Here is a 72,089-nt window from a genome sequence, read left to right as displayed (position 1 = left end):
TAAAATACATATAATACAATTACAATTATATAAAAACAAATTCACCTATACCTAAATACTGTGATAATTTTTCAAATACGTATTCAGTATTTTATTTATATACAAGTACATATACAGTGATATATACACACGTATATACGGTATATTATATATATCCAAATACAGAAAATTCATAATCAGTATGCATCATTTTCCATCTGTTTATTACGTGATTTCCTGTCTCCAAATTCGTACTAGCAGGATTGCAAACAATAGCATAAATCCAATTCAGTAACAACCCTTGCAACTTTTTATATTTTTTTATATTTTTCTTTGGTACGATCGAATATTTCTTGTCCACTCAATCAAGCTACGAAACAAAGATTAATTGAATCACTTTTACTGTAACAACATCACTTACCCTCTATATAACCTTCTGCTATTGCAATTGGAATTAAAACATAAAGATTAAACTAAAGTTTTGAAGAAAATAGTCGGTTTCCTCTGTTCTTCATATTTTCGATTCAATTTCAAATTTGAGTCTTATTTAAAATTCTGAAAATGCAGTTCTGTCATAACTCGTTTAGTCAAACTATCTGTAAAGTTTTACTTTCCAATTTCTTATAACGAACTCGAATTTAGAGAGTCAAATTCTTCAAATAAAAGTCAAACCCCGTGTTCTTCACTAAATTCGAATCTGTTTCTAAGGTTCAGTTGAAATTAACGATTCCTTTAGTTTCTAACAAGGATTTGAAACATCTTTCGTGTTATAATCTGGGCCTAAAACAGCTTTAAATTCGAAAATCAATTATGAGTTCATACGCGTATATCATCAGGTCTGTAAAAAATAATTTTTTTTTATTTTAAATTTCGCCTGTTAATACAAACAATCAACTCAGGATGTTTATCATGCAAAGTTACGACATCATTCCAGTCTGGTATTATTTTTTATCACGATTTAAAACAATGGATGATTTGGAATTGAAGAAGAAAGAGACATAGTATATTACGGATTAAATAAATATGAAATCTATATTAAAACAGAAAACGGGCGTAGCCCAAATGGTTTAGAGGAGTGACGGGTTTTCGAGAGGTCGGAGGTTCGATCCGGTTCGTGACAATTTTTTTTAAAAGAAAGCTCCTTTAGAGGTAGTCATTTAATTACCATATTTTTTTTACTATTATTATCATTATCATTATCATTAAAATTAGTGCTATTACCATACTATTAATTAATATTATCAGAAGAACTATTATTAATGCTATCATTATTATTATTACTAGCATGATTATTATCATTAAGATTGTTATTGTTAAAAACCATTATCATTACAATTATTATCACTTTGTTAAAATGAGAAATAATACTGGTATTATTATTAGTATTATCAATATCATTATTTTTGAAATTAGAAGGATTATGAAAATAGATTTTTAAAATAAATATACTGTTTTGAAGGAAACTATAGATGAAAGATCATTATCATTATTATCACTAATCATTATCAAAATTTGTACAAATAGATATTCGTATATAAAAATTTCATTACTATGATATTAGTAATACATATCACCATATTATTTTTGTACTAATTAAGTTATATAAGATATCAATTGATATATGAATATATTTTTATCATATAAAAATCCTGGTATAAGTTTTTAATTGTAACCTGTTATAAAGAAAGATAAATATTAGTATTTATAAAACATACAAATTAAATATATTAAATAACATATAATATAACAAGCATATTATTAATAATAATTTATATAAACTCGTTCGATTACAATTATACGTGTTAATAGTTATACAAATGATATAGGTTCGTGAATCCGAGGCCAACCCTGCATTGTTCAATATAGTCATATGTATTTTTACTACAAAATACAGTATGGTGAGTTTCATTTGCTCCCTTTTTAATTGCTTTTGTAATATATATTTTTGGCCTGAGAATACATGCGCTGCTTTTATAAATGCTTTACGAAATAGAGACAAGTGATCAAAATGATAATTCTGCGGATTGATGTGATAGGTAATTTTGTTACATGTTATAAGAGCATGTGAGCGCGAATCCTAAAGATAGATCTATCGGGCTTAACACCCCCATCCTGTAGGATGCACTAGACATAAGAGCTAGTGGGCGGATGTTTAGTACTTCCAGGATTATTTATACACTTGTGAGTGTACGTATCCATCTTTGCGACGATGACTTATTATATTATTGTTAAGGTTGGTTACTGAGGCCTCAACATAAGCAGAACGGTTTTATACACTTGCGAGTGTACATATATTTATAAACGGAAATCTTGTGGTCTATTTACATATTGAAATGATTGTTATGATAAACCTATGAACTCACCAACCTTTTGGTTGACACTTGAAAGCATGTTTATTCTCAGGTATGAAAGAAATCTTCCGCTGTGCATTTGCTCATATTAGAGATATTACTTGGAGTCATTCATTACATATTTCAAAAGACGTTGCATTCGAGTCATCGAGTTCATCAAGAATATTATTAAGTCAATTATAGTTGGAAGTATTATGAAATAGTATGCTTGCCGTCAATTTTCGATGTAAAGAAAGTTCGTCTTTTAAAAACAAATGCAATGTTTGTAAAATGTATCATATAGAGATCAATTACCTCGCGATGTAATCAACTATTGTGAATCGTTTATATTGTATATGAACGGGGCATTTCAGAATGACTCCAAGTAATATCTTTAAAATGAGCAAATGCACAGCGGAAAATTTCTTTCAATCATGAGAATAAGCATGCTTTAAAGTATCAACCAAAAGGTTGGTGAGTTCATTAGTTTATCATCAATATTCATTTCCATCATTTTTAATAGACCACAAGATTTTCATTTCCATTTCTCATAAATATACATCCCATACATAGAGATAAAAATCATTCATATGGTGAACACCTGGTAATCGACCTTAACAAGATGCATATAGAATATCCCCATCATTCCGGGACTCCCTTCGGACATGATAAATTCGAAGTACTAAAGTATCCGGTACTTTGGATGGGGCTCGTTGGGCCCGATAAATCTATCTTTAGGATTCGCGTCAATTAGGGGCCAGTTCCCTAATTCTTAGATTACCAGACTAAAAGGGGCATATTCGATTTCGATCATTCAACCATAGAATGTAGTTTCGATTACTTGTGTCTATTTCGTCAAACATTTATAAAAGCGCATGTATTCTCAGTCCCAAAAATATATATTGCAAAAGCATTTAAAAAGGGAGCAAATGAAACTCACGATACGATATTTTGTAGTAAAAATATGCATACGACGATACTGAACAATGCAGGGTTGGCCTCGGATTCACGAACCTATATCAATTATATATATTAAAACATATACTCACATAATTCCTTCTATTTATTATATAATATCTATATATTAAGAGTTGTAGTTATATAACTAAATTCCAATTAAAAAAATATATACTTTATTTATATATTATATCTTCAGTTATATGTTATATTTATTTTTGTAAAATAATTAATATTTATACATATAGTTATATAAATATATTTGTAATTGGTATTATACCAAAAAATCAATATTTTGTTATATGTAATATTTTATACGTCTAATATTTAATTTTATGTAATATTAATATAAGTATATAATATATATTTGTTATATAAAAATAATACTAATTATGATAAAAATTAGGATAATAATAATAATAATAATAATAATAATAATAATAATAATAATAATAATAATAATAATAATAATAATAATAATAATAATAATAATAATAATAATAATAGATTTAATAATAATGATAAAAAATAATAATGATAACATTAGTAATGATAATAATAAAAATGATAGTTTTTAATAATTATATTGAAAATTTTGATAATGGTAATTTTAATAATACTAATAATAATTATAAAAATGATAATTTTAATAGAAATGATAATTTTAATAATAATAATAATATTAATACTAGTAATAGTCTTATTAATAATATTAGTATTAATGATAATAATAATAATAATATAATAATAATAATAATAATATTAATAATAGAAATATTAATAATAATAATAATAATAATAATAATAATAATATTAATAATAATAATATTAATATTAATATTAATAATAATAATAATAATAATAATAATAATAATAATAATAATAATAATAATAATAATAATAATAATAATAATAATAATAATAATAATAATAATAATAATAATAATAATAATAATAATAATAATAATGTTACTACCTTAAAACTATTTATAAGCTTCCTCAAAAAAATGTCGTTGCCTACATTCGAACCCGCAACCTCCTGCTTAACTAAAACATCCCTAAACCACCTGATCTGTTCTTTCTTTCTATTTTATCTCTCATTTTATTTCTATATAGCCTATAACTTCTTCTGTTCTATTTCTTCTTCTTCTTCTTCTTCTTCTTCTTCTTCTTCTTCTTCTTTATAAATTAAATCGACCTGAGACCCATCATCAATCATCAATCGTTATCATACTAAAACCCTAATGGATCACCACTATCAATATCATTATCATAAAATCATCACTGCATCGTCATCTCCATGTCATCATTGTTTATCATTCTATCATCATCATCGCTTATTATCTCTATCACTATGATCATAAAAAGTCATCATCATCTATATCATCATAATCGAATCATAATCTTAATCATATCATAATCATTATCACGTTTCGATCATCATCATCATCGTGAGGTTATCACCACCATCATATACATCATCTTTTCCAATGATCATCACCATCATCATTGTTCAAATAAAAAGATAAGAGAATTTGATTTGGGTATATCATCTTAGGAGGCCCACTAAGCAACACCAAGTTTAATTAAGGCCTGGCTAAATTTTGAAGCCCAAATAACATCATGGAATGTTTAAATCGAAACCCCATTATAATATTAGTCCATTACTTAATCTAAATTGGCCTCAGTTAGCATATAATAATTCAGACATAGCAACCTTACCACTTAAAAATCAATCGTCTTATCTTATCCTCTCTGTACCACCATCCTAATCGATAATACAGTCAAGTATATCACTCATCATCATCAATTCTTCATCTTTCTTGCATTTTAAAACAAAAACAAGCAGAAATAGCAGTAGCAATAAGGAAGTCAACTGAAAAACAATAGCAGGAACAGTAGTTCTGGTGGTGTTTTGAATTGGGTGGTGAACAAAAGGTGGTTGGGGTTATATGGTGATTGTAGCAGTTAATTAAGAAAAGAAGAAAAACATGAGATGGTTGTTTGGGTTAATTGAAACAGACAATAATCATGGATTAGCAGGCTTACATAAGATATCGATTAGTTGGCTGTTGGGTTGTAAAGTGAAATAGAAAAGCAAAAGCAAAAGCCATCAACTTTATGTTTATCGACCTAAAGACCCCATCAATGTTCATCATCACGTAACTCTTTCATGATCACGAACATAGTTATCAACATGTCACTATCATTATTATCAGAAGAAAAGAAAAATGTAACTATTGTGGTAGTTAACAAGGATTTGATTGATGGTGGTTATGGGTTTCTAACAATAATTGAACGACAACACAAGTTACAAGATGGCGGTTTTAAAGCTGGAAAACATGAGAGAGAGAGAGAGAGAGAGAGAGAGTGAGTGAGGGTTGTCAAGGTGGTTATAGTGTAAGTGAGGGTGGCGATCGTGGGTTATGTATGGTGTTTAAGCAGAAAAGATTGATGGGTGGTGAGGTCTTTGGTGATGTACATGATGAAAGGTGGTGACAATGGTGGTGGGATGTGGTGGCTTCGCGATAGTGATTGTGGCAGGAGGTGGTGAAGTGGTTGTAGAGTGGTTCGAAAGGAAACCAGATACAAACCGTTGTAGGTTTGTTCGAACTGATATAACCATATGATGGGTGAAGCTTCGGTTAATATCAACACAAGGAAAGTTTCGGTCTTGATGATATTCGAACGCAAACAGAAAAGGATATAAAAGAAGATGGTCATCGAGAATTTTAGATTTGGTGGTTTGATGGTCATTAAAATGGAGAATAAGATAAATGAAAGAAGTTGTCTGTGAGTATGCATGTTGTTATGCATATATATATATATATATATATATATATATATATATTAACACAGTGCACGGTTTATGAATCAACAACTTTCAAAATGTTTACAGCTCACATATATATAATAATATAATATTAATTCATATTAACAACGTGCAAGAAAGAAAATATCAGCCATATCCTTTTGTCAATTTCTACCGACAGATTTCAGGGACTGTGTATCGTGCACTATTTAAAATCAGTGGCGGATAAAAGTCTTCAGAAAAATCCCAAATTTTTACAGTAATTATAATTATTTATTTTAGTCATTATGGTATAAAATTCAATCATTAACTTACTAAAAAAAAATTTCATCAACTGTCCCGCTCGATTCTGGGTAAAATATAAAAAGTGATAAAATTTAATAACTAGATCCGAAATACATTTTTAGTAAGCCTAAAATTTATAGAACTCATTTTCGGATCACCGTTTATTTTAAAATCATATAAGTTTGTTTAAATAACCATTTGAATGATAAACGAGTGTTATTATTGTTTCTCAAATAAATTCAAAACCATTTATTTTTGAATTACATTATATTTACATAAATATATATTAACTAACAATTTAATTATTAATTCAAATCATCAAATCATATAATGCTTTATTTAATATCTCTAATATATATATATATATATATATATATATATATATATATATATATATATATATATATATATATATATATATATATATATATATATATATATATATATATATATATATATATATATATATATATATATATATATACATATTTATATACAAACAATCGTTCGTGAATCGTCGGGAATAGTCAAGGTCATATGCATTCATGAAAAATAGTTCTAACATTTTGAGACTCGGTTTAATAGACTTTGCTTATCGTCTCGAATTCATATAAGGATAAAGTTTAAATTTGCGTTCAGCTTCTAGTTCTCTCATGTGATTAAACTCCTCGGGTAGTTTGAAAGGACCCGTTCATATACATTATAAACGATTCACAATAGTTGATTACATTGCGAGGTATTTGACCTCTATATGATACATTTTACAAACATTGCATTCGTTTTTAAAAGACAAACTTTCTTTACATAAAAAATTGACAGGCATGCATACCATTTCATAATATCCACTATCTAACTATAAATTGATTTAATAATAATCTTTGATGAACTCAATGACTCGAATGTAACGTTCTTCGAAATATGCTATGAAAGACTCCAAGTAATATCTTTAAAATGAGCAAATGCACATCGGAAGATTTCTTTAACACCTGACAATAAACATGCTTTAAAGTGCCAACCAAAAGGTTGGTGAGTTCATTAGTTTATCATAATCATTTATTTCCAACATTTTAATAGACCACACGAATTTCATTTCCAGTTCTCATAAATATACGTCCCATGCATAGAGACAAAAATAATCATTCATATGGTGAACACCTGGTAACCGACATTAACTAGATAAATATAAAAATATCCCCTATCATTCCGGGATCCTCCTTCGGACATGATATAAATTTCGAAGTACTAAAGCATCCGGTACTTTGGATGGGGTTTGTTAGGCCCAATAGATCTATCTTTAGGATTCGCGTCAATTAGGGTGTCTGTTCCCTAATTCTTAGATTACCAGACTTTAATAAAAAGGGGCATATTCGATTTCGATAATTCAACCATAGAATGTAGTTTCAATTACTTGTGTCTATTTCGTCAAACATTTATAAAAGCGCATGTATTCTCAGTCCCAAAAATATAAAGGGTAAAAAGGCAAATGAAACTCACCATACTGTATTTCGTAGTAAAAATACATATAACGTCATTGAACAAGTGCAAGGTTGGCCTCGGATTCACGAACCTAAATTAATTATATATATATTTATGTGTTGGTCAATATTTGTCTAACAAATTAGGTCAAGTCATAGTGTACCACAATCCTAATGCTCGAGACTAATATGCAAAAGTCAACAAAAGTAAATTTGACTCAAAATAATTTCCAAAAATCAATTCATGATTAATATATAGTTTAAATATCGTCGTTTTATATTTTTAAAAGATTTATTAGAGTAAATAATATAATTTATTTATTAATAAATAAAATTTTATATTAAATTTATATAATAAAATAAACTTATATATATATATATTAATTAATAAAATTTATAGGGTTCATTTAATATCATAAAGATAATATGATAGGTATTATTAAAGTAAGTTATTACACGTAGTAAAATATGTTTGTATGACATATTTATTTGATAAAATAATATCTATAATGATAGTAAGTAAAAATTGTATTATTTTGTAATAATAATTATTATTATAAAAATATCAATATTTATAATTACTAAGATGACATTATGATAAAACGATAATTCTAATTATGATAACTTTAATATTTACGATAATTTTTAATATTATCTTTAAAATAATAATTCTATTTAAAATAATAATAATAATGATATTTTATAGTAACAATGACATTTCTATTAAAATGATAATTTTTGTTAAAATGATAGTTTTAATACTAACGATACTTTTAATAATAATAGTAATGATAAAAATAATAAGAACGATAATTTTATCTTAATCAATATCTTATAATATTTTAATTTCGTCATGATACTCTTACTCATTATTTCCTAATCATTTTGTTTAATATCTTTTAATCGTCTTTTATATCGCGTTCATAATAATGATAATAATAGTAATCAAAATAATTAGGTGTTACAAATATTTGTTTTAATTACACTAATATTAATAATGATAGTTACTATAACATTATTAACGATAATACTAATAATTATCTTAATGATAATATAGTAATAATAATAATAACAATAACAATAACCATTTTTAAATAATAATATATATATTAATAATGATAATAATAATAATAATACTAATAATAATAATAATTGGATAATAATAATAATAATACTAATTATAACTTTAACGTTAATAACGTTAGTAATAATAAAAAAAATAACAATTTTAATGATAAATCCCTTTTATTGTTAAAGATAATAATAATGATAATAATAAGATAAAACTAGAACGACGATAAAAGCGACGATAATAATAATCATTTTTAATAAAAATATCAAAAATTCAATTGATTATAACTTCTAATCTGTTCATCGAAACCATTCGATATCTAAAGGAAAAGTTCTTAATTTTTCGCTAGCTTTCCAAGGACATGCATATCTTATACCTTATCTCAACCGCAAGTGTAACTAATTCAAGATTCAACCTAACCTGTCTAAGGGCAATATCAAAAGTACAAGCATGCATAATCCTAAATACTCGAGCACTAGTCAGGGATACACTATTAGTATGTAAAAGTTAAATTATGAGTACTCACGTATCAATATTGAGATTCAATATTGCAGGAAAGGTACGTAGACGCAACGGAAATGATAAACACTATATTGACCTCACGAGCATACCCATGAACCATACTCAATCACCTCCATAGCTATAACCCATAATTTCTTTAATCCTATCCTACTCGAAAAATAATTTCGAAATCACTCGGACAGCACTCCGTCATAATATTTTATGTATACTAATAATATCTTGAAATAATACGGAGTAAATATATATATATATATAAATCGATTGAGAGAGTTTAGAGAAAAATATTTTCAAGTTTCTATGAAATAATGAAACCTACTGAATTTTATTTATAATAGATTTTAGAATTATTAAAGTGAATTATTAAAGTATGAATTATTAAAGTGAATTATTAAAGTATGAATTATTAAAGTGAATTATTAAAGTATGAATTATTAAAGTGAATTATTAAAGTTAAAGTAAAGTAAAAATAAAGTAAAGGTAAAGTTTAAGTATATTAAAAGTATAAAAACTATGTACGTATAATACGCGTATAAATATATATAATATTAATTTAAATCGTTATATATATTTAATAAAATAAAATAAAAATATCGTTATCTTTATGATACTAGTTAAGTAATGAGTTGTCAAAAGTGGTTCTAGATATTTATAAAAGTTATATACGTTTTAATAATAAAGTTCTTTTTAAACTGAAAAAGTTTTTGTACGTTTGAAACTAAATAGATCAATCGAGTCTTTATGAGATTGAATCTTCCACTATTCTTTGTCTAGTTCTCAATGATTGATAATTTGTTCTTATTTATAAATTACTTTACCATTTTCCGAATATGGTTAAAATGGAAAGATTTCTCAAATCAACGTGGGCCTTTCAACAGAGACTTGTAATCATAATTCAATATATCTGATAATTCAATCATTTGATCTTATCTTCTAATTCCATTGATAAACATTTTGAAACAGATACAATCATATAAAGTATTTAATCTAATATTTTGTTTACGTTTCAAGTTATAATATATATACACATATACATATATAATCATATTCGATTCATGGTTCGTGAATCATTGGAACTTGGTCGAGGTTGAATGAATGTATGAACATAGTTTAAAATTCTTGAAATTTAACTTAACAAATATTGCTTATCGTGTCGGAAACATATAAAAATTAAAGTTTAAATTTGGTTGGAAATTTCCGGGTTGTCACAGTACCTACCCGTTAAAGAAATTTCGTTCCGAAATTTGAGTGGAAAGGTCGTGAATGATAATAAGTATGTTTTCATGATGCATACGGGCTGAAAATTAGAGTTTTATCATCAACGAATAATTTGGATAAACAATCCATTTATATGAAGAGTACGAATGAAGCTAACATAGAAGAGTGAAATGAGTAAGTGTAGATTCATCTTATCATTTGACGTAGATATGATTGATTCCCAGATTTCAAGGGATTTGAAGAAAATCTTCTTAATAAGATTTGACTCTCCGGTAATCAAGGGAATTAGGATCCGCTTTAAATGCGATCGTCCATTTTAATTGTTCTGTCGGAGATTTTCTTATAAATTCACCTCCTTCGTTTCGTTACAACTCACACCTTCTGTTGATGCATTTTATACAAGTCCCTAGACATCTACCCACGTCCATTGTAGGTACAACAGTTTACAGGCCACCATGATTGCTCGTTATTATAATATCCGTGTTTGTATGTGGTTACAGGAACTGCAGGAACGAGATTTAGATGTTTGACTATGTTAGACTTAGTCAGACATACGAGTGAAGCCTCACTAGTAAGGCTGATAGGCTCATACGCACGGTTGATGCTGAGCTAAGTCACAATTACAACCTAAATGAGAAGACACGAGTGAGTGATCACCCGTACGGCTGATGAAGCCAACTCGTACGTGTGATGAATGAATCGTATGGGTGAGTCAACAGCAGGGGTATATAAAGTCTTATGTTCTTCATTTTAGGTTAAGCCTCTCATTTGTTACACACACTCAGATCTAGTGAGCTCCTCCGATTCTCTCTCAGTCCAAATCACCCAGGTGGTGAATAATAGCTCTAGGTGTTAATCTAATCACACTTGATTTAGTTGTGGTTTGACTAAATTAATCAAAAAAAACTTAACCTATTCACTAGAGGGTTTGATTCACTAGTTCTGCCATTGTGTGAGTTAAATCTGTTGATTTCTAAGTTCCTAGTCATGTTTCATCACCTTCTATTCTTTCCCCCTCAACTCATATTTTAAAGTATTCATCAATATGCTCCATCCAGTTCTGATTCTCGATATACATCTAACTTTCATATCGGTCATTCTTCTTTTTCATCTACCGCAAGAAAAATCTATTTACTTCTACTATACTCTTGGGTTTATAGTGTTTCTAGTTCTCCCGTGTCTTTATATTGCTATATGCATCGATATATATGGTTTATAATTTCTGGTTTGTCGTTGGGCTTTATATGTTCCCTTATATTTCAAAGTCTCTGCTTCTGTCTTCTATAATCATTATCATTCACAGTTAATGCTCTCTTTTATTTGCTGCAATTTATACCCCACTTTCTATTTCGGAGTTTTGTCCTTCCGTTTCTTCTTCTTGCGATTAAGCACCGCTTGTAATGGTCCAGATTTCACAGATATGAATTTTGGAATGAACATTGTTAATGTTCTAGGAAGGAAATTGTGATGGCACGATCTTGACTTGTCAAATTACTAGAATACCTTGGAAAAGGCCGAATCATCAAGAAATATTTTCTTGATATTTTAGAGGTTAAATAGAATACAAGAGTCGTATAACATGGCACATGATGATGTTATGATCTGTGAATCATCATGTTCCATTTAGAAACTCAGCATGACTTACTGTAATATAATCACATTGATCAAGTGTCATTATATTATACTAATTCATGCTTCAGTTCCCAACACTACTTCAAAATATTCCTATTTTAAACTTGAATGTTTCAGAATTTAGAAACTAAAATAGTTTCTTTTATGATGTAATACAGATAGCGCGAAGAGGTAAATGATTTCAAATAAGAAAAATTAAGAAAATACCTTCAGAAATATGGAGGATATTTATAATGAAAGATATGATGATATTTTAGAATTTCTAATATCAGAGGATGATGAAGAATATTGTCCGTAGGGGTTTAGAGTCAGGAGCAAGGTATTCGTTAATGACTTCAGCAGGTACTGAATCATTTGGATCCTTTTAAGTCAGGTTCAGTCTTTGTAATTTGTCCACAGCCTCCTTCCTACTTTACTCAATCCGTTTTCCAGTTCCAAAACTTCTCTATTTCTGCGCTTTGCCAGCACACTTCATCATTATCATCCAGCTTTTACCGTTTAAAGTCGTTTATAGTTTTTGCTGCTTCATCAGCAATTTTTTTTTCATTTTCGGAGAACCAATTCGTAGTTCGGAGTGTTTTTCAGAAACTTCACATTCAAATTAAGTCCAGAAGATAGACGTTATATATACACATATAACTGTTGGCGTATGCTGCGAGATTTCAAAATACTGATTGCTAATTCCCAATGATTCGTATGGCAATTCTCATTACAAGATGCGAATGAGTAAATGATGGGGTTTCAATGAATAATTATAATGACTTTTTGGAGAGGCTAAAGTCAAAGGGTAATGAAGTTGTTGGTACATCTGCTAATAATGTGGTGGAATGTAAAAGGTTCCCTGGTAATGATAGTGTATATCTCAAGGTTATAATAAGGTTAGTCTGACTGAAAATCAAAGTTGACTTGCTGGAGCTGTGACAAAACGGGCTACTTTGAATAGGAGTCGCAAAGTTATTTTTGCTAATAAATGCCAAAGAATCTGACGCGGATACGTTGTTTAAACTTTTACTTTGGTTTCAAGAGTTTTTCGGGTACATAACTGTGGGTAACTTGTGGTTGGATCATCTCGATTGCTCATCATTCGAAGTGTCTTCAGAAATTTTCGAAGGGTTTGAACACAGATTGTAATCGTTAACATACATTTGATGTTCTAACACAGTTTTGAAGTCAAAATATAGCTTGTGAAAGATGTAAGGATCTAAGAGTGATGCTTTTGGTCATATCTCAAGTTGAATTTTGAGATTTCAAAATCAGAATATGTAATTAAATTTTGAATGAGTATGGTTGTTTTGATTTCTATAAAAGAATGTATATTGTTGTGAAAGTAGGGAGTATAATGGATGATTTGCTGAATCAGATTCGAAGAATGTAACATATTAATTGTGAATTTATATATCTCTCGGGTATTACCTACCCGTTAAAAAAAATTTCACAATTAATATTTTGTACAAAAGAATTTTATTACAGTCTTTATGAAAATATATATATGTATATTTTCTTCAGATGTAACATAGATTTAATGAGTTAATGTTTTATTAAACTCATTTGATTTACGGTTGAAACTAGAATTGAATAATCCCTAAAGGCTTTAAAAAGCACATAACTTTTACGCAGTATTTCTTTAATGACATTGAAATTATGAATCAATACTTCGTTATTTGTTGATGTATGATGTTCGGTTCGTGGAATTCTTGTGAATTTCTAAAAGTACGAATGATGTTATCTGAAAAGTTTCGGGTACATCGATGATGAAAGTGTAAAATCAAATATATACTTGATTTATTATGAATTGGAATTTGTTGAATTGCGACAGAGATTGTAGTTAACGCTGGTTAAGTTGCGGCCGAAGGACGTACATTATTGCATATTTGTAATATGAATTAACCGAGTAGTTAAGATTCACACACAATAGCTTAGAACGGAAAGATTTATTTCAATATATATATATATATATATATATATATATATATATATATATATATATATATATATATATATATATATAATATACATATAATTTCTTCAGAGGGAATGAGTTAATTCTTCATAACTCGTTGATACAATATACACGTTATTGATTCGTAATGATGTCCACAGTGATTCTTGAACTGACAGAGTTTGTGATGTTATCGGTGTTGTTGATTCGAATGTTGACTGTACTGACGATGCTGGTAACGCTGACGGTACTGTTGATGCTGTTGGTAAAGCAAGTTTAGCTTGTTAATCACACACCATTTTTGTCAGGGTTTCTACTCTTCCTTCTATCATTTTGGTTCGCTTAACTGATTTATGGTTAGGGCTAGATTAGATAATCTCTAAGACTTTAGAGATTACATAATCGCCGCGGAATGTTTCTCCAATGAAGTTATGAATTAATACTTCGTCAGTTATTGTTGTTGGTACTCCTTGGTATCTATGGTGCGTATGATGTTGATGCTCGTGGGACAGATTGTGAAGTTGAGGTTTACGACGCGGTTGTGGTTGGAGGTGGTAATGGTACTGTTGGCGTTGATGATGGTGGTACTGGTTATGCTGCTGATGCTGCTGCTGGTGTTTGTAATCTCTGCACCATATTCTCCAAAGCCACTACCCGAGCGCGAAGCTCGTTGACTTCTTCTATTACACCGGGGTGATTGTCGGTTCGAACGAGTGGATAAATAAAATCTAAAATTTGATGTAATATATAATCGTGACGAGATACTCTGGAAATGAGCGAGAAAATGGTGTTTCAGACAGGTTCGCCGATAAGTGCTTCTGGTTCTTCGTCAAGAGGGCAATGTGGTGGATGGAAGGGATCACCTTCTTCTTGTCTCCAATGATTGAGGAGGCTACGAACCCATCCCCAATTTATCCAGAATAGGTGATGACTGATTGGTTGATCTATTCCGGTCACACTGCTTTCGGAGCTTGAATGGGATTCCATTTCAGAATCTGAGTGACTTGAACTAATGACGAATTCCATTTCGTACGATTGGATAAAGGATTTTTTTTTCCGATATGAAATGATTTTGGCTAACGGATGGTATTCTAATTACATAGAATATATATATATATATATATATATATATATATATATATATATATATATATATATATATAGATCAAAAGATTTCGTAGATTACGGAGGACTTTGCGGGATATGTCAGGCAAAGTTTAAAGTAACAGATACGATAAGATATGATTTAGCAGATATGCTAAGATATGAATTTTTGTCTATACACTATTCATGCAATCAATGCAGCAAGACGTGTCTTAGACTAAAAATGATAAGGAGGTAATTTCCTGAGGATGATAAGTAGTTAATTTTCGACACAAAATGATAAGCAAAACTTTTGACATGCAGACACGGTCGAAGTCCAGACTCACTAATGCATCCTATCGACTTATCAGTTAGACACACTAATGCAGACCTGGTTCGCTAAGACCACTGCTCTAATACCAACTGAAAGGACCCGTTCATATACATTATAAACGATTCACAATAGTTGATTACATTGCGAGGTATTTGACCTCTATATGATACATTTTACAAACATTGCATTCGTTTTTAATAGACAAACTTTCTTTACATCAAAAATTGACAGGCATGCATACCGTTTCATAATATCCACTATCTAACTATAAATTGTTTTAATAATAATCTTTGATGAACTCAATGACTCGAATGCAACGTTCTTCGAAATATGCTATGAAAGACTCCAAGTAATATCTTTAAAATGAGCAAATACACAGCGGAAGATTTCTTTAACACCTGAGAATAAACATGCTTTAAAGTGTCAACTAAAAGGTTGGTGAGTTTATTAATTTATCATAATCATTTATTTCCATCATTTTAATAGACCACAAGAATTTCATTTCCAGTTCTCATAAATATACGTCCCATGCATAGAGACAAAAATAATCATTCATATGGTGAACACCTGGTAACCGACATTAACTAGATACATATAAGAATATCCCCTATCATTCCGGGATCCTCCTTCGGACATGATATAAATTTTGAAGTACTAAAGCATCCGGTACTTTAGATGGGGTTTGTTAGGCCCAATAGATCTATCTTTAGGATTCGCGTCAATTAGGGTGTTTGTTCCCTAATTCTTAGATTACCAGACTTTAATAAAAAGGGGCATATTCGATTTCGATAATTCAACCATAGAATGTAGTTTCAATTACTTGTGTCAATTTCGTCAAACATTTATAAAAGCGCATGTATTCTCAGTCCCAAAAATATAAAGGGTAAAAAGGAAAATGAAACTCACCATACTGTATTTCGTAGTAAAAATACATATAACGTCATTGAACAAGTGCAAGGTTGGCCTCGAATTTACGAACCTAAATTAATTATATATATATTTATGTGTTGGTCAATATTTGTCTAACAAATTAGGCCAAGTCATAGTGTACCACAATCCTAATGCTCGAGACTAATATGCAAAAGTCAACAAAAGTAAATTTAACTCAAAATAATTTCCAAAATTCTATACATGATTAATATATAGTTTAAATATCGTCGTTTTATATTTTTAAATATTTTTAAAAGATTTATTCGAGTAAATAATATAATTTATTTATTAATAAATAAAATTTTATATTAAATTTATATAATAAAATATACTTTTATATATATTAAGTAATAAAATTTATAGGGTTCATTTAATATCATAAAGATAATATGATAGGTATTATTAAAGTAAGTTATTACACGTAGTAAAATATATTTGTATCACATATTTATTTGATAAAATAATATCTATAATGATAGTAAGTAAAAGTTGTATTATTTTATAATAATAATTATTATTATAAAAATATCAATATTTATAATTACTAAGATGACATTATGATAAAACGATAATTCTAATTATGATAACTTTAATATTTACGATAATTTTTAATATTATCTTTAAAATAATAATTCTATTTAAAATAATAATAATAATGATATTTTATAGTAACAATGACATTTCTATTAAAATGATATTTTTTGTTAAAATGATAGTTTTAATACTAACGATACTTTTAATAATAATAGCAATGATAAAAATAATAAGAACGATAATTTTATCTAAATTAATATCTTATAATATTTTAATTTCATCATGATACTCTTACTCATTATTTCCTAATCATTTCGTTTAATAGCTTTTAATCGTCTTTTATATCGCGTTCATAATAATGATTATAATAGTAATCAAAATAATTAGGTGTTATAAATATTTGTTTTAATTACACTAATATTAATAATGATAGTTACTATAACATTATTAACGATAATACTAATAATTATCTTAATGATAATATAGTAATAATAATAATAACAATAACAATAACCATTTTTAAATAATGATATATATATTAATAATGATAATAATAATAATAATAATAATAATAATAATAATAATAATAATAATAATAATAATAATAATAATAATAATAATAATAATAATAATAATAATAATAATTGGATAATAATAATAATACTAATTATAACTTTAACGATAATAATGATAGTAATAATAAAAAAATAACAATTTTTAATGATAAACCCCTTTTATTGATAAAGATAATAATAATGATAATAATAAGATAAAATTAGAACGACGATAAAAACGACGATAATAATAATCATTTTTAATAAAAATATCAAAAATTCAATTGATTATAACTTCTAATCCGTTCATCGAAACCATTCGATACCTAAAGGAAAAGTTCTTAATTTTTCGCAAGCTTTCCAAGGACATGCATATCTTATACCTTATCTCTACCACAAGTGTAACTAATTCAAGATTCAACCTAACCTGTCTAAGGGCAATATCAAAAGTACAAGCATGCATAATCCTAAATACTCGAGCACTAGTCAGGGATACACTATTAGTATGTAAAAGTTAAATTATGAGTACTCACGTATCAATATTGAGATTCAATATTGCAGAAAAGGTACGTAGACGCAACGGAAATGATAAACACTATATTGACCTCACGAGCATACCCATGAACCATAATCAATCACCTCCATAGCTATAACCCATAATTTCCTTAATCCTATCCTACTCGAAAAACAATTTCGAAATCACTCGGACAGCACTCCGTCGTAATATTTTATGTATACTAATAATATCTTGAAATAATACGGAGTAAATATATATATATAAATCAATTGAGAGAGTTTAGAGAAAAATATTTTCAAGTTTCTATGAAATAATGAAACCTATTGAATTTTATTTATAATAGATTTTAGAATTATTAAGGTGTATTATTAAAGTATGAATTATTAAAGTAAATTATTAAAGTATGAATTATTAAAGTGAATTATTAAAGTTAAAGTAAAGTAAAAATAAAGTAAAGGTAAAGTTTAAGTATATTAAAATTATAAAAACTATGTTCGTATAATACGCGTATAAATATATATAATATTAATTTAAATCGTTATATATATTTAATAAAATAAAATATAAATATCGTTATCTTTATCATACTAGTTAAGTAATGAGTTGTCAAAAGTGGTTCTAGATATTTATAAAAGTTATATACGTTTTAATAATAAAGTTCTTTTTAAACTGAAAATATTTTTGTACGTTTGAAACTAAATAGATCAATCGAGTCTTTATGAGATTCAATCTTCCACTATTCTTTGTCTAGTTCTCAATGATTGATAATTTGTTCTTATTTATAAATCACTTTACCATTTTCTGAATATTGTTAAAATGGAAAGATTTCTCAAATCAACGTGGGCCTTTCAACAGCGACTTGTAATCATAATTCAATATATATGATAATTCAATCATTTGATCTTATCTTCTAATTCCATTGATAAATATTTTGAAACAGATACAATCATATAAAGTATTTAATCTAATATTTTGTTTACGTTTCAAGTTATAATATATATACACATATACATATATAATCATATTCGTTTAATGGTTCGTGAATCGTTGGAACTTGGTCGAGGTTGAATGAATGTATGAACATAGTTTAAAATTCTTGAAATTTAACTTAACAAATATTGCTTATCGTGTCGGAAACATATAAAGATTAAAGTTTAAATTTGGTTGGAAATTTCCGGGTTGTCACATAGTTCCTGATTGACATTAGTTTGTTTTTGTTAAACACTTCGCAATTATCTGTTAATAATATATAAACAAATGCATCGATTATTTTCTCAACAAAATTAAGTAACTCACCCAAAAAGTCCCCCATGGTATTGTGAAGAAGCTGTATGCAACATCCATAGAGCCAGAACTGTTGTATCTCCCAATCATAGCTAGTTGGCTCTCTGCAAGTGTTCGGAGCTGAATTGAATTGTCAGCAGCTATTCGAGACTAATTCGAAGATGTTCGAGATGCATTCAAAGATGCCTGGTTGTCTGCAGGCATGTATGTGTAAATCCATTACATTTATTCTCAACTTAAATTCCATTTGTTCTGAACTTAAATTCATAAGAAACCTCATACGATTTTAAAAGTTCTTAAATCATTAGCACTTCAATAAGCAGGTAAAAAAGTGAAGCTATTCTAACAGTTATAAAATTCAACACACATTTAATAAGAACGAATTGAAGCTGTTAATGGTTTAAGGTATAAGTTTATTTTATAATTAGAGATAAATTCATACAACCAATTTATGGGCAAATTAATGACACAAATTGCATGTATCTAACTATAAAACCTGAGTAAAACTGATTAGGGTTTCATATCGATAAAAGCTGGTATGAATGTAAAGTGGAACGTTTACTGCAAAGAATCTAAATGTTGTTTGACAAAAGGTACTAACCTGAGTTCGCCCTTGAAGTAGCTGTGTGCACATGAGAAGCTTTGGGAAGGAAGGTGATGTTGGCAGTTGAAAAGATTTCAGCAAATCTACCTTTGTACTTGAGCAGGTGAAAGGTGAAAGGAGATATTTGAGGTGTGTAAAAAATATAAAATATATTCCATACTTTTTAAATCGAATTTTTTAATGGGACCGTATGAAAAGTTAGGAAATAAAATAGGCTAAATGGGCCACAACCGGCTTGGACAAAGCAACAATGAGAACATAAATATTGTATGTCATGCACAATTATGTGATGTTTTGAGTATGCTAGCCGTCTGTACTCTAACACCTCAAATATGTGGAATTAGGAAGTGTTTTGTGAGTGACAGTCTTGTAATTGCTTTTCTAACATCATGGATTTCGTTGATGGATATATCATAGACTTAAGTTATATTGCAAAGTATTTGATGATTAGAAAGCTAGAAATGTAAAGATGCTAACGATATTAAAAAAAACATCAAAATAGAAGCATGCCAAGTGAATACACAATCAGATTACTTAAACTGACACATTCATTAGCTATTCTGCATGTTGTTCGTGAAAATTGCAGAATTAGAAGATCACAAAGTTACCATAATATACATACTAAATCATTCTTGCAATTACCGCGAAGTTAACAGATTACCATAATTTACATGCTAAAGTCCTTGACAATCACAAACCTACCGGCGCAGAACGCTTACATATATAATTAGGACATAAAAGTGGTAGAATTTCAAAACTATACAAACTTTTCTGGGTACTATCTTCTGATTGTTAAACCTCAAAAAAATCCAACGGGAGTAGGATACTATGCTTGCTGTTCCTCACGCATCTTCTTTGCGCTTGTTGCTTCTTCATCGGTATCTAAGTTGAAAAGAGATCGTCTCACTGACCTTTGGGTTGTGGTTTCCTTTGGCCCCTTCTGAACTTCTAACTTCTCAATTGGCTGAGGTGGCGTGCTGGTTGCAAAGCCTTGGTATTGCAATGTTGGACATAATAAGCATACATAATATGAACATCATTATTATTATTAATAACATTAATAACATCAAAGACGATTGAATATAAATGAAAGAAAAAGATGTTCCAATAGAAAATATGAATTTAGTTTGTAATTTAAGAGTGCTACCTGTGTCAAGCGATTGAATTTTGTGACGACCCGGAAATTTCCGACCAAATTTAAAGTTAATCTTTATATGAATTCGATACGATAAGCAAAGTCTGTAATGTTGAGTTTCAAAAATTTTGAACTGTTTCATATATGCAATTACCCTTCGACCGCTTCCGACGATTCACGAACAATTGGTTGTAAATAGATATGTGTTATATATATATATATATATATATATATATATATATATATATATATATATATATATATATATATATATATATATATATATATATATATATATATTACTAAAAAAAGAATTTATGATTATGGAAAAGTATTTATTTATATTTATTATTTATTGATAGAAATTGTGAAATACTTGTTTTGAAATCAAATTCGGGTGTCAAATATATCTCATTCAAGTATGCTGTAAAGTTTAGAGTTTATATTAACCATTTATTTTAAGAAGTAGTGGAGTAGATTTTTACAGCTAAACTCTATTATCAATTAGTATTTATCACTTTGGCCTTAGACTTTTAACATTAGCATTTAGTGGAATTCATAATCACTAAGTTCGTTGATTATTCTTGTTTTGGAATCTATCAATTCTTATGATGTGGGACTCTAATTATATTTCTTTTCACGTACATAATTTGTGAATTTAGTCTACATAATATTTTTTTAGATTTACATGAGAATAAAATAATTATTAGAGGCAGCTGAATTGTTCATTCACGTGGAATCAAATTTCTTGCATTATTTCTTTTTGTTATAAAAGTGATGGCATACACTTGTATATTAAACATTGTTTTCCTATAACAAGACCACAATAGAATGTTTCTTCTCATTTTTCTTCTCATCGATTAACACTGACATATTCTCAGCTTTATTTATTTTTCTTTCTCTTGTTTGGATCAAAACCTTACCATTTCTACTTCTACTGCAATTCAATTCGTATGTGACCGAGATTATAATCATATCATCGTAACCATTGAAGACCATCACCAATTGAACCGATTACTTCTGCTCGTTGTCTTGTGCTTTTCTAATTCTATTTTCATTTGAATTAAACAATGAGCCACCACATCTCTCTTACTCTCTCTTATCAGTTTACAGCTGAAACCACTGTACCACCACATCCACCTGCAACGAGTCACCATTAAGCACCACAAACCCACTCAAATAACAACTTAAAACAACGGAGAACCTCAACCTACAAACTCGATACCGTCTACTGCAACCAGACTTTTCTTTTTCCTATCTCAATCAATCATAACCATCAACAAACACCACCTTCATCACCTTAACCAAACTACAAATTGATGTTCGTGCTACTTTTATACGTTTCTAATTTTTGTACAACCATAAAACAGGAACCAACCACACACCATCACTATCGACAATCTTCAAAACTTTAAACTGCTACAACTGCTGCAGTGATTACTGCTTTCTGTTAAAATAAGTTGACTACAAACTTTCCTGTTTTCAATTTTGTCGAACAGCAGGCTGCCACTGCAGTTACTGCTACCGCTGTTGGTCCCTCATCCCTTTTATGTTTCATTCAAAAACCACAACAAAACCCACCTGCAACCCACTTTATTTATTTATTTATTTTCTTTCCCTGGTCGAATACAGCAGGATCTGTTTCTTATAGCTATGTTTCGTCAATCAAAATAATCTTCAAATGAAAAACCAATTTCTGTTTCTGATGGAATACAAACTATCACCATCGTTGCCTCTTGTTTCTCTCTTCGTAAACCCACCTAAACAAGAAATTGCAATTATCGACTATAATAATGAATTGATGATAATGATGACAAGAGGATGATACGATAATGATTATGATACGATGAAGATTGATAATGTTTACCTGCTATTCGTATTGACTGATGCTCGAACAATAATGATGAAGAATCAATGAACTACTAAACATTGGTGATTTTTGCTTGGTCGATTGTTTGATTGAGGAATCGATGAACCCTTGAATCGTTATTTTTTTTCTCTTCTTCCTACTCCTGCGTGTTGCTATCCGATCTGTTTTAGCCAATCAGTTCCCCTTTTTATTAGAAAAATTCGAAGCAGCACAGTTGGTTAACATTCTCACCTACAATCTAAGGGGCTCAGGTTCGTGAATCCGAGGCCAACCCTGCATTGTTCAATATCGTCGTATGAATATTTTTACTACAAAATATTGTAGTGTGAGTTCATTTGATTCCCTTTTACTCTTTACATTTTTGGGACTGAGAATACATGCGCTGTTTTATAACTGTTTTACTAAATGATTTTGAGATACATATTTTTGAACTCAGAATACATGAACTGCTTCTATAAACGTTTGATGAAATAGACACAAATTTTCAAAACTACATTCTATGATAGAATTATTTGGATTCAGAGGTGCGATTATATAAAGATTGTATTATCGACCATCGGTGAGATGATTTCGTCATTGCACTACGCGTTAGCTACCGATATGGTTCGATTTTGTAGTTAGTAACGGTGAGATAATTTTTCATTGCACTACGCACTAGCTACCCTTTTAGCTACCCTCGGTGAGATGATTTCCCATTGCACTACGCGTTAGCTACCGTTGTATTATATTGTGTTTGATTTTGTAGTTAGTAACGGATGAGATGATTTTGCATTGCACTACGTACTAGCTACCGTTTTAACTACCCACGGTGAGATGATTTTGCATTGCACTACGCACTAGCTACCGTTGTAAAATTATATTGTATTAACTACCACGGTGAGATGGTTTTGTCATTGCACTACGCATTAGCTACCGTTGGTGAGTTGTTTGAAAGGTTCTGGTGTTCTTCATATGAATGATTTTATAGCAGGAGTAGACCTGCACAGATTGTTTTCTAAATATGAGTATCTTGTGGTCTATTATACTATTGGAAATGATTATTTATGATAAACTAATGAACTCACCAACCTTTTGGTTGACACTTTAAAGCATGTTTATTCTTAGGTATTAAGGAAATCTTCCGCTGTGCATTTACTCATTTTAAAGATATTACTTGGAGTCATTCATGGCATATTTCAAAAGACGTTGCATTCGAGTCATTGCGTTCATCAAGATTATTATTAAGTCAATTATAGATTAGATATATTATGAAATGGTGTGCATGCCGTCAATTTTCGATGAAGTGAAAGTTTGTCTTTCAAAACTGAATGCAATATTTGTAAAACTTATCATATAGAGGTCAAGTACCTCGCGATGAAATCAACTATTATGAATTGTTTATAATCGATATGAATGGGGCATTTTAGTTGGTATCAGAGCGCTGGTCTTAGCGAACTAGGTCTTGCATTAGTGTGTCTAACTAGTAGCTGTTAGGATGCATTAATGAGTCTGGACTTCGACCGTGTCTGCATGTCAAAAGTTTTGCTTATCATTTCTAGTCAGAAATCATCTGCTTATCATCATTAGGAAATTACCTGCTTATCATTCTTAGTCTAGACATGTTTTACTGCATTGACTGCATGAATAGTGTATAGACAAAATTCATATCTTAGCACATCTGTTACTATAGACTTGCCTGACATATGTCGTAAATTCCTCTGTAATCTACGAAATCTTTTGCTCTATATATATAGATATTCTATGTAATTAGAATATCGTCCAATAGCCGGGAATCATTTCCTATCGAAAAATCCTTTACTCAATCGTACGAAATGGAACTCGTCACTAGTTCAAGTTCTTCAGAACCCGACAGCTATTCTGACATGGATGTTCACCTAAGCTCCAGAAGCAGCGTCACCAGAATGAATCAACCAATCAGCCATCCCCAATTCATCTGATGGTTTCGTAGTCAACTTAATCAATGGAGACGCGAAGAAGGCGATCCCTTCCACCAACCGAATTCACTTTTTGGTGAAGAACCTGAAGCACTTACCGGCGAACCTGACCGAAACACCATTTTCTCTCTCATTTCCAGAGTATCTCGTCACGATTATATACTATATCAAATTCTAGATCTTATTTATCCGCTTGTCTGAACCGACAATCATCCCGGAGTAATAGAAGAAGTCAACGAACTTCGCGCTCGAGTAATCAATTTGGAAAATATGGTGCAAAACGTACCAGCTTCAGCAATATCACCGGCATCAACAGTACCACCAACATCAATACCAGTACCAAAAACAATCCAAATTTTAACATCACACGCCTCAACATCTCATTCTGTACCTCGAGTATAATCATTGATCTACATGACGTTCTACATCATTTATCTTCGTTCGACATGATGGTTATGTAATCTCTAATGTCTTAGAGATTATGTACTATAGTTCTAACCGTAAACCAAATTAGTTTAATATCATATTAACTCATTAAATCCATGATTACATCTGAAGAAAATATATATGTATATATGTTTTCATAAAGATTGTAATTAAAAATTCTTTTGTACAAACTGTTAATGGTGAAAATATTTTAACGGGTAGGTAATACCCGAGGAAAATTTAGATTTCACATTAATAAGTTACACTGTATATTCTTCGAAGCTGATTCAACAGTCATTTACTATCCTACTTACAACCACCGATATACGTATCCGTTCACCGCAGAATAACCATTTTCATTAAATTTCATATTTAGATTTTGACCTATCAGAATCCAACAAGTGGCATAATGAAGAAAACATTTAACAAAATAAAATTTGTTAGAAACAGACAAATTAACTATGAGGAATTTTGTTAAGGATCCACGCTAACAAAATCATAGCTAACTGTTCCTAGCTAACTGTTAATTCCGTATTACATCGCAATTTATTTATCGCAATTTTTATTCTCGCAATTTTATTTATCGTCATTTAATTTCTGTTATTTATTTTAGGCACTTTAAATATCGTCGTATAAATCGGGACACATATACAATGTTTTGACATATCATATTGACGTCATCTATATATATTATTTGGAAAAACCATAGACACTCTATATGTTGTAATGCTCGAGTTCGCTATTCAGGGTTGAGGTTGATTCTAAATAATATATATACTTTGAGTTGTGATCGAGTCTGAGACATGTATACAATGGGTCACGATACATATTAATTCGAATATTATATATTAAACTATATATGAATTATTGAATTGCTAACTGTGGACTACTAACTGTGGACTACCAACATTGGTCAATTAAAATGAATTAAAATATTGATTATAACATATGAAACTAAACAATTCTTCAAGTTTGCCACTTGATTTCATCTTAAACCTCATTTGTATCTTGACGATTACAATCTGCGTTAAAACCTTTCATGATTCTTGAAAACACCTCAATTGGGAGAATGAACCAACCGCACTTCATCTGCGGAAGAAAAGATTGATGCATATAGTTATGCACCTGAAAACACTCGGAACCCGAGTAAACGTTCAACACGTATCTGTGCTAGCTCCTTTGGCATTGTTATTACCGAAAATAACATTGCATTTCTTTTTCAAATTAGCTAATTTTGTCACAGCTCCAACAAATCAACTTCAATGTTTCATTCGAATAAACCTTATTATAAAGATTACCCCTTCATCATCGTTACCGGAGAACTGTTTAAAACCCACCATATTAGTAGTAAATTTACCAGTAACTTCATTACTCATTGGTTTAAGTCTCTCCGAAGAACTATTATATTTGTTCGCTAAAACCTATTCGTATACTCATCTACATCTTGTAACAAGAATTTCCATACCAATTACCAGAAATCAGCAATCAGTATTTTGAATCTCGTAACGTTTCTACATCAACAGTGATATGGATACATATAACATTTATCTCTTAGAATTATGATCTTCCATTCTGAAATTCTGAAAAGCACCTAGTCTGCGAATTAATACTCGGAATGTTGAAAAAGCTGAATGAAGCAGCAGAAACCGTAGACAACCGTAAATGACCTTAACCGTCGAAAGTTTGATGATAAAGAATAGTATGTTGGCAAAGCTCAAAAATGTTGGAACTGGAAAACGGATTGAGCAAATCATGGAGGAGGCTGTGGACAAATCACAGACTAAATATGCCTTCAAAGAATCCAAATGATTCCATATCTATTGAAGTCATTAACGAATACCTTGCTCCTGACTCTAAAACTTTAAGGAGAAATCTTCTTCATCATCCATCGATAATAAAAATTCTAAGATATCATCGTATCTTTCATTATGAATATCCTCGATATTTCTGAAGATATATTCATAACTATTGCACAAGTGGAGTAAGTTCTGCCATTCTGCTAAACTAAAAGGGGGAATAAGAATATTATATTTACAATACACACTAGCAATATACATAACACGATTGTGGCTGTGGGTTATTTCAGTCGATATTTATGGACAGCTCCAGCTGTCTCGAAGTCGGTAATTATTGATAGGAAGTCCTTGTAGATAATATTTTTGGTTGTATTAGGACCGTGTTGTTCGTGCTCCTTGTTGAGCAATTTCAGACCGTTTGGTGATTTAGCCCTAGATAGCGTAACATTTAATTGACAGTGTCCAAAGACATGTTTCAGAAGATAAACCCCTATCTTGTTTAGAGATTGACCTTGACTCTTATTTATATTAATTGTGTAAGAGATTTTAATTGGAAATTGACGCCTCTTCTGAATGTAAGGCAACGCTGGTTCCTTGTGAATGAGACTCATTCTTGGGAAAAAGACTTTCTGACTAACCCTTGTGCCAATGATGATTTCAGCTTCAATGGATGTACTTAGTAATTGAGTGATTATCATTCTAGTGTCGTTACAAAGCCCGCCTGCCACATTAAGGTTCCTCAATAAAATGGCTGGGATTCTCGGCTTTAGATCTAGCAGGTGGGGGGTAGACCGGCGTAATTCAATGTGTTAAGGTATTCAACAGGATAGAGCATCTCTGACTCACCACCATCATTCCTGTAAGGAGTCGCGGTGTCTGAGCTGCTATAGGTCGTGACGGGCCCATCAACCATATCGATAACTATCTTATTTATAGAATCGGCCATATCATTTTTAGGGCACACAATGGCTTTTTGCTGAAGCTCGCTTGCTGTTGGATTCTGCACCGATGCGCGAGGATATATAAAAGCTATGAGGTTTGTTAGCTCGTCCTCGTCATCTGGAATACAATACTCATCAAGAATGTGCATCCACCGGGCATTATCTGGATCTTCGATATAAGGTGCCCCTGACTCACCGTTCCCGATGTTGAGTAGCCACGTGGAAAAATCAAAAACCTTGACTTTCTGCGACGGCGTCAAATTTGGCTGCCGAAGGCGCATATTTTCTGTAAGTATAAACACCTTGAACTCCGACCACAAATAAGAGGTTGTAATGCAGGCATCCAATATTTGTGATTTTGAACCCTTTATTTTTACAGGCAATGTCTGTTTGAAGTCGCCACCCAGAATCAAAGACTTACCTCCGAAAGGCGCATTGTTGGTGTCTTAAATATCTCTAAGGCTACGGTCCAGCGCTTCAAAACATCGCTTGTCATTCATTGTGCCTCATCCCAAACGATGAGGTTGGTACTTTGAATTAACTTTGCCATTGGAGTGTTCTTTTTTATGTTGCACATTGATTCATCACTCACGACTAAAGGAAGTTTAAATGGCGAGTGAGCAGTTCTTCCGGAAGGTAAGAACAGGGACGCTACACCAGATGATGCTACAGCAAGTACAATCTTCCCCTTTCCCGTAATGCGGTGATAATGGCTTTCCATAGGAATGTCTTTCCTGTTCTACCGTGGCCGTATACGAAAACCAACTCGCTTTGTTGATTATGCGACGCAATTATTACCAATTCATACACCTGTTTCTGCTTGCCATTCAGGCTACGTTCCAGTTCCACCAGTTGATTATTAAGGGATTCACGGTCGTAATTCTTCTCTTCCATAATCAACCGGTTAGCAAGATCCAACAACAGGTCTGGTGGTAGATCTTGTAACCCATATTCTGATATTGATTTTGCAGACTGGTTCAAAAGGACTTCAACTTCGTACATCACATAATTATGGAGTTCTTCATCATTGTTGTGAAATTTTGGCATGTTTAGAGAGGCAGCAACACACAGGTGTATATCATCAGCCATTAATTTCCAATGCTTTTCCCAAAGTTCCAGCGGATTTGTTACATCACAGTAACCCAAAATCTGGGCAAAAAGTGAATGAAGTTCAGAAGAACTCACCGATACCAACGCTTCTTCGAGTGCAGTGGCCCACTCTTTATCATCGCCAAGAAGGCCAACAGCTTCACACGCAGATCGGTATGTATGATGCACCACTTCGTTGACGGTTCTAATATCTTCAAAACTCTTACAACCTTTATGATGAAATATAATCAAACATTAGAGCAGGTAACATATATATATACATATATGTACATATACTATCAAGTTGAACAAAAAACATTAATGGAACCTTTTTTTTGGCAGAGACGCGTCCTAAGGAAAAAAGCTTCTCCAAATGCAGGGTGTATATACGATAGTCTCCCAATAGAAGGTTTATTTTTATTTGCTCTTCGTTTCCAGGTTCTGTTTGCTTGATACCAGACAAATTCGGATGGAAAATCAAGATATGTAAGATGACTGCTGGTAGAATAGGAGGAGTTGTAATGTAGCTGCATGTTCAGTCGGTGTGGTTTTTTCTGGTTAGATTGGTTTCGACTATAGAATGAAGGGGTTATTGTTCGTGAAAACGTAAAAGCTGCATGTTCTCTAGATGAATACCCAGTGTGACAACCCGAAAATTTCCGACCAAATTTAAACTTGATCTTTATATATTTTCGACATGATAAGCAAAGTCTGTAATGTTGAAATCTCAAAAACTTTGAACTATGTTCATGTATTCATTTACCCATCGACAGCTCTTGATGATTCACGAAGAATTATGTGTAAAACGACCCGGATTTTTTCGTTAATATATATGAGATTAATATTTACACAATTAAATGTTTCCAACATGTTAAGCAATCAAACTTGTTAAGACTTGATTAATTGAAACGGAATTTATGTAAACGTTTGACCACCCAGTTTGACCGATGATTCACGAACGTCATAACTTGTATTAATTATATATATATATATATATATATATATATATATATATAGATCTAACTTGAAAATATGATAATTAAATATCTCATTAAGTATATTAACAAAGTATTATATATATATATATATTTTCATACTACTAATTTAAAGAGTTTTTGAACAATATATATGTTACTATTTAAACGACGTAATTAACTTATGTTAAAATGTATTTACATATAATGTATTACGAGTGTAAATACATCCTTACAAGTATTGAATGCACTTTATAACATACCAATACATATAAAGGATAGCTATACTCGTATTTTTGTTCAATTTTCTCAAGAATTCTACTCGCATTCATACGGTATTTCTTTACCCGTATTATACACAGCTTCTAGAAGTATTTACTATTGGTATATACCAATAGAAATCTGCAATTATTTGTGTAATATGTCATCCATGACCTAATCAATTTAATATGTCATCCATGACTTAATACATTTTAACTTATACTAGATATTTTCACTAAAAAACAAATTTTCAAGCCTATAAATAAGCACCATTTCTAACTCATTTTTACACATTCATTTTCCAAATTTTACTTCTAATTTTCACACACACTTGTAAGAACTCTCTCAAGTTTTATTCTACTACTTATTTCCAGCAACCTTACATTCTAAACTTGAGGTAAAAACTCTACTTCAACTCTTGTTCAATTCATATGTTTATAGCTATCTATATAAGAGTTTATAAACTAGAACATAGTTTAGTTGATTCTAAACTTGTTTGAAGAACTAATCTAATCTTTCTAACTAAACTCTGACACTTATTTATATGTATCATGATGTTATATTAAGTTAATATAAGAACTTATAACTTGTACATATGAAGAACACCATGAAACTTAACATATATCGTTTAATCTCCATTCGGTAAAAAGCGGGCTGTTTTGAGTTGGGAATTAAAAACGTATCTTAGACTTTGAGTTCGAGGCTAAGACTTTAGAAATATGTTAATATATGTAAATAAGACTTCCAGTATTTTTTCATGATTTTAAACAAAGTGGAAGTATTTTATCAAAAATCATATATTGGGTGGGTGCCGGGATTCTTCCAAATCTGTCCACCGGCACAAAAAGAGGGTAAAACTCTGAATATTAATACATGTGCTGAATTTTTCGAATTATTTTTGAAAAATTAACTTCTTAAGGAATCCATTTGATTCACTTTAAACGGATTTGTAATGAATATTTGGAGAGCAAAACAAAATATGCTAAAATTAACGTTGTATGGACGAAATTTATATTGTAAAAACTATATTAACCATATCCTTGCTAACTTTTCCTATATCCTATATATATTTGTATATGTTATCATTAGCATAACAAAATATTATAATCTTAGTTAATTTCGAGATTGTATATATATATATATATATAATAATCTTGGTACATTCCATGACAATAAGTATACAATACGTTTTGATAAATCCTAAGACAATAAGTATACAATACGTTTTGATAAATTCTAAGACAATACGTATACAATACGTCTCTAGGTTGATGCAAAGACAATACGTATACAGTACGTCGTTGGGGTAATTCTAAGATTATATATATACCGATTATTGGACTGTTGGACATTTCGAACTATTTTGGACTACTAACAAAGGACTACTAACATAAAAATGTTAAAAATTAATTCTATGAACTTGTTTTATTTTATTCACATGTCGTATTATTTTCTGAATCATTATTATTGTTATAGGTTCGTGAATCCAAGGACGACGACCACATTTTTAATAAGCTGAAAACTTATTATTAATATACTTTTACTACCGTGAGTATATAGTCCCATTTTTAAACTCTACAAATATTTTGAAATGAGAATACATGCATTTTATGTTTTACGCCATAGACACAAGTACTTAAAATATATTCTACGTTGAGTTGTACCACCTTGCATATCTTCCCTAATAGCTTGGTAACTAATATTTACATGTTGTAAGAACATGTAAGCGTGAATCCTATTGATAGATCTATCGGGTTTGACAACTCCAACCGGGCAAGTCGCTCTAGTATCGTAAACGGTTTCATAGTACTTCGTTTTTACTACACTTGGTACAGTGTAGGGAGATTTCATAATAAAGGGAATATGCTACATTAATGGTTAAGTATGGTTACCGAAGCGCTCAACAACTTATAGAATACTTTTATACACTTGCGAGTGTACATATATTTTAAACTATGAAATCTTGTGGTCTATATTTATATCGATGTTAAACCTATATATCTCACCAACCTTTGTGTTGACTGTTTAAGCATGTTATTCTCAGGTCCTTAAGAAAGTCTTCCGCTGTTGCATAATCTGAGCAAGCTGTGCATGGAGTCTCATGCTTTTAATTAAATAAAGTGTTGCATTCAATAAAACCTTTGTCATGTATTATATTTGACTGTTATGTCAAGTGTGTAGTATTTGAAAACCGATGTATTATGGGGATTATTCCCTAAATAATCGCCCAATTGTTTAAAACATGCATTATGTATAATAATGGTGTGCTTTTTATGAAACGAATGCAATATTTTCTAAAACATATCATATAGAGGTCAAATACCTCGCTATAGGACCAATGAGTAACGTACTGCGTTTATAGTAATATGGACGGGTCGTTTCAGTTGGTATCAGAGCGATGGTCTTAGCGAACCATGTATTGCATTAGTGTGTCTGACGGATAGTTATTAAGATGCATTAGTGAGTCTGGACTTCGACCTTAACTGCATGTCAAAAGTTTTACTTATCATTTTTAGTCGAAAATCATCTGCTTATCACCCTTAGAAAATTATATGCTTATCATTCTTAGTCTAGACACATCTTACTGCATTGATTGCATAAATAGTGTATAGACAAAGTTCATATTTTAGCGTATATGCTAATTCATATCTTAGCGTATCTGTTACTGTAAACTTTGCCTAACATATTCCGTAAATTCCTCCGTAATCTATGAAATCTTTTGCTCTATATATATATATATAGATATTCTATATAATTAGAATACCATCTGATAGCATGAAATCATTTCATATCGAAAAATCCTTTATTCAATCGTACGAAATGGAACTCTCCACTAGTTCAAGTCCCTCGAATTCCGATATGGAGTTTCACTCGAGCTCCGAAAGCAGTATGACCGGAATGGATCAACCAATTAGCCATCATCTATTCTGGATGAATTGGGGATGGGTTCGTAGTCTACTTGTTCATTGGAGACAAGAGGAAGGTGATCCCTTCCATCCACCACATTGCCCTCTTGGCGAAGAACCTGAAGCACTTACCAGCGAACCTGTCCGAGACACCATTTTCTCTCTCATTTCTAGAGTGTCTCGTCACGATTATATATTAACTCAAATCCTAGATCTTATTCACCCGGTCGTTCGAACCACCAATCATCCTGGTGTAATAGAAGAAGTCACCGAGCTTCGCGCTCGAATATTGACTTTGGAGAATATGATGCAAAGGTTACAAGCACCAGCAGCATCACCGGCAGCAACAGTACCACCATCAGCAACACCAACAGTACCATCACCACCACCACCAACAACAACATCCGCATCCCACACCTCAACATCACAAACGGTACCCCGAGCATCAACGTCACACACACCATAGATATCAAGGAATATCAGCAACATCTGTAACACTACAAGCTCCACCAGTTACATAACCACAAACGATATAAACACCACAATCACCTATGGATATATTGAAATAATGAGTTATGAAGTATTAACTCATTATTTCCAAAGAATTTATATATTATATAAATTTTGGAAACACAATATATCTTTTCGTATTAAGCTATTATGTATGAATTGAAAAAGGGGTAGATACTACTCGGTTAATTCATATTCATATGATTAATATGCTATAATGTACATCTTTCGTTAGCAACTTAACAATCATTAACTACAATCTCTGTTTCAAATTCAATGAATTCTGTTTCATAATAAATTAAGTATATTATTCAATTACATATTTGATTTTTCACCTTCGATATACTCGAAACTTTCTAGACAACATCATTCGTACCTTGCGAAGTTCACAAGAATCCCATGAACACCAACATCATTCACTGAGTAAATATCAATAAAAATGAATAATGAAGTATTGATTCATAATTTCATTTACGTTGAAGTGATAATCTACGAAGATTAAGAAATTTCTAAAGTTTTAGAGATTTTTCATTTCTAGTTTTAGCTGAAAATCAAATGAGCTTAATATGATATTAATTAATTAAATCTGTAATACATCTGAAGAAAATATACACATATTTCATAAAGACTGTAATAAAATTCTATTGTACAAAATATTACTTGTGAATTTTTTTTAACGGGTAGGTAATACCCGAGAGATATATAAATTCACAATTAATATGTCACATTCTTCTATTCTGATTCAACAATCATCAACTATACTCACTACCTTCACAACGATGCACATTCTTTCATAGAAATCAAAACAACCATACTCATTCAAATCTAATTACATATTCTGATTTTGAAATATCAGAATTCAATTCGAGATATAATCAAAATCATCGCTCTTAGATTCCTACATCTCTCAAAACTATACTTTGACATCAAAACTGTACTAGAACAACATTTCTATTCATGGAACTCAGAAAAATATTTGTATCATTCAAAATCCTAGAACATCATATGTATATTAACAATTACAATCTGTATTCAAACCCTTCGAAATTCCTGAAGACACTCGAGATGATGATCTAACCACATGTTACCAGCAGTCTTGTACCTGAAAAACCCTCGAAACTAAACTCATAGTTTAACACGTATCTGTGTCAGACCCTCTGGCATTTATTAGCTAAAATAACTTTTCAATCTCTTTTCAAAATAGGCAGTTTTGTCACAGCTCCAGCAAATCACCTTCAATTGTTCATCGAATAAGTCTTATTATAACGATTACCCCATCATCATTGTTACCGGGGAACCTTTCATATCTCGCCACATTAGCAGTAAACTTATCGACAACTTCATTGATCTTTAAGCCTCTCCGAAAAACCACGATACTTATTCATTGAAACTTTATCAAGTACTCATCTACAACTTGTAACAATAATTGTCATACCAACTACTGGGAATTAGCAATCAGTATTTTGAATTTCGCAGCAATTTTACCTCCAAGACTTACAGACTTCGAATGTGAAGTTTCTGAAAAACACCCTAAACTGCGAACTAATTCTCCAAATTTTGGAAAAATGCTGATGAAGCAGCAAAAACTATAAACGACCTTAACATTCAAAAGTTTGATGATAAAGAATAGTATGTTGGCAAAGCTCAGAAAAAGAGAAGGTTTGGAACTGGAAATGGATTGAGCAAACTATGAAGGAGGCTGTGCACAAATCACAAAGACGAAATCTACCTTCAAAGAATTCAAATGATTCAGTGTCTACTGAAATCCTTAGAAAATACCTTGCTCCTTACTCTAAAACTCTTGCGGACAATATTCTTCATCATCCTCTTATCTTAAATATTCTAAGATATCATCGTATCTTCCATTATAAATATCCTTCATATTTCTGAAGATATTTTCATAACCATTCTTATCTGAAATCATTTATCCCCTCGCGTTATCTGTAGCACATCATAAAGGAAACTGTTTTAGTTTCTAAACATCTGAAACCTCTGAGTGTAAAGTATGAATGTTTTTGAAGTAATGTTGGGAACTGAAGCATTAGTTAGTATAATATAATGACACTTGATCAACGTGATTATATTACAGTAAGTCATGCTGAGTTTCTAATGGGACATGACGATTCACGTACCATACCGTCATCATGTGCCATGTTACACGACTCTAGTATTCTATTTAACCTCTAAAAATATCAAGAAAATATTTTCTTGATGATTCAGTCTTTTCCAGATATTCTGGTAATTTGACAAATCAAGATTTTGTCATTACAATTTCTTTCTTAGAACATTAATTATGTTCATTCCGAAATTCATACCTACGAATTCTGGACCATTATTTGTTGATTTAAAGTCGGGAAGTGAAAACAAAAGAATGAATCTTCGAGATAGAAATGGGGGTATAAATCGCAGCAAATAGGAGAGAACATTAATTGTGGATGACAATGATTATAGAAGACAGAAGCAGGGACTTTGAAATATAAGGGAAGATATAAAGCCCAACAACAACTCGAAAATTACAAACCGTGTATATCGATGCATATAGCAATATAAAGACACGGGAGGACTAAAAACACTATAAAACCAAGAGTATAGTAGAAGTAAATAGATTCTTTCGGTGGCAGATGAAAAAGAAGAATGACAGATATGAAGGTTAGGAGTATGTCAAGAATCAGCACTGGATGGAGCATATTGACGAATACTTTAAAGTATGAGATGAGAGAGAAAGAATAGAAGGTGTGAGTTGTAAGGAAACGAAAGGGGTGGATTTATAGTAAAATATCCGACAGAGCAATCAAAATAGATGATCGCATTTAAAGCGGATCCTAATTCCCTTGATTATCGAAGAATCAAATCTTATTACGAAGATTTTCTCCAAATCTCTTGAACTTGGAAATCAATCCTATCTACGTCAAGAGATATGACGAATCTACACCTACTCATTTCACTCTTTTGTGGTAGCTTCACTCGTACTCTTCACATAAACATATTGTCTTATCCATATTACTTAATGACAATAAAACTCTAATTTCCAACTCATAAGAGTCATGAAAACATATTTATTGTCAGCCATGACCATCTCAATCAAATTTCGGGACGAAATTTCTTTAACGGGTAGGTACTGTGACAACTGGAAATTTTCGACCAAATTTAAACTTGATCTTTATATGTTTTCGACACGATAAGCACAGTCTGTAATGTTGAAATCTCAAAAACTTTGAACTGTGTTCATGTATTCATTTACCCATCGACTGCTCTTGATAATTCACGAACAATTATGTGTAAAACGACCCGGATTTTTCCGTTAATATATATGAGATTAATATTTACACAATTAAATGTTTCCAACATGTTAAGCAATCAAACTTGTTAAGACTTGATTAATTGAAACAGAATTTATGTAAACGTTTGACCACTCAGTTTGACCGATGATTCACAAACGTCATAACTTGTATTAATTATATATATATGTGTGTGTGTGTATATATATATATATATATATATATATATATATATATATATATATATATAGATTTAACTTGAAAATATGATAATTAAATATCTCATTAAGTATATTAACAAAGTATTATATATATATATTTTCATACTACTAATTTAAAGAGTTTTTGAACAATATATATATTACTATTTAAACGACATAATTAACTTATGTTAAAATGTATTTACATATAATGTATTACGAGTGTAAATACATCCTTACAAATATTGAATACACTTTATTACATATCAATACATATAAAGGATAGCTATACTCGTATTTTCGTTCAATTTTCTCAAGAATTCTACTCGTATTTTAGCCCTCATTCGGTCTTTCATACTTAGAGGTTCCAGATTTTCCATGATTGAATTTGTTGAATCTGAATCACTAGAGGATTCTGACTTAATGGTTTCTTCCTCGACAATCTCTGGATGAGTGATTTGTGATTCAGGAGGAATGATTAGTGGTTCAGGATCTCTGAATTGTCCCTGAATATCCTCCAGATTCTCAATTGTGAGGTCGGGTTCAAAAAATGGATTATCGGAAATTTGAATTGGAGTACTTGGTTGACTAGATGACGATTCGAAAGAAAAATCAACGGCGACAATATTGGCTAGATGTCTTGATCGAGTTACAGGTGGTGAACATAAAAAAGGTGGTGAACGTTTTGCTCGGTGCATTCACTGAATATCCTATTAGTTATAAAGATAAAAATTATATAAGTTATCAAATTAATAGACTTTTCTGATTTTGCCCACATTTCGAATAGCCAATAGATGCAGCAGGTAGCCAGGACCCTTTAAATCGAAAGCCCACAACTCGCCATTAACAAATTCAACTATTACTACGAACCAGAAAATTTTGGATGTCTATCAATTTAACCGCTTAAAATAATTTTTCGACGAAATTTAAGAAAAATAAAGAAAATTCTATGTCCTAAAAACTAGAGCATCGAGAAATAAGAAAGAAAAAGAGTGCGTCGTAAAACGTCAAAAAATAAAAGGTCGAAAAATAAGCGTCGAAAAATAAAAGTCGAAAAATAAAAAGAAATTAGCGCGTCGAAACTTAAAAGGCTAAAAACTAAAAATTAAAACTTACTTCTAAAGGTATTATAGCTTAAAAGGAATTCTATATCCAAAACGGCAATAACTTAAAAAGTTCTAAAATCTATTAAAATATTAAAGCGATAAGTGACGTCGTAAAATTCTAAAGCGTCTAAATCTTATTCTAAAGAAAAAGTACTTAAGGGATTTTACGGCAAAGCCTAAAAATCTAGAAATATAAAATATAACTATGGCAAAAACTAAGTTTAAAATAAATTACGAATGATAAAAATACAAATTACTAATTAAACGATTATAAATAAAAATACAAAATACAAAAATAAACTAAGTTGATAAAAATACAATTTTACAAAATTAATATTTTTATATTATTATTTTATAAAAATATTAATTTTATATATTAATAAAACTAATTAAAACTTAAAATACAAAATTAAATAAACTAAAACTAATTATATTAAATTAAACCGTAATTAGGTTTAATAATAATAATAATTAATAATAAAACCCTAATCTGTAATTATGGCGTACAATGTTTCCTGTCAGACACGCTCATGCGATCGCATGAGTTCTGTATGTCTGAGCCATGCGGTCGCATGGGGTGCAGGTTAAGAATGGGTGCAGGCTGAAATTTTGCAGGTTTAGATTTTATATATATTTTTTTTTTCTATTTTTAAAATTATAGAAAATATAATATAACTTAACTAAAACTAAAAAAAATAAATTACTTATTAGTTTTTATAACTCTTAAAAAAATATAAACTTTTTAATTTTAAAAATATAGAGATATTTTTTTTTATGTTTTTATATTTTTGTAACTTATATATAATTATATTTTTACAAAAATAGCTTAAAATTTTTATTTTTTTTATTATAGCGTTCTATGGCGTCCCCGGCAGCGGCGCCAAAAATACTTGATGTTATGCGAGGTGTATACGAAATAGTTATATTTTTATTACCAAATACTATTAAATACGATACAATTTTACACAAGTTATTTATTTATTTATTTATAGAGTGGATATACCTAAACCTTGCTACAACACTATAGGCAGTGTACCTAATCGTAAAGTAGTGTAGTTTTTAGTAAGTCTGGTTCGTTCCGCAGGGAGCTAGCCAAGTTTAACGCTATATTTTTAAACTATATATATATATATATATATATATATATATATATATATATATATATATATATATATATATATATATATATATATATATATATAAGTAGTATTATTATTATTATAAAAAGGAGGTTTTTACCGTTTAATGACCGGTTTGTCGATTTTATGTCTTAAGTCACAATTAAAACCTAATGTAAAATATTAAAAATAAATATAACTTAATTTAAAGCGTAAAGTAAACGAAGATAATTAAAGTGCGATAAATTAAAGTGCGATAAATAAAATGACGGTAAATAAAATTGCGATAATTAAAAGTACGATAATTAAAAATGCGATAAGATATAAAATAAAGGAATTATGCTTATTTAAACTTCCATAATCATGATGTTCGACGTGTTGATTTTAGTTTATTACCATGGGTTAATTGTCCTTTGTCCTGAATTATTCAATATGTCCATACGGTTTTTATCCATAACAGTCCATCAGTATTAAATATAAAGTACGAGTGTCCTCGTCAAATTATCCTTATACCCGAAGTCAAATATTCCAACTAATTGGGGACTTAAACTTTAATAAGGTTTTAATACATTGTTAATGATTACACCAGGTTATCGACTGTGTGCAATCCAAGGTTTTAATACTTTATTATCAATTACACCAAGTGTCCTTGTATGTAATCCACCCCTGTTTTAATGAGTCCATTGACTATTAATCCATTCCCGTGTCCGGTTAAATGAACGATTATTAGTACTTATAAATATCCCGTTCATCGTGTCCGATCGAGTGTATGTGGTTATTTATACGTATGTCCAATTGTAAATCTCTATATTAAATTAACGAACTATCATTCAGTTAAACAAATATAAAGCCCATTAATAGTCCATAGTCCAATTTCCACAAGTGTCGGTCTTTTGTCCAAACCCCAATTATGGTACAAAGCCCAATTACCCTGTCTTTAATATTTAGCCCAACATCATGATTACTTCGATTTAAATAAGCATAATAATAACTTAGCTACGAGACATTAATTTAAAAAGGTTGAACATAACTTACAATGAGTATTAATCGCGTAGTGTTACACGGACAGAATTTTGACTTACAAACTTAAAACATTCGCCACTATAACCTTATTATTATTAACTTAAAATTAAAATTAAAATTAAAATATAAATATAAATATATAATGAGAGTATGAAGTAGAAAAAGGATGCTCAAACTCGGCAGAAAACGTTCCAATTTATAGGACTTGGGCAGCTACAGTGTTCCATGCGACCGCATGGATTTAACACTGCCTGGCCATGCGATCGCATGGCCGCTTGGGACAGCTCACATACTTTTGTTTTCTTATTTGCCGACGTTTTATTTAATAATATATAATATAATATAATATATATAATTTTATATAATTATATATATATTATATTATATTCTTGTACATAGTTGACTCGTAATTTTAGGTCCGTTGCGTCGCGCGTTGATAGTTGGTTCATGTCCCGATTCCGGATTTTCGAACGTCCTTTCGTACGATTTAATATCTTGTACTTTGCGTTTCGCAGCTCGTACTTTTGTAATTTTGAGACGTTTCTCATCAATAAATTGAACCTTTTGGATTGTACTTTGTACTTTTTTGCGTTTTGGTCATTTGCGTCTTCAAATCGTCGAATCTATCTTTTGTCTTCACCTTTTAATATTTAAACGAATATCACTTGTAAATAGAACAATTGCAACCAAAAGCTTGTCTTTCTTAAAGGATAATGCTATAAAATATGTGTTCGTTTTTGTAACAACCCAGCCCGTTAACCAACCAATAACGCGGATAAAAAAAAATATTTTTGCTGGAACAGCATATGGCCCGGCGCGCCATATAGCCGCGCGGCGCGCCAAAGTTGCCTGTCCAAAAAGTCATGAAATGCGAAAATGTTTGAACACTTCCCGACGTATTTAGACAAAACGCTTTTAACCATACATTAATATATGTAGAACTAACACGTTCCATTAATAAAATTAGTTTTACGAAGACCGGGCCCACATCGGCCGTTTTACGACTTTCGTACGAAAATACAAGTTTTCAACCACATGATTTGTAACACAAAATAAAGGCCGAGCATGGCAATTGGGGATACGCTACCCAAACCTAATCAATCCAAAAGCAAGCCTTCTAAAGCAACTACGCAAGTCCACTAGTCCCCGCTTACCCGAGCCTCCGCATCCATGCAATCTATATAAAAAAAGTCAACAACGAAAGGGTAAGCTAACGCTTAGTGAGTGAGAATATACTACATACATATATATGCATAAAATGGACACGCCACACAAAACCAAATTCCGCATACCGGAGCATCCAAGCATAAAGGCAAGCTAGTCTAAGCATACCGTAAGATCACTAAGCAACGAGCTAAAGATATATCAACAAAATATAAGTTCACCAACAACGATGTGAACAATGCCAATAAGCTACACCCGGAGGGTTAGCTACATCACGACAATACAACATTATACGTATTCAATATTTAACATGCTAACAATATCCAACAACATAATATGATACATCACAACATATACATAAACAACTATATGGTTAACCATAAACGCGTCATGGTGCTACCGGCTTCGTGGTTCACACCATACGCAATGCTATGATGCTACCGGCTCCGTGGTTCACGTCACTACGCATTTGAGTCATACTCTTTTATAGTGCTACCGGCTCCGTGGTTCACACTTTGGTGCTACCAGCTCCGTGGTTCACACCTCATTTTATAGTGCTACCGGCTCCGTGGTTCACACTCCGATGCTACCGGCTCCATGGTTCACATCTCAAACATGCACTATGATGCTACCGGCACCGTGGTTCACATCATAACACATTCACACACACACTATGGCATTCCTGGCTCAGTGGGTCACACCATAGCTTACAAATAAATATACCATATACATACATGTATAATTACTCCACTCACAATATTAACCCTTCGCCATTGGGGTTATATAATCCACATCACATGCCCATGTAATAATGTACACACAAAGTGTGCACCTCGCCAAAGGTGGTCAACCAAAACGCACAACCGTGCCAATTGGACCTATACACAAGTCCATCAAATCCACCGATATGTGAAGTGAGCTCTATAACCGAGAACCACTTCACCCGACCCGCACCCATCCTACACATACATATGCATATAGGATATTAACACTCACCTTGTCGCCTTGAAGAATGCCACCGAATAATCCGCAACTCGTCAATGGAAAGTACCTATTCCATTTTCACAAATACATCAACACACTTAGAGTGGATTTACAAACCAACCCAAAACAACACTTAGTGCAATTTCGACCCAAATGCACTTCCAAGCACAACCGTGCCCAAACTAACCAATTATCACTAACACAAGTGAGAATGGTCCTAATATGCCAATTAAACCTGAACACAAGTGTTAAACACCTATCGTTCTCAAAATCGCCCATAAACCCTAATTTTGACCCATAAGGTCAAAATCTCACCAATTACAAGTTTTGACACTAAAACATATTTAACCCGGTTTTATACTTCAACTTAATCCATTTTAAGTTTATAAACCTTATTAAATCGATAATTGGGTCATAATCATCACCAAACCCTAATTTTGACCCATAGTCAAAATTAGTCAATCAAATAACCCTAAATGGGTTCCAATACTTCCATAATCACTAAACCTAGTGATTAAACCCAAATTCAAGTTCTAAACATAACCAATTTGTTCACCAACCTAAAATCCACCAACACTAACAATAAACCCGATTACTAGCATCACTAAACTCACTTCATGAGTTTAAATGGGTTTATTAACAATTTAAGTTCAAACCCTAACTTTGAATATCAAATCAAACAATGAAATTCGAAGTTAGAACTTACCACAACAACCAAAACGTAGCTAGGAACGAGGTGAACAACTTTAAAACCCGAGACTTTGATCAATTCAAGCTCCTTCTTCTCCAATTCAAGCTCTCTCACTCTAGAACTCTTCCTCTCTCTAAATGTGGATGAGAGTGTTTGTGTGGGTGAGAAATGAGCTCCAATGGAGTTCTAGATCAGCTTTGATGACCCCAAACCGACCCTAAGTGAAAAGACCAAAGTACCCTTCATTTAAGCCTTTAAAAAAGGCTGAAAATTGCATCAGACGGGTTCGGCGCGCCGCGCCGAAAGGTGGAGCGCCGCTCCAACCTACAGGTCAGTTTTCAGAAACTTGTTTTGGCCATAACTTTTGACCGTAGCTCCGTTTTCGATGAATCAAATATCGTTGGAAACGTGATAAGATTTCCTTTCCAATGGTAAGGCTTTGGAATATCAACACAAACTTTATTTGGGGTTGAAAGGATACGTACACACCTCGTCACTTCAGACAACGTCCAGTTTCCTTCGTCTTCCGAGCAAGCAACAAGTAAACTTTGTACACGCATCGTAAACCATAAATACATTATGTACAATAAATATTTGGGTCTTACAGTTTTTAGCATTATCAAATATTCCCACACTTTAGCGTTGCTTGTCCTCAAGCAATATAGAACTTGAATATAACTTTACTAGAATCACTTCTTTATTCTTCACACTTTGTACATCAGTGATTTTAATACGGCGGTATGAACAATGATAGTAACGATGTGGTTTACAGTCCCACATGACTATGAAAATTTAGATCCTTTAAGGAAATTGGATCTTTATGAAAACATTTGATCTTTTTGAAAATTCAATCTAGCTTTTACCCTAGATAAGTTTTCCGGAATAACCCTTCACCGGTGTTTGCAAATTATTTTTGTGGGTTTTGTGGGTTTCAGATTTGAAAATTTTAGCTCAAAACTTATAGTTTTGTGTCACCCACTTGCTATCCTTGTATTGGGAAAGCAACACGTCCAGTATACTTGCTCTGTATATTACCTTTCAGTAAACTACCATCCGGTTGTAAAGGAAAGTGTTGAACAAGCAACTGTTAAGGCAATGTCCCGTGACATGCTTTTGATTATGGTCTATATCATGTCGGATGCAATTACTATCCTTTGTAGGAGCAATAGTAAAGATCACCCTATAGTTTTTTTAGTATGGCACAAGGTCCTGTCTCCGACCTTGCTATGCAACCACCGTTCTTACGGTTGACACCCGATTTGGTTCAGATGACCTAAAGAATTCCGGTGAATTCCTAGAATTTTACGTTCAATGGTAATGCACGCATTGAAAATAGGGTTTCAGAAAATAAATTGGTTTGTAATTTGATCAAAATATTTTCTCGTTCAAGCTCAAGTTTAGATATCATTGAATTCCATGAGTTTGTAATTCTCAATCTTTAAGGTCAATCTCAAGGATTGAGTAATATCAGGCTTAAAAGCTGATTTTTGATCTTTAAGGAGATTATCCTTTCTGGGGATCTGATTCATTAGTCTTATAAGCTAATTTTCACGGTGCCCCTCCCCCCCCCCTCCCCCATTGTACGAGACAGATCCTCTCATGGTTAGGATAAGTCTGACCACTTGGCGACCCTGTTTGATGCTGAGGTCCGTGAATTTCCAGCTGATTTTTGAGAAAAATTTTCAAGGTTTTTCGTAGACTCTACAACTGGTCTGGACGACAACTTCCTGATCTAAATCAAGAAGCGCGTGTCTTTTTCTCGGAAGACTTTACTTCCTTTAAAATTCTATTAAAATAAATTGGGTAAAACTTGATTAAAATAGTCCAAAACAAAAGTATCTTCAATTATTTGTACAAAAATATGTGATATATGTTCTAAATAACTTGGTAAATTTTTCCCACACTTGGCTTTTATTTTCCTTTCTTTGCCTTTTTATTCTTCTCTATTCCATTTTAAATGAATTCAAGCATTTTGGGTTGTTTCTCAATTTATGTCCTTTCCGAGGTAACAATACTTTCGGTATTAACACCTAGTTTTATCATTCATAAATATGTATAAACATGATTTTGAATTCATTTATTTGAAAAAAAAAATTAAAAATTTTACTAGAATTGGGTAGTCAGTATATAAGACTATGGTTGTTCTTTATTATCAGAGAGCACTAGATTCTAATACAACTACTGCGTTACTAGTATTTTTAATGGTAACCAAGTGTTTAAATTAAAATTTAAAAATCCGAAAGAATTTAACCCCTTCCCACACTTAAGATCTTGCAATGCCCTCATTTGCAAGAAATCAGTAGCAATTTAAATTATTGAGGGTGATTAGCGTAAAAAAATGATTAAAGTTTACCAAAGTTTCCAAACATATTGTTGTTTGTGTTGAATGATAAATGGTGCACATCATTTGTTCATTCCGTCTGTTGTTACATCACACTTGTTTTTCGTTTTGTCGTTAAAATTAATAGCTTTTGCTAAACTTAATGTCAGTCTTTGAAAATGCGCTGTTTTACCCTGTTGTGTACATGAAATAAAATACATACAATACAAATATAAATATGCATGGTAATTTGAAATGGGAGTTAATATCCCACTTTCAAATTACAAAAATAAAATATTAGTACAAAATAATAAAAATAGTAAACATTACATTAAAGTATCACAATGTTAAATGTTTAGCATAAATAAAAATAATAAAAGAGAAGACATCACCAATGGAAAACTATTGATTTGGATAGGGGTTCCAGTTCATATCATCATTTGGGTTCTATGGTTGGTGACAGGTGTTCTGGTATGCTTGATTGGGGTCGTACAGGTCATAGGGTGGTCACATGTCAGGCTGATGCAGTGGATAGTAAGCAGGTCGAGTCGGGATGTAGTTATTTGGTACCTGATATGATAGCTGGCTCATGATTTGGTGCTGATGAACTTGCCAGCTATCGTGTTGGCGTCGCCTGGAAGTCTCATACTCATTCGCGGCTTGCCACTGCTCATACCGACGATGCCTATCCTCATTAGTCATTTCTACCTCATCTATACACTGGAAAACGTCAGTAGCACTATCCCTAATGACATCCCTAATGTCATCCGCTTCCTCCATCTCATCATCCGAACCCCTCTCTACCTGTGGATGGTGGCCCTGATATTGTACTGCCTGATTGCATCTCCTAGTCAATACCTTTGCACCTTAATAGACTTGCAAACCTAAAGTCTCGTCCTGTTCCCTACATACCAGCATCGGACCCCCTTGATCCCTATCTACACCTAAATACTCTCCAATGAGAGTAACAAAAATATCTCCTCCTATTATTCCCCATTCCTGTATACCTTCCACCATTTTGGACGGATAAAAACCAACACAGTAGGGGATATTAACAAAGCTTCTAGTGTTTCGAATACACTTAAGGTAAAATAAATCGTGTAAGGTCATTTTCTCCTTGTTGTTACCTCTTTGTGTAATCGAGTTTGCTAAGAATATATGCATTATACGAAGCTCGGCTTTATTAATATCTAAATGGGAGTGTCTTCCTCCCCGCGTAAACACATTAAAATTTGACATACGCCTCCAGATGGTGTTGGCATCAAAATTTCTATCTACCCGCTCACCATGATAAATCAAATTTGTACAATTAGGTGACAGTAATTCAGCGGGAGTGTAAATCTGTAAAGCCCTGGCCATGTCCAGCATGGACATCATGTACATCCTACGGCCAAGTAAAAATCTAAGAAAACTCTTATCGTCTAACCTATCTACATCCTTATTAAAAGCTATAGTACTCATTAGCTCAACACACCACTCTTTATATACAGGCCTACGAGTGGTAAATAAACATTCCCAATCAGTAAAAGAAGAGCTGCCATACCTTTGGATTAGATGCTGCCTAACTGGGTTAGCTAGGTGGACCCTTTCCAAAGGCTCCCAATCTATTAACCTTGGAACGTCTACATTTTTGGTCCAAAGCTTAAATTTGTTATTTTGGTACGTCGGGTAATCTCTTCAACTTCTATCAATCCTTAAATTGGGATGCAACTGTTCTTCATGAATTGTTGGGTGTTCTATTATATGGTGAACAGGAATTACAACGTAGGTAATAAAAAATTGTGGGTCTGGTTCATAGTATGGTACGTGTTGATCATAATGTTGTTGTTGTTCAGGTTGTTGTTCAGGTTCGTGATATTGCATCTCTGGCTGTGGTTCCGGAGCAGGTTGCCTAGATGATGATGATGCACCATCAGTATCGATATTTCTCTGCAAAACACATTAAACACAAAATTTGTGCATCCAAATATGCATTAGTGTTTGCAAAATAACAAATTAAAACAATTACAATAACATGTTTAATCCATATTAAACTTATACTCATTTTCATATTTTTATCAATTTTACAATTTTTTCAAAGAAGCATATATGAAAATGTTTACAACGTTTATAAGCATTCAACTCAAATAACATGTCAAAATAATCATTACTAGCAATTAAATAAGTTTCAAATGGCATTTATATCAAATTAATTAAGTTCATGAATTTTAGACTTAAAAAGTTCACTTTAATTCTCAAAAATCATATTTAGGATCAATGTTTGGATCATTTAGCAACCTAAACATGTTACACTACTTAATTTAGCAATAATTCATGACAAAAATCGGCCATAACCTGTTTATATCAAAAAGCCCCAAATTGCTCAAGAACACAAACCCTAGATTTCTAAAATTTTTGAAGTTTTTGGCTTCAAATCATGTTAAATAGCATCAATCTAGGTTATACATGCATAATATACTAACAATTTAACTCTAATTATACTAGAAATTAACAAAATTAAATTAGGTAAAATTTAGCTCAAGAACGCTAAAATTCAATTTTAAAGAGTTTTAGGGGTGTAATTGTTACCTTCTTTGAAAAACTTCTGAACAAACGCATGATTAGAGCGGATTATAGTAAGAAATTTGGTTGAATTTGGTGAAAAATTGGTGATTTTAGGTGATTATGTGTGTGTGTGTGTGTTCATGTTTGAGTATGTGGGTGTAATAAGACATAGACCAGTACGTGGCCTTTTTGATTCTGCCCAGCATCTGGCCACCATGCGATCGCATGACTTACCAGTGCAAACCCCATGCGATCGCATGGGGTGTAATTGTTTTTTTTTTAATCATTTACTTATGAAACAATTAATTAATTTATTTAAAATTTTGTTTCTTTTAAGAAGGAGGGCGTTTCGGATCGTTGTCCTAGTTCGTCTCTCGATAAAATTTTAAAATTTGTCACTTGTAAGCGTTGTTTTAAAAGCAAAGATTTTTTTGGGTTTTTAAATGTTTTTGGCATACTTTAATTCAATAAGATTAAAATTAATGATAATAAAATTTCTCGTCCCGCCCTCGGGTAAAGCAATTTCGGTTCAACGACCTAGTCTTCAACTCACGACGAATTTTAGAAATCATATTTTAACTTAATGAAATAAAGTAAATTTTGTTTTTAAATTCACACCAAACTTAAATTTAAAATGCATAAAATTTTATATAAATATTATTAATATTTATATACATAAATTTTACAAACTTTCATTTAGAATATTATAATTATATAATAGTTTTAAAAATTTACAATAATAATTTAATATTTATATATTAATTTTAAAAATAAGGTAAAAATAAAAATCTTTTTGGTCTTTTATCCCACTTTAATCAATCAAATATTATCAAAAATATACGCCCCTCTTTTGGGTAAAATAATTTCGGCTATTTTACCTAGTTTTACTCCTGACGAATTTCTGAAATATTTTGGATTGATTGATTAAAGATATTTATACCTTAAGAATAAACGGTAAATTTCGCAGTTATGTAATAAATTTTTGTATGAAATCAATAATTTCAGTTTCGCATACCTAATTTTATTGAATATCAATTTAATACTTTATAGCGAACGATTCAGCGTTTATTATCAAAAGGTTAAAAGCAATAAAATAAAAAAAATAAAACTGTACATACTTACCTGTGAGATAGAATTCTCAGAGACCTGCTTTAGTCGACTCATAGGAGAGTCGTGTGATTTGATTTTCCACAGCTACATAAGCGTAACCTCGATTCTTCAATAACTTTTCTTCTAAACATATGAACGGTCCTTCTCTGCATAGAGTAACAAATTCGGTATTTGAATATGTTTGATTGTTTGAACATTTACCTTCGTGTGACCATTTTCCGCATTTATGACATCTTTCAAGGTGTCGTGCTCTTCTTTTTGTTGCGGATTTTGATTTTCCTTTACCAAAATGTGTCTTATGATGATCTTTCCTGAGTTCTTTCCTTACTTCATCCATTTTCCTCTTATGAATGATACCAGTTCACTCGGAAAGATGTTATTATTACGTTTAGTAATCATAGCGTGTAGTAGTAGACCATCGTTCAGATCAAAGGAATTCTTCATCTCGTAAAACCTAAAAAAATAAAAATTCAGAATGGAGGGAGAAGACTAGTTCTTTAGGGTCTGCTAGGGAAAGACCACTTGGATTCCATTCTCGAGAACTACACGAAAACAGAATATCTAACTCTAACAGAAATTCATATTACCCAAAAAAGATTCGAATTTTCCCACACTTAGTTAGCTGTGGTATCGAAATTGTGATTAACTTCATCTTCAACTTCCATTGGATTATCTATGTAATGTTTAATTCTGTGACCATTAACCTTAAATTCAATCCCATTTGAATTTATTAATTCTACTGTTCCGTACGGGAAAACTCTTTTGACTATGAATGGTCCAGACCATCTTGATTTCAATTTTCCAGGAAATAGCTTGAATCGTGAATTGAAAAGAAGAACTCTGTCTCCTTCTTTAAATTCTTTTGAACTTCTGATTCTTTTATCATGCCATTTCTTCGTTCTTTCTTTATAGATTAACGAATTTTCATATGCTTCATGTCTTAATTCTTCTAATTCGTTTAATTGACTTAACCGTAGACGTCCGGCTTCATGCAAATCAAGATTACATGTTTTCAAAGCCCAAAATGCTTTGTGCTCAATTTCTACTGGAAGGTGACATGATTTTCCGTAAACGAGTTTAAAACGTGTGGTTCCAATTGGAGTTTTGTAGGCTGTTCTAAAAGCCCAGAGTGCATCCTACAATTTCATGGACCATTCCTTCGGATTTGATCCTACGGTTTTCTCTAGAATACGTTTTAAAGCTCGGTTGGTATTTTCAACTTGTCCACTTGTTTGTGGATGATAAGCGGTTGAGATTTTATGAGTTACTCCATATCTTTTGAGAACTTTCTCAAGTTGATTATTACAAAAATGAGTGCCCCGATCACTTATTAAAGCTTTCGGTGTTCCGAACCTTGCAAAAAGACGTTTTAAGAAGTTGACTACAACTCGTGCATCGTTAGTTGGGAGAGCTTGTGCTTCCACCCATTTAGATACATAATCAATTGCAACGAGAATGTAGAGATTATTATGAGATTTTAGAAATGGACCCATAAAGTCAATACCCCAAATGTCAAATACTTCACATACTTGAATGGCATTTTGTGGCATTTCATCACATTGACTTATTTTTCCGGCCCTTTGACAAGCATCACAGGATTTACAAAGAAGGTGCGCGTCTTTGAAAATTGTAGGCCAATAGAATCCAGCGTCGTAGGCTTTTCTTGCTGTAAGTTGAGGCCCATAATGCCCTCTTGTTGGTCCTGTGTGACAATGGTTTAAGATTTGACTAGCTTCATCCCCGAATACACATCGGCGTATTATTCCATCGGGACAACTTTTAAACAAATGTGGATCTTCCCAAAAATAGTGTTTTATTTCACTAAAGAATTTCTTTCGTTTTTGGTACGACAACCCTTTTTCAAGGAATCCACATACTAAGTAGTTTGCATAGTCTGCAAACCATGGAATTTCATTATAATAGATCTTCAAAAGATATTCATCAGGAAAGTTATCTTGTATGGCCGATTCATTTAGAACTTCTAATTCGAGATTTTCAAGACGAGAAAGATGATCAGCTGCGAGATTTTCTGCTCCCTTTTTGTCTCGGATTTCAATATCGAACTATTGTAAGAGTAATATCCAACGGATTAATCGTGGTTTGGCATCTTGTTTCGAAAAAAGGTATCTAAGAGCAGAATGGTCGGTATAGACCACCGTTTTTGCTAGAACGAGATATGAACAAAATTTGTCAAAAGCAAAGACAATAGCAAGGAGTTTTTTTTCAGTAGTTGTGTAATTTGTTTGTGCTCCTTGTAACATCTTACTAGCGTAATAAATAGGTTGAAATCGTTTTTCAATCCTGTCCTAAAACGGCTCCCATTGCAAAATCACTTGCATCGCACATGAGTTCAAATGGTAAATTCCAATCTAGGAGTTTATTCATAGGAGTGGCAATTTTAGAAAAATCTTTTATGAAATGTCAGTAAAAACCGGCATGCCCTAGAAAACCCCTAACTCCTCTAACATTGGTGGGATGTGGAAGTTTAGCAATTACATCTACTTTAGCTCTATCCACTTCAATTCCTTCCTTTGAAATTTTATGACCAAGAACGATGCCTTCTCTAACCATGAAATGGCATTTCTCCCAATTAAGAACTAGATTTGATTGCTCACATCTAATAAGCATTCGTTCAAGATTAACTAGACATGTTTCAAAAGTATCACCGAAGACTGAGAAGTCATCCATGAATACTTCCATGCATTCTTCTATCATGTCATGAAAAATCACCATCATGCACCTTTGAAAGGTTGCAGGGGCGTTGCAAAGTCCAAATGGCATGTGTTTGTAAGTAAAAGTACCATAAGGGCACGTGAACGTGGTTTTCTCTTGGTCCTCGGGTGCGATTGGAATTTGAAAATATCCGAAGAAACCGTCAAGAAAATAATAGTAACTATTTCCGGCTAACCTTTCCAACATTTGATCAATGAAAGGTAAGGGAAAGTGATCTTTTCTGGTGGCGTCATTTAATTTTCTAAAATTAATACAAACCCGCCATCCTGTTACAGTCCTAGTAGGAATAAGCTCATTTTTTCCATTTGTGATGACAGTCATGCCACCCTTCTTAGGTACGCATTTAACTGGGCTTACCCATGGACTATCAGAGATTGGATAAATTAAACCTGCATTGAGTAGTTTAATAATTTCTTTCTTAACAACATCTTGCATATTAGGATTTAGTCTTCGTTGGCGTTGCACATACGTTTTATGACCTTCTTCCATAAGGATTTTATGTGTGCAATACGAAGGACTTATGCCTTTAATGCCATGAATCTTCCATGCAATAGCTGGTTTATGAGCTTTTAGCACAGAAATGAGTTGAGATTTTTCATTTTTCGTAAGAGAAGACGATATTATTACAGGTAATTCAGATTCACCATGTAAATAAGCGTATTCCAAATGGTTTAGAAGTGGCTTTAACTCTAATATCGGTGGTTCTTCTATTGATGATTTGTATCGATATATGTCTTCCTCTTTTAGCATTTAAAGTTCTTCTGTTGTTGGTTCGTATTCATTAGCCATGAGTGCGGCTAACATTTCAGCTTCATCAATTTGTTCAGTTCCTTCTCCTAAAGAACATTCTCCTGTTCCTTGTAATTCTGGAAATTCTTCTAACAATTCTGCATGTGAATCTATAGTTTGAATCTAATAACATGTATCATCTGCAGATTGCATTTGTCACATGGCTCTATCAACAGAAAAGGTAACACTCTCGTCCTCTATACTTAGGGTCCATTTCTTACCGAACACGTTTATTATTGCTTTAGCTGTGTTTAAGAATGGTCTTCCTAATATGATAGGAACTCGAGAATCTTCTTCCATGTCCAGAATAACAAAGTCTACTGGAAATACTAAAGTACCAACTTTAACTAGCATGTTCTCCATTATCCCTCTAGGATGTTTTACTGATCGATCGGTTAGTTGTATGCTTATTCGTGTTGGATTCAATTCTCCCAGGTCTAGTTTAGCGTATAGTGAATATGGCATTAAATTTATACTAGCACCTAAGTCTGCCAATGCTTCTATTGAACTGAGACTACCCAGAAAACATGGAATTGTAAAACTTCCTGGATCTGATAATTTTTCTGGTAGCTTATTCAACAGCACTGCAGAACAATTAGCATTCATTGTAACAGCCGAAAGTTCTTCCATTTTCTTTCTATTTATGATTAGATCTTTCAGGAATTTGGCATATCTTGGCATTCCTGAAATCACATCAATGAAAGAAAGATTGACATTTATTTGTTTAAACATATCCAAGAATTTGGATTGCTCGGCTTCAAGTCTTTCTTTTCTCATTTTACTCGGGTAAGGAAATGGTGGTTGGTATGGTTTAACATAAGGCTTTTCCTTAACTGTATTCTCTTCATTAACCTTTTCAACTACCGGTTCTGTTTCCTTCTCTTGCTCAGGCTGTGGTGCCTGTGGAGTAGGAATAGAGTTATCAGAAATTTCAGGTATTTCAGGTGGTTTAAGTGTAATACCACTTCTTGTGGTAATGGCTTTAGCTGTTTCATTCCGGGGGTTAGTATTTGTATCGCTAGGTATACTTCCTGATTTTCTTTCACCTATCAACCTTGCTAGGTTGCTTACTTCTTATTCCAGATTTTGAATAGAAGCTTGTTGATTTCTAAATACTTGAGCAATTTGTTCATTAGTTTGTTTCTGAGATGTGAAATATTGCGTTTGAGATTCAACTAGCTTCGACATCATATCTTCTAAATTTGGCTTTTTATCATCAGTTTGTGGTGGTTTAATTGGAAAAATAGGTCTTTGCTGATTGTAAGTATTATTAGATACTTGTTGATTGCTAGGACCTTGTTGGTTGTTGTATGGAACATTTCGGTTATAATTCTGATTTTGATTGTAGTTTGGTCTTGGCGGTTGATAATTATTTTGATAATTATTTCCAGGCCTTTGGTTCATGTATGAAACATTCTCTCGTTGTTCCATTGTTTGATCAATACTAAGACAATCTTTTGTCAAATGTGGTCCTCCACACTGCTCACAACTAATTCTTATTGAGTGAATATCTTTAGTCATCTTTTAAATTCGTCTCTCGAAAGAATCTATCTTTGCGGAAATGGAATCAAAGTCATGGCTAGAATCGGCTATAGCCGCTTTAGATGATCTAACGATGTCTTTTTCTTGATGTCACTCATGTGAGTGGGAAGCAGTGTTATCAATAATTTTGTAAGCTTCAGTTGCGGTTTTCTTCATAATGGAACCACTAGCTGCTATGTCGATGTCTTTTCTTGTAGTAATATCGCATCCTTGGTAGAATATTTGTACTATTTGATAAGTGTCTAAACCATATTGAGGACATCCTCTCAACAACTTTTCAAATCTTGTCCACGCCTCATATAGAGTTTCATTTGGCTTTTGTGTGAACGTAACAATTTCTCCTTGAAGTCTCACGGCTTTAGATGCCGGAAAGAATTGTTTAAGAAATTTTTCAACTAAAACATCCCATGTATCAATCGCCCCTTCAGGTAACGATTCTAACCAATCTTTGGCTTCTCCCTTTAAAGTCCAGGGAAATAACATGAGATAGATCTGTTGATCCTCAACTTCTCGGATTTTAAATAGAGTACAGATTCTTTTAAAGGTTCGAAGATGTTCATTTGGATCTTCCTTCGGCTCACCACTAAATTGGCATTGATTAGTTACCATGTGTAGGATTTGTCCTTTGATTTCATAATCTGTTGCATTAATGTCTGGTTGAGTAATTGCATGACCTTGGCCAGTGCGTTTAGCCCTCATTCGGTCTTCCATACTTAGAGGTTCTAGATTTTCCATTATTGAATTTGTTGAATCTGAATCACTAGAGGATTCTGACTTAATGGTTTCTTCCTCGACAATCTCCGGATGAGTGATTTGTGGTTCAGGAGGAAGTGGTTCAGGATCTCTGAATTATCCCTGAATATCCTCTGAATACTCAATTGTGAGGTCGGGTTCAAAAAATGGATTATCGAAAATTTGAATTGGAGTACTTGGTCAACTATATGACGATTCTAAAGAAAAATCAACGGCGACAATATTGGCTAGATGTCTTGATCAAGTTACAGGTGGTGAACGTATAAAAAGTGGTGAACGTTTTGCTCGGTGCATTCACTGAATATCCTATTAGTTATAAAAATAAAAATTATATAAGTTATCAAATTAATAGACTTTTCTGATTTTGCCTACGTTTCGAATAGCCAATAGATGCAGCAGGTAGTCAGGACCCTTTAAATCGGAAGCCCACAACTCGCCACTAACAAATTCAACTATTACTACGAACCAGAAAATTTTAGATGTCTATCAATTTAACCGCTTAAAATAATTTTTCGTCTAAATTTAAAGAAAATAAAGAAATTCTATGTCCTAAAAACTAGAGCATCGAGAAACAAAAAAGAAAAAGAGTGCGTCGTAAAACGTCGAAAAATAAAAGGTCGAAAAATAAAAGGTCGAAAAATAAGCGTCGAAAAATAAAAGTCGAAAAATAAAAAGAAATTAGCACGTCAAAACTTAAAAGGCTAAAAACTAAAAATTAAAACTTACGTCTAAAGGTATTAAAGCTTAAAAGGAATTCTATATCCAAAACGGCAATAACTTAAAAAGTACTAAAATCTATTAAAATATTAAAGCGATAAGTGACGTCGTAAAATTCTAAAGCGTCTAAATCTTATTCTAAAGAAAAAGTACTTAAGGGATTTTACGGCAACGCCTGAAAATCTAGAAATATAAAATATAACTATGGCAAAAACTAAGTTTAAAACAAATTACGAATGATAAAAATACAAATTACGAATTAAACGATTATAAATAAAAATACAAAATACAAAAATAAACTAAGTTGATAAAAATACAATTTTACAAAATTAATATTTTTATATTATTATTTTATAAAAGTATTAATTTTATATATTAATAAAACTAATTAAAACTTAAAATACAAAATTAAATAAACTAAAACTAATTATATTAAATTAAACCCTAATTAAGTTTAATAATAATAATAATTAATAATAAAACCCTAATCTGTATTTATGGCATACAATGTTTCCTGTTAGACACGCTCATGCGATCGCATGAGTTCTGTATGTCTAAGCCATGCGGTCGCATGAAGTGCAGGTTCAGAATGGGTGCAGGCCGAAATTTTGCATGTTCAGATTTTATATATTTTTTTCTGTTTTTAAAATTATAGAAAATGTAATATAACTTAACTAAAACTAAAAAAATAAATTACTTATTAGTTTTTATAACTCTTAAAAAAATATAAACTTTTTAATTTTAAAAATATAGAGATATATTTTTTTATGTTTTTATATTTTTGTAACTTATATATAATTATATTTTTACAAAAATAGCTTAAAATTTTTATTTTTTTATTATAGCGTTCTATGGCATCCACGGCAGCGGCGCCAAAAATACTTGATGTTATGCGAGGTGTATACGAAATAGTTATATTTTTATTACCAAATACTATTAAATACGATACAATTTTACACAAGTTATTTATTTATTTATAGAGTGGATATACCTAAACCTTGCTACAATACTATAGGCAGTGTACCTAATCGTAAAGTAGTGTAGTTTTTAGTAAGTTTGGTTCGTTCTGCAGGGAGCTAGCCAAGTTTAACGCTATATTTTTAAACTATATTTGTATATATATATATATATATATATATATATATATATATATATATATATATATATATATATATATATATATATATATATATATATAAGTAGTATTATTATTATTATAAAAAGGGGTTTTACCGTTTAATGACCGGTTTGTCGATTTTATGTCTTAAGTCACAATTAAAACCTAATGTAAAATATTAAAAATAAATATAACTTAATTTAAAGCGTAAAGTAAACGACGATAATTAAAGTGCGATAAATAAAATGATGGTAAATAAAATTGCGATAATTAAAAGTACGATAATTAAAAATGCGATAAGATATAAAATAAAGGAATTATGCTTATTTAAACTTTCATAATCATGATGTTCGACGTGTTGATTTTAGTTTATTACCATGGGTTAATTGTCCTTTGTCTTGGATTATTCAATATGTCCATACGGTTTTTTGTCCATAACAGTCCATCAGTCATAAATATAAAGTGCGAGTGTCCTCGTCAAATTATCCTTATACCCGAAGTCAAATATTCCAACTAATTGGGGACTTAAACTGTAATAAGGTTTTAATACATTGTTAATGATTACACCAGGTTATCGACTGTGTGCAATCCAAGGTTTTAATACTTTATTATCAATTACACCAAGTGTCCTTGTATGTAATCCACCCATGTTTTAATGAGTCCATTGACTATTAATCCATTCCAGTGTCCGGTTAAATGAACGATTATTAGTACTTATAAATATCCCACCCATCGTGTCCGATCGAGTGTATGTGGTTATTTATAGGTACGTCCAATTGTAAATCTCTATATTAAATTAACGAACTATCATTCAGTTAAATAAATATAAAGCCCATTAATAGTCCATAGTCCAATTTTCACAAGTGTCGGTCTTTTGTCCAAACCCCAATTATGGTACAAAGCCCAATTACCCCGTCTTTAATATTTAGCCCAACATCATGATAACTTCAATTTAAATAAGCATAATAATAACTTAGCTACGAGACATTAATTTAAAAAGGTTGAACATAACTTACAATGAGTATTAATCGCGTAGTGTTACACGGACAGAATTTTGACTTACAAACTCAAAACATTCGCCACTATAACCTTATTATTATTAACTTAAAATTAAAATTAAAATATAAATATAAATATATATTGAGAGTATGAAGTAGAAAAAGGATGCTCAAACTCGGCAGAAAACGTTCCAATTTATAGGACTTGTGCAGCTACAGTGTTCCATGCGACCGCATGGATTTAACACTGCCTGGCCATGCGATCGCATGGCTACCTGGGACAGCTCACATACTTTTGTTTTCTTATTTGCCGACGTTTTATTTAATAATATATAATATAATATATATAATTTTATATAATTATATATATATTATATTATATTCTTGTACATAGTTGACTCGTAATTTTAAGTCCGTTGCGTCACGCGTTGATATTTGGTTCATGTCCCGGTTCCGGATTTTCAAACGTCCTTTCGTATGATTTAATATCTTGTACTTTGCGTTTCGCGGCTCGTACTTTTGTAATTTTGAGACGGTTCTCATCAATAAATTGAACCTCTTGGATTGTACTTTGTACTTTTTAGCGTTTTGGTCGTTTGCATCTTTAAATCGTCGAATCTGTCTTTTGTCTTCACCTTTTAATATTTAAACGAATATCACTTATAAATAGAACAATTGCAACCAAAAGCTTGTCTTTCTTAAAGGATAATGCTATAAAATATGTGTTCGTTTTTAGCATTATCAATGACTTAATACATTTTAACTTATACTAGATATTTTCACTAAAAACAAATTTTCAAGCCTATAAATAAGCACCATTTCTAACTCATTTTTACACATTCATTTTCCAAATTTTACTTCTAATTTTCACACACACTTGCAAGAACTCTCTCAAGTTTTGTTCTACTACTTCTTTCCAGCAACTTTACATTCTAAACTTGAGGTAAAAACTCTACTTCAACTCTTGTTCAATTCATATGTTTATAGCTATCTATATAAGAGTTTATAAACTAGAACATAGTTTAGTTGATTCTAAACTTGTTTGAAGAACTAATCTAATCTTTCTAACTCAACTCTAATAACACTTATTTATATATATCGTTTAATCTCCATTCGGTAAAAAGCGGGCTGTTTTGGGTTGGGAATTAAAAATCTATCTTAGACTTTAAGTTCGAGTCTAAGACTTTGGAAATATGTTAATATATGTAAATAAGAATTCCAGTATTTTTTCATGATTTTAGACAAAGTGGAAGTATTTTATCAAAAATCATATATTGGGTGGGTACCGGGATTCTTCCAAATCTGTCCACCGGCACAAAAAGAGGGTAAAACTCTAAATATTAATACATGTGCTGAACTTTTCGAATTGTTTTTGAAAAATTAACTTCTTAAGGAATCCATAGCAATTTGATTCACTTTAAACGGATTTGTAATGAATATTTGGCGAACAAAACAAAATCTGCTAAAATTAACGTTGTATGGACAAAATTTATATTGTAAAAACTATATTAACCATATCCTTGCTAACTTTTCCTATATCCTATATATATTTGGACATGTTATCATTAGTATAAAAAAATATTATAATCTTAGTTAATTCCGAGATTGTATATATATATATATATATATATATATATATATATATATATATATATATATATATATATATAATAATAATCTTGGAACATTCCATGACAATAAGTATACAATACGTTTTGATAAATCCTAAGACAATAAGTATACAATACGTTTTGATAAATTCTAAGATAATACGTATACAATACGTCTCTGGATTGATGCAAAGACAATACGTATACAATACGTCGTGGGGTAATTCTAAGATTATATATATACCGATTATTGGACTGTTGAACATTTCGGACAATTTTGGACTACTAACAAAGGATTACTAACATAAAAATGTTAAAAATTAATTCTATGAACTTGTTTTATTTTATTCACATGTCGTATTATTATCTTAATCATTATTATTGTTATAGGTTCGTGAATCCAAGGACGACGGCCATATTTTTAATAAGCTGAAAACTTATTATTAATATACTTTTACTACCATGAGTATATAGTCCCATTTTTAAACTCTACAAATATTTTGGGATGAGAATACATGCATTTTATGTTTTACGCCATAGACACAAGTACTTAAAATATATTCTACGTTGAGTTGTACCACCTTGCATATCTTCCCTAATAGTTTGGTAACTAATATTTACATGTTGTAAGAACATGTAAGCGCGAATCCTATTGATAGATCTATCGAGTTTGACAACCCCAACCGGGCTAGTCGCTCTAGTATCATAAACGGTTGCATAGTACTTCATTTTTACTACACTTGGTACAGTGTGGGGAGATTTCATAATAAAGGGAATATGCTACATTAATGGTTAAGTATGGTTACCGAAGCGCTCAACAACTTATAGAATACTTTTATACACTTGCGAGTGTACATATATTTATAACTATGAAATCTTGTGGTCTATATTTATATCAATGTTAAACCTATATATCTCACCAACCTTTGTGTTGACTGTTTAAGCATGTTTATTCTCAGGTCCTTAAGAAAGTCTTCCGCTGTTGCATAATCTGAGCAAGTTGTGCATGGTGTCTCATGCTTTTAATTAAATAAAGTGTTGCATTCAATAAAACCTTTGTCATGTATTATATCTGACTGTTATGTCAAGTGTGTAGTATTTGAAAACCGATGTATTATGGGGATTATTCCTTAAATAATCGTCTAATTGTTTAAAACATGCATTATGTATAATAATGGTGTGCTTTTTATGAAACGAATGCAATATTTTCTAAAACGTATCATATAGAGGTCAAATACCTCGCTATAGGACCAATGAATAACGTATTGCGTTTATAGTAATATGGACGGGTCATTTCACCCAGGATTTGCACGCCAAGCTCACAATGATGTATTGGAAAATTGAAAATACGCCAGCAAGCCTCGTGAGGGAAAATGAACCGAGCGTCAATGAAATTATGAATTTTGTCAACTGGTTCAGATTTTTTAGGTGTTTGTGAATTGTTGGTGCCTAAAGGCTTTGAGATGCGAGTTGCAACACGGTCCCTGCCTTTAGAAATGTATTTGAACAGATATTTGATAAGCATCGTCAAACCGCAGCATTCAACATTTATATGAGCCTGAAAAGTCAGAGATAGTAAGCAATTATAAGGAACAATGTAAATGTTCTCAAGCTTGACACCTGGATGTGTGGTATATACACCAGTATTACCTGAAAATTCAGAGATAGTATGCGATTATAAGGAACAACGTAACTATTATCAAGCTTGACACTTGAATGTGTAATATATACACCAGCATTACGCCACTGATAGTGAGCCCTACCGTCAACGTCAAAGAATGTCTTGTTGTTATATACCTTTGGAAAAAAATTTGAGCAAGAAATATCTTCCATACAGGGAGCTTTAGTTTTGCTCAAGCCACATGGACCATGCATCATAGTGGCTGAGATAACTGTGTAACCGACTGGATCACTTCGGGGGTCAAGCAATTCAGCAGATGTGTAGTCGTCCAGGTGCTCGATGATTGTACCTGAAGCCTCTGAATATACCCACAGTAATGTATGGCAGTGCGGTAAACCCCCTTTCTGGAATTCGATTGTATAAAGTACTGAAAAAAAGAGGTAAAAAATGTTAGTGGAGAACAGCGCGAGGTTTCTCTAATAAAGGGAGCTAAAAAATAATAAAGGAAACCTTACTTCCTCTAAAGTTGCCAAGATGCTTCTCCTGTTTTAAGAACGTAACGAATTTTTTAACTTTTGAGTGGAATACACGGGCAACAATATCAGCCCGGTCTGAAGCTGTTAAATACGGGTAGGGTTGCAGATAGCGAACGATTTCAGGCCACTTCACATTGTACGTGAAGGTGATAAAAAATTCGGGATTACTAAAAACGCGACAAATGGCTAGCGCGTCCAAGTAATGGCTAAACATGTAACGGGGACCGCCAGTGAAAGAAGCGGGTAGAATTGTTATACTTCCCACGTCTGCGCCAGTCTGATCACCCCTATTTATAGCGTCATGCAAGCCGGTAAGGTATTCGTTGCGTATATCCTGCTGTTTCATTCTAATGTAGTCCATGTGATCCAACTCGATACTGCAATAAACAGTTACTACATATTGCTGGAATAGCCGGCCGAGGAGCAACATCAGACTGTAAACACTAGACCTATCATGTAGCTGATAGCTGTAAAACATATTCATTGACATTTTCTGTGTGCGTCCACACTGGGCAGCAGTAATGTCACGTAACACTGACCCAGGGTGGAAGCCCAGTTCGCCAAAGAAGAACATCAATGGATATTGCAATGACATGTACAAAGGTAAAGTTTGTTGATCCACCTTGGTCTATGTGACAAAGGCTCGATAATAACATCGTAGTCCGTAACTGTTTTTGGACCGGTACCGAACACAATAGCGCCCACTGCACGGGAGCTCGGTAGCGCATGTTGTCTTGAACCAGCAATGCTAAATAGGCAAACTTCAAACGTGGGTATCTCAACACCCGTGCACTTATCTCGAGCAGTGCGAAAAAGTTTAACCAATTTGTTGTGCCTATCTAGCAACTGAACCAGCTGAGACACAACCTCACTGCAAAGACGATCTGAATCCGGCCCACCAAAATGAGACATTCTATTTTCCACTTCTTGTGCCGTATCATAAATGTAAAGCTGTAAAAACCTTGGGGGACAAACCTCTTGAGGACACAGCGAACCAATCCAATGGTAAATCTGGCCAGATACTTTGAAAACGTATGGGGAACGACCGATGTTTATGTTATCATCAACTCGAGCCCTAAAAGAGGTTATGTTAAACATCTGGTTGTAAGCGCGAATGTTATCAAAAAAACTCTGAGTTTACAGAAGTTGCTTAACCAATGGCGGGGGTTCCTCAAAACGCAGCAAAACAACCTGTCCATTTTCACAGCAGCAATGATAATGTATTTGTTTGTCTTTGAAGTAATGCTTCAGACCCTCAACACGCCAAAACAGAGCCCCACACTATGAACAAACACAGCTACAATCACTAAAATCACGATAGTAACTCGAGAACTCTGAAAAGGGAAAAAAACATATTAAAGAATAAACAAACCATCGGAGCAGGCCAAAAAATAAACACAAACTAGAACGATGAGAAACAACTACATTTAAGCAAGACACCAGTTCCAAAACATTTAGCTGACTAAAGCAGACTATAGCTTTGCTAACACAAGTTGCAAACACAAACATGCCAACTGGATCATCACACTGACACTATGATTTTCGAGCAAACACGGTAGCTGCATCTCAGTTTTTCAGTATTAAATAAGTTGATCACCCTTAATTCTAATATTATAATGCTACTGTAAGAAAAAATTCATGTCAAAAGAACTACTAATGTAGGATAGAAATAAGTTTAACAAATGCCACTATTAACGAAAAACTAAAGAAGACACATGATAGGCTGTATTTCAAAGGCCAACCCTACAATAGGCTGCAGTAAAGCAAATAATAAGCGCAAAGGCAGCACGAGCAGTAAATTAGCATCGAAAGCAAGTCAAATATACTATGTGCTTCCTAGGATACCAACAGCATTAGCAAGATTCACTAATATATAAAGAGCAAAGATAAAACATGGCAGGCTAAATTTCAAAAATATGCAACAAATAATAAATATACACGATAAATACCACAATAACAAATGTATGAACTGATGAGTCGAAGACCGCGGATAAACTATAGAAGTGCGTAATAACAGGCGTACAGCTAACATCATCTGAGTGCAGCATCATAAAAAATCATTTTTTGTGAAAATCAAGAACCAAACATTAAAAAACAAAATAAAAGTTTAACCTTACCATCATTCGATCGACGCAAATGAGTCCTCGCAGCAAGTTGTTTCGAAGAAACAACAGATTCCTCAGAACATCCACTACTGTTCCTCATAGAATTATACAGTGCAGGTCTATTTTCATTATTTTTTTTTCTTTTTCGCCAAGCTCTCATTGAGATACCGAAGAAAGAATTTATCAAGCCAAAAAATAACTCTATAGAAATGTAACAAGAATTCAACACAATGAAACACATACTATCGAAGGCAACACCACAGCCAGTAATACATAAGTAAAAACACATAAATTGAAAATAACAGAACAGCATACCTAGGATTAGGATCAATCAAAATTGAGCAACGCTGCATGAAAGTAACAAATATTAGGCGTAAATCAAGCAATTAAAAAAGGCAAAAACTGAAACAACACAGTCGTGAACCATTTACCTTTTGTAACAGATGAAGCACAACGACGCACTGGATGAAGAATAATTATTTTGCCAAATAAGAATTGTTGAAGAAGAAATCGAGGATATAAAGTTAAGAGGAAGAGTATGTCCGTGGTAGATTTTCTCAGCAGAAGTGGAAGGGTCCATATGTCCAGGTATGGCTCTCGATATGGTCGACTTGTTCTCCTCTAAACATGCCATCAGGAAACACGCAAACAAGAAGTTTTTTTTATTTATTTGATATTTATTAAATGAATTTTTTTTAACTAAATGAACTACTTTGATATTTAGCATCTGCTCACAAAACAAAAAAAAAATTAGTAGTTCACAAAAAAGGGAAAAATTGATGTATTTAGCTGTTGCATAATAATAATAATAAAAATCCCTAGGTAAAAAGAAACTGCAAAAAAGATGTTATTAAAAAAGTGTTACAAAAAAAATAGTTTTATTGATTTAATCACACAGACAAAGAAAAAATGAAAAGTTACTCAAAGTTTTATATTCTTTATTTAGCATTGGCGAAAATAAAAAAAGAAATTCTATAATACAAATTGAATGATTTATTTATTATGTATATTTAATAAAAACAAATTGTACGATTTATTTATTATGTATATAAAAAACAAAAACAAAAAAAAACAAAAAACGTGAATAGAATGAATAGTTGGTTTATATATTTAATAAAAACAAATTGTATAATTTATTTATTATGTGTATTAAAAAAGAGAAAAAAAAAAGAGGTGAATAGGATGAATAGTTGGTTTGGACCAATTGGAGGGCACCATTTACTACTACATTTATATAGTGTATAATAACACTTATACCAATAATATGGCCAAAACGAACGGTTCTATTTGTGTGGTGTCGTTAGGTCGCAACACGTCAGAATTAGCTACCAAAAGAGAGTAACAGTTTTATCATTTATATTTAGCTGGGGTCTCCTAACTATAACTCACCTACTTGTCTTCCTTTTAACGAGTAAGTGGTAAATATAACTCAGGTTCATATTTTTGTGTGTCTTCTCAATAATGTGGGATAAAAGTGCCTATATAGTTAACCCTAGTGACAAGAGGTGATAGATTAAGATTAACTAATAATATTATAATGTAACTGTAAAGATAAAGATAGATAGGTATGGAGAATACAATTCTGATGGGGAGCTATCACTAGAGTTTAACTTCCTAGAATAAACACTAAACCTCAATCAACCGGACTATGAACCTAACTGATTTGTCACTAAGAGTTTAGGCTTTGAAGATTCTGGCTAAGACGGATATCCATACTCCCAACGTTAACCTCAGAGGGTTTAAACGACCTTATGGACATGATCCTAGGTACATGAACAAAGTAGTATATCCCTAAAGGAAAATCCCAGCTTTTCTTAATCCTAGTTGGTCTAACTAAAGCAATATTCCACCACTTAATACTACGTTATGCCTTTACATTAACAGATGTGCAATCTTAGATATTCTAAGGTACTGCTAATTGGATTAGAAGTCTCTCCTTTGCGATCACTTACTCTACCCCGGATCATCTTACAACATCTCAAGAACATTGCTTCTGACGCGAATCATGCTTCTAAGCAAGCCAGTGTTCATTGAACTCTATATTGCTTACTCTAATCACAACCTAAATGGGCAGCTCTTCTTTGACGAATAAATGGTTATTCGTACGTAGGTACTATATCCATATTGTGACATTAAGCACACATAACTACTTACCTTGTATCCTAGGGTTGATCAGGTCCTAATACTAGATTATAGCCATGTGAATAAGCGGAAAGGGTGATCCGTAAATTAAACTTCTAAACCGTCAAGGTTTTGGCATAACAGTAGGATAAGTTTCAGATAAATTATTCAACATATAATAAACATTTGTAACAGATAGATAGGCATGCAAAATGAAAGCAACTTAAGATAACAAGATAACTTCATTAAATTAAGGAAAGCGTTCACCATTTACAGACGAGATCTGGACCATTACAAGTGCTGACATCCTCTAGACCGCTCCTATTACAATCTTCGGCGTTCGCCTCCGGATAATTAATTTCCCGCTCGGAGGTGAGAATGTCTAGAAAGCTTTAGTGAGAGAAAGTGTATTGTAGTGAGAGAATGAGAAGAGGTGTGTTGAAATTGGACGACAAAAGGCCTTTAAATAGACTTGAAAATTCCCTGCAAACGGCTGGTAGGCCGTTTGCAGGGGCCGTTTACTAGACCAAGCCTTTTGCAAGGGCCGTTTAACTTGGGCGTGTGGTAGGTCGTTTGGCAGGCCATTTGGTAGGCCGTTTGGCAGGCCGTTTGGCTTGCTGATTTCCTGGTTCGTAACTTGATTTCTTGTCTTTCACCGTTTTCGCTCTAGATTCTTCGTTTTAGCTCTGATTCTCTTGATTCTTTTTGCATTGTCTTCGTAATTACTTTATCTACATATTTAACTAAAAAAGCAATTATTTTGCAGACAAAATTTTGAATTTTATGCTTTTGGGACTCAATATCGGGGGTAAAAACGTGACTTTTTAGCCGATATCAACCACTAGTTATGATTTGACATAAAACTCAACATTATCTCAAATCGAATCATCTAACACCAAAATTTAGACCTTTTCCTTAAATGTAATATCTTTTCCTATTATTCATTTACATCTTCATATCATATTTTAATAATTTTGCTCGGTTAGTCCCTCAATTATAACCTATATTACAATCAACGTCCCTCTGATTTTTTTTCTTTTAGAATCCTTTGATTTGCAAAAATGTGCAATAACCATCCCTCTATCAAACTTCTATTAAGTAACTCCATTAAGTTTTAACATGTGCATTGCATGTGAAGATAAAATCGTCTTTAGTAAACAGTACCTTTTTTTTCCTTTGTTAACAGTCATGCAATACATACATAATACATAGAATAATATAAATGATGTACATTAATAATATTTATAAATTTAGAAATATTAAACTTTTACTAATTATCGTAGTTTATATGAAGCATAACGTTAACAAAAAACCACCGAGGCATGTATTGAGTAGTACAGTTCCTATGTTGATCTCGGGCCCACGTTCTTGAAATAATAGGCGAGAGTTCAAATCCTGGGAGGGGGTTTTCTCAAGGATCTGTTGGGGTGATACGGTGCAAGCCTTAAGCATCTCGGTTTAATCCAAAGCATACCAGGTACCCAATACGGCGATGGTGTGTGAAGAGTTTCCTCCTAACGCGTGAGTGGGTGACAAATGAGAGCATTTGATGTCGAAATTGTTGTTTAAAAAAATAGCATTAACAAAAAACTCTCAGCTATTGATAGAAAAATCCTAATATTTTTTACAACCTTCCGTTTTCATACTACCTTCTTTCTTTTCTTTTCCCATAATTACTATTGATTAAACAAAGTATCCAAATTTGTGGGTTCTATTGGTTTAATTATAAAAAGTAAATAATTTGTATTTAGTAGGTTAATCGGGTTATTGTTATTTTGATTTTGTTAGACTTATTACGGGTAAAATATTTAATGGAAGAGATACAGTTTTGTAAAATGATAATCATCACGTCCGCAAAAATATGCGGGCAACCTTCTCCAAAACAAAAAAAAAAGGTTCACACACCCGCGGCAATTCACGATTGACTTAGATCTCATTTTATTCTAAATGATAGTATGACTCATGGTACACTCATACAAAATTTGAAACTTATAACGTAGACTCGTAGCACATGTGGTCACCGCCCCTGTAGTTATCTGTGAGGTCTCAAGTTCGAGTCTCACGTGGTATTTCATAATGCAATTTACTTTGCAATTGGTTATGTAGTCCTCTTGAGATATCACTGTCTGTGTATGTCCTATTGTGATGACCCGGAAATTTCCAACCAAATTTAAACCTAATCTTATTATGATTTCGACACGATAAGCAAAGCCTGAAATGTTGAGTCTCAAAATTTTTGAACTATTTACATGAATTCAATTGACCTTCGACCAATTCTGACGATTCACGAATAAATAATTGTAAATAGATTTGTGTGTATTTAAATACATATGTATATATAAATATAATAATTTGGAAATATAACTTTAAATATTTTATGTCGTTGTTGTTAAAATTAATTATGTAAAACAAAATAAAAATATGATATTATGATAATTATTATTTAAAAAATATAAATAAGGTATATTAAATATATGTTTTGTGATTTCAGGCCTAATTAGTAAACGTCAGTAACACTCGGTTGGCATATCATTAATGTTCATATAAATCTAATGCATATATATATGAAGGATTAAAATAACATTTGGACTGTAAATTGATTACGAAGATTTTAGGTTAGATAAAAATAATTTTTACATTTTTAGTTCAAATATTAGTACTCCGTATATAGTAATTGGAACAGAAAATAAATAATTATCGAACATTTTTTTATCAGGTTCTAAACAGTAAATGACTGAAATAATTAAATGAACTTAATTTAAAAATTTGAGATTCTTAGAAAGACTTTTATATATTAACTGTTTAACAATGGACCATGATATAGCACTCCGTGATAGAATAGTAAACTAATAATTCAGGCGGCTTAACTATTTCTTTACTATCCAGCACATTTCACTCTTGAGTTTAATTATTATTAATATTATATTATTAATCGTTATATATATATATATATATATATATATATATATATATATATATATATATATATATATATAATATTATATTATTAATCATTATATATATATATATATATATATCATACATACGCATATACAAACCCATCTTCATCACCTCACCATCTCAAAACCTTCCACCACCGAAGCCATAATCTCTGCCACCACCTTCGAACCTTGATCACTGTCGTGAGCCACCTTAGCACCATCATCTAACCACCTAAATTTTCTTTTTTCTGTTTTCGTTTACCAACTAGCCACCACCTTCATCATTTAAAACAAACTAACCTGTTTTACATTTCTGTTTTGATCAGCCCCATTCCAAAATAGGCTGTTGTTGCAGCTACTTTTAATCACCTTTTCGTTTTCCGTTTTGAAGATCGACCACCCACAAAACATATTTTTCATCGAGGCACCACTACCACCACTACCGTACTCACGATTCTGTTTCGAACCACCTTTCACCACCATTAAACACCCTAAATAACCACCTGCAACCAACTCGTCATCACAACAGTCTTCGCTATTGTTGCTGCTTCTACGTGTGCTTGTTCTATTACAAAAACCGAAGCCAAACACCCCTATGAATACTACTGCTACACCGCCATATTTCTGTTTCTATTTCTTTAACTGTAAAATGACGATGATATTGAATAAGGAAGAAACACGATGATGATGAGTAATAAAGGATGATCATGATCGTGATGGCGAGGAGGATTATTTTGATGATGAATGATGATAATGTTGAAGATGATGAATAGTAATGGGTCACGATGAAATCGTGATTTTATGTCGATGATGATGATGACTGATGGTACAAGATGATGATGTTAACGATTGGTTATGATTATGATAACTGATTAAGATGATGATGGTGGATGATGTGATGATCAACGATGATATTGATGATGAGATGAAGAAGATGATGTGATGATATTACGGGTTATATTAAATCAGGATAGGAATTAGAATAGAAAGAATAAGCAGCACAGATGGTTAAGGGGTGGTGTCGGGTAGCGAGAGGTCGCGTGTTCGAGTCTCGGTGATGGCATTTTTTTAAAAAACCTTTTCTTTTGGAGGTAGCTACTATTATTAATTTAATTATTATTATTATCATTTTTATTATTATTACTACTAATGTTATTATAATTATTATTATTATTGTTAATAGTATTATTATTATTAAAAGTATTATTAGTAATACTAGTATTATCATTATAATTATTAGTATGATCATTATAATTATTATTATTAGTATTATCATTATTATTATTAATATTATTATAAAAATTATTATTATTATCATCGTTAGTAATAAGTTTATTATTATTATTACTATTATTATTAGGTATTAGTAATATCATGATCATTATTAGTATTATTATTATCATTATTATTATGATTATTATTATTATTATTATTATTATTATTATTATTATTATTATCATGATAGTAAAGAAAATTTATTATTATTATCATTAATATAAGAATATATATCATTTTATCATTATTAGTATTATTTTTATTATTAATAACATAATTATTATTATTAATGTTATCATTATTATTAAAATGATTATTAGTATTGTTATTATTAAATTTATTATCCTGACTATCATCTTTACTAAAATTATTTTTTTGATATCACTAAAACTATCATTATTATTGTTATCAGTATTATCTATATCATTATTACTAATACTTATGAATATGAAAATAAAAGTTTTAATTATGTTATTAAAGTTATAAGCTTAAAAATAAAGATTATATATATATATATAAATATATGTTTACTACACATAACCTAACTATATTAATATTTTTTTTATAAAATAAAAATATATATAATGAAACTTATTAATTTCTTAATATATATATATATATATATATATATATATATATATATATATATATATTTGTTCGATTACAATTACGTGTGTTAATATATATATACAAATGATATAGGTTCGTGAATCTGAGGCCAAACCTACTCTTGTTCAATGTCTTCATATGTATTTTTACTACAAAATACATTATCGTGAGTTTCATTTGCTCCCTTTTTAAATGCTTTTGCGATATATATTTTTGGGCTGAGAATACATGCACTGTTTTTATAAATGTTTGACGAAATAGACACATGTACTTAAAACTACATTCTATGGCTAGATCATTATACCGGATATCACCTTTTTAGCTTGGTAGCCTAAGAATTAGGGAACACACCCCCTAATTGACTCGAATCCTGAAGATAGATCTATGGGCCTAACAAACCCCATCCAGGTTATGGATGCTTTAGTACTTCGATTTTATATACAGATGAGTGTACCAGTATATTTGGGGATATTCTAGAAGCATTTGTTAATGTCGGTTACCAGGTGTTCACCATATGAATGAATTTTTAATTCGCGAGTTACGCGTATTATTTTGTACTCGGGTTACGTGTACAATTAAATATCTGGAAATCTTGTGGTCTATTAAAATGATGAAAATGAATGATTATGATAAACTAATGAACTCACCAACCTTTTGGTTGACACTTTAAAGCATGTTTATTCTCAGGTATTAAAGAAATATTCCGCTGTGCATTTGCTCAATTTAGAGATATTACTTGGAGTCATTCATGATATATTTCAAAAGATGTTGCATTCGAGTCGTTGATTTCATCAAGACTATTATTAAGTCAATTATAGTTGGATATATTATGAAATAGTATGCATGCTGTCAACTTTCGATGTAATGAAAGTTTGTCTTTTAAAAACGAATGCAATGTTTGTAAAATGTATCATATAGAGGTCAAATACCTCGCGATGTAACCAAATGTGATGTATTCGTCCAGATGGATTAGGACGGGTTGTTAAAGTTGGTATATAAGCGGTGGTCTTAGCGAACTAGGTCTTGTATTAGTATGTCTAACTGATAGTTGTTAGGATGCATTAGTGAGTCTGGACTTCGACCGTGTCTGCATGTCAAAATTTTTGCTTATCATTTCTTGTCAAAAATTACCTGCTTATCATCCTTAGGAAATTACCTGCTTATCATTCTTAGTCTAGACACA

General features: G+C 31.7%; 2 protein-coding genes across 2 annotated transcripts; both read right to left on the bottom strand.

Annotated features, from left to right (window-relative positions):
- Positions 1-20,884: 20,884 nt before the first annotated feature.
- LOC139899844 (uncharacterized) lies at positions 20,885-28,441 on the bottom strand. Its single transcript, XM_071882673.1, has 2 exons — positions 28,012-28,441; positions 20,885-21,048 (listed from the first exon to the last, which is right to left on the bottom strand). Exons 1-2 carry the CDS (start codon positions 28,439-28,441, stop codon positions 20,885-20,887), a joined length of 594 nt encoding a protein of 197 aa, XP_071738774.1.
- A 385-nt stretch (positions 28,442-28,826) lies between these two features.
- On the bottom strand, positions 28,827-62,344 carry LOC139899843 (uncharacterized). The gene is made up of 4 exons (XM_071882672.1): positions 61,829-62,344; positions 61,348-61,722; positions 61,048-61,255; positions 28,827-29,479 (listed from the first exon to the last, which is right to left on the bottom strand). The coding sequence occupies exons 1-4, from the start codon at positions 62,342-62,344 to the stop codon at positions 28,827-28,829; spliced, it is 1,752 nt and encodes a 583-aa protein (XP_071738773.1).
- Between the last annotated feature and the right edge of the window lie 9,745 nt (positions 62,345-72,089).

The sequence above is a fragment of the Rutidosis leptorrhynchoides genome, chromosome 3, assembly GCF_046630445.1.
Source record: "Rutidosis leptorrhynchoides isolate AG116_Rl617_1_P2 chromosome 3, CSIRO_AGI_Rlap_v1, whole genome shotgun sequence".
Classification (NCBI taxonomy): Eukaryota; Viridiplantae; Streptophyta; class Magnoliopsida; order Asterales; family Asteraceae; genus Rutidosis; species Rutidosis leptorrhynchoides.
Note: the sequence above shows the minus strand (reverse complement) of the source record. Positions and strands in the feature narration are given on the sequence as shown.

What these genes read in the sequence shown, in the direction of transcription:
- LOC139899844 (XM_071882673.1), bottom strand. Translation starts at nt 28,441, where the DNA reads ATGCGCCTTCGGCAGCCAAATTTGACGCCGTCGCAGAAAGTCAAGGTT. An exon ending in TAACACATTGAATTACGCCG is followed by an intron (nt 21,049 to 28,011) that starts GTCTACCCCCCA and finishes TGCAATACCAAG; the next exon opens with GCTTTGCAACCAGCACGCCA.
- LOC139899843 (XM_071882672.1), bottom strand. Translation starts at nt 62,344, where the DNA reads ATGTCAATGAATATGTTTTACAGCTATCAGCTACATGATAGGTCTAGT. An exon ending in GCAACTTTAGAGGAAGTAAG is followed by an intron (nt 61,723 to 61,828) that starts GTTTCCTTTATT and finishes ATCGAATTCCAG; the next exon opens with AAAGGGGGTTTACCGCACTG. An exon ending in CCCTCACGAGGCTTGCTGGC is followed by an intron (nt 29,480 to 61,047) that starts GTATTTTCAATT and finishes TTCATCATAAAG; the next exon opens with GTTGTAAGAGTTTTGAAGAT.